This window comes from Zea mays, chromosome 9 (genome assembly GCF_902167145.1).
Source record: "Zea mays cultivar B73 chromosome 9, Zm-B73-REFERENCE-NAM-5.0, whole genome shotgun sequence".
Classification (NCBI taxonomy): Eukaryota; Viridiplantae; Streptophyta; class Magnoliopsida; order Poales; family Poaceae; genus Zea; species Zea mays.
Window position 1 is genome coordinate 105974593 of NC_050104.1, and position 72089 is coordinate 106046681.

General features: G+C 46.8%; 2 protein-coding genes and 1 long non-coding RNA gene across 3 annotated transcripts; 1 reads left to right on the forward strand and 2 right to left on the reverse strand.

The window, feature by feature from the left end:
* Positions 1-35452: 35452 nt before the first annotated feature.
* On the reverse strand, positions 35453-36411 carry LOC100273268 (uncharacterized). The gene has a single exon (NM_001147709.1). It carries the CDS (start codon positions 36129-36131, stop codon positions 35523-35525), a length of 609 nt encoding a protein of 202 aa, NP_001141181.1. The 5' UTR covers positions 36132-36411; the 3' UTR covers positions 35453-35522.
* A 5466-nt stretch (positions 36412-41877) lies between these two features.
* Positions 41878-43048, reverse strand: LOC100275684 (uncharacterized). Its single transcript, NM_001149712.2, has one exon. It carries the CDS (start codon positions 42945-42947, stop codon positions 41997-41999), a length of 951 nt encoding a protein of 316 aa, NP_001143184.2. The 5' UTR covers positions 42948-43048; the 3' UTR covers positions 41878-41996.
* Positions 43049-43304: 256 nt separating this feature from the next.
* On the forward strand, positions 43305-43853 carry LOC100278487 (uncharacterized). The gene is made up of 2 exons (NR_157163.1): positions 43305-43440; positions 43507-43853. It is a non-coding gene; the product is annotated as an uncharacterized lncRNA (long non-coding RNA).
* The last annotated feature ends 28236 nt before the right edge of the window (positions 43854-72089 follow it).

Sequence of the window (72089 nt, forward strand, 5' to 3'; positions counted from 1 at the left end):
GCGGATGAACGCTACGACTCGTGTCAACTCGTTGTATTGATCAGGTCGGGTTGAGTGACCCATGTATCTAAATTAATGGTTCCAACTATTACTAAGGGGTCTAAAACATAAAAATATAAAAACAAAAATAAGTCTGTGATCTTTAGTCACTAATTACGCGATTTCCACACGGAATATACGTGCGTATGATAGGGACGTGCAATGATAGGATTCAAACGCAATCCCTGCATAATACTCTGCTATAAAGATATTTATGGCTAAAGTGGACTCTTAATATTAGTTGGAGTCACTATAATCTATGTCCAAGAAATTAATAGCGATTTGAACTCTTTAGTCCTGAATTTATAATTGTATCTTTTTTCCCTATCGTCTACAAAAACCGTGACGATGCTCTTGCGGTCCATTGTAAAAAAAAACAGCGAAAACGTACAATATGCAGCAACTCCAAAAGGGCACTAAAAAATTCCTCGCCAAAATCACTTATTAGGGGTTGTTGTTAATATAATTTCCTCCAAAAAAGTATTTACCCAATGCAGATGACTAAAGGAACATATATATACCTGCTGGGGGTCTTCTTCTCCGCCGAAGGTCCTCAAGGCAAAAACACCTTCGGCAAGATAGTATAAAGGCAGGTGCGACATGAAGATATAAGCTGAAGATGATGCGGACAAAAGACGAAGCTACGACTGAAAGAGGTTTGGCTTGGTATTTTGATAAAGGCGAAGGACGATACCGACTTAAAGAGAAAAAGACTATACAATCCTTGATAGTTCACATTATGATTATAATTAGTTATCAGGGACATGGATGTAATTTTGCCCGGGCTGTGTCCCGTGCCTATAAATAGATGAACAGTAATCTTGTACTATTCACGCTAGATCGTAATCGCTCTTGCGTCACTCTCGCTTTTTCACCTTCTGTCAAGCCGAATGTATCAATGTAATGTAAATATTGTGAATATTTATTCATGCTTATAAAATGAGAATACAAATAATTTACTGAAATATCATCATTATTTGTATTCTTTTGTATTTCATGTACTTTCGTTTATATTTGTTTGTTGAGATGATGAAGGTATGTCATTAATGACCTTCGTCTTAAGATCATTATATCCCAAAGGAGATAATGCTTCGAAGGACGAAGGTCTTTAACCATTAACAATTGTGTTGCTTTGTTCTTGACGTATAGCATTTGAGAACAAGGACCAACATTGGCGCCCACCTCCGATGAACTCACTTCCAAAGTTGCTATGATGGCTTCACAAAACAACTAAGCTGTAGCACCTTCAGCCATGAAGCTGGTGCTCCCAATCACAGGCGGCTCAAGTTCTGAACCAACCAACAAGAAATAGAAGAAAGAAGCACAGAGAAGGGTACAACATGTTGGGGTGCAAGGACCCTTCATCAAGTCCAAGTGGTCTCATATTCCAATTACATTCTCTCAGGAAGTCCTTCAGCTCAAGGATTATCCTTACAACGATGCAATGGTCATATCTTGTGTCATCAAGGGATTTCTGGTCCACAATGTCCTAGTGGACACAGGCAGTGCAGCGGATATCATCTTTGCAAAGGCTTTTAGGCAAATGCAAGAGCCAGAGGACAAGATACATAATGCAACACACCCTCTTTGTGGCTTCGGAGGAAGACAGATTGTGGCACTTGGCAAGATAACAATGCCGGTTACCTTCGGCTATGTTCACAACACAAGAACGGAACATGTTGTCTTTGACATTGTTGATATGGAGTATCCATACAATGCAATCATTGGTCGAGGGACACTTAATGCCTTTGAAGCAATACTTCATCCAGCATATCTTTGCATGAAGATACCTTCGGAACAAGGGTCCATTGTTGTACACGGGAGTCAAGAAGCTGCCGGGAGGGCTGAAGGGAGTTGGACGGATTCGAAGGCTATTCATAATATAGATGAAGTCGAAGCTTATCAGCAATATAAACATAAAAGAGAGAAGGCTGCTTCAGTAGATCAGCCGAAGCTTATGTTTTTATGTGAAGACATAGCAGAGAAAAAAGTATTGTTGGGATCTCAGCTATCTAATGAACAGGAAAAAACTTTGCTAAGATTCTTGTTCAACAACAAAGACGTCTTTGCTTGGACAGCTAATGATCTCTGTGGTTTCAATAGAGATGGTATTGAGCATTCACTCAATGTGGACGCGTCCTTCAGACCAAGAAAGCAGAGGCTTCGGAAAATGTCCGATGATAAAGCCGAAGGTGCACGAAATGAAGTGAAGAGACTTCTAAGTGCCGGTGTTATCAGAGAAGTAACATACCCAGAGTGGTTGGCCAATACTGTCATGGTAAAGAAAGCTAATGGAAAATGGAGAATGTGCATTGATTTTACAGATCTCAACAAGACATGTCCGAAGGATGAATTCCCACTACCAAGAATAGATTCCCTTGTAGATGCAACAACTTCTTCAGAACTCATGAGTTTATTGGACTGTTACTCGGGTTATCATCAAATCTGGATGAGGAAAGAGGATGAGTCAAAGATAAGCTTCATAACTCCTAGTGGTACCTATTGTTACCTTCGGATGCCTGAGGGGCTTAAGAATGCTGGAGGAAGCTTCAACACAATGACTGCCAAGGTTCTTCACTCCCAAATTGGTTGGAATGTGCTGACATATGTTGATGACATCATAGTAAAAAGCACAAAGCAAGAAAATCATGTTGCTGATTTGCAAGAGACGTTTGCCAATTTCAGACAAGCTAGTCTCAAGTTAAATCCAGAGAAATGTGTCTTTGGAGTGAAGAAGGGCAAGTTTCTTGGTTGCCTGGTATCAACAAAAGGCATCGAAGCTAATCCAAGCAAGATCGAAGCTATCCTTCGGATGGAGCCACCAAATTCAAAGGGGGCTCAACGGTTGGCAGGAAGGCTGGCATCATTAAACAAATTCATTTCAAGATCAGCAGAGAGGAATCTACCTTTCTTTGAAATACTGAAATCAGCCAAAGTCTTCCAACGGGGTCCAGCTCAACAGAAAGCCTTCGAAGAGCTAAAGTAGTATTTGATAGATCTGACAACTCTAACCCCACCTTCATTAAGAGCTCCGTTACTTCTATATGTGGCTGCTTCCCATGCTGCGGTTAGTGCAACACTTGTACAAGAGAAACAAGAGGGCCAGGTAAAAAATCAAGCGCTAGTATACTTCGTTTCTGAAGTACTCAGCCCTTTAAAGAAAAATTACACAGAGTTGGAGAAGGTACTGTATGCTGTATTGATGGCCTCCAGGAAGCTTCGACGTTACTTTCAAGCATATCACATAATAGTGCCTTCATCACAACCCCTGAAGGACATAATGAGGAACAGAGAAGCTACAGGAAGGATCGGAAAATGGGCCGCAGAACTTAACGAATTCACCATTGATTACGTGCAAATATCTTCAATTCAATCTCAGGCGTTAGCAGACTTCATTGTTGATTGGATGCCAGGGGCTCAGGATGGAGAAGCAACAAAAGATGCCAAAGCTTGGACGGTATTTTGCGATGGATCTTAGGGGACCTTCGGTGCAGGAGCAGCTGCTGTCCTAGTCATGCCCTCTAAAGTTAGAACATGTTATGCAATAAAGTTAGACTTCAGTTGCACAAATAACATTGTCGAGTACAAAGCTCTTCTTGTGGGGCTTCGGAAGCTAAAGGCAATGGGAATAAGAAGGGCAATCCTTAAAACTGATTTGCAAGTTATTTCGGGCCATGGGGATGAGAGCAGCAAGGCAAGAGACCCAAAGCTTGAAAAGTATTTGGATGTAGTCCGAAGATTGGAAGCTTTCTTCGAAGGTTTTTCTGTAAAAAATATCCCAAGGGGAGAGAATGAGCATGCAGATTTATTAGCTAAATCAGCGGCACAGTGTCTCCCTTTGCCTTCGGAAGTATTTTTTTGAAACAATAAAAGCACCTTCAATCGAGCTCATGGAAAGAGCAGTGCTCACAATCACACCTGTACATAGTGAAGACTGGAGGACCGAAATAATATCCTTTCTCCAAGGCAACTGTCTCTCAGATGACGAAGCTTATAACAAGAGAATGGAGGCAAGAACAAGATCTTATGTAATAATTGAAGGGGAGTTATACAAGCATGGAGTTTGCTCCCCATTGCTCAAATGCCTGTCCAGAAATGAAGGACAAGAATTAATGAAGAAGATAAATGCAGGACTGTGTGGAGCTCACATTGGGTCCAGGCCTTTATTGGGAAAGGTTTTTAGACAAGGTTTTTATTGGCCAAAGGCAGCTTCGGATGCAGCGGACTTGGTCCAAAAATGTGAAAACTGTCAGAAGTGTGCCAGAGACCAAAAACAAACTTCGTCTCTGACACAACTGATTCAACCTACTTGGCCATTACATAGATGGGGCCTAGATTTGTTAGGTCCGCTTCCGTCAGCACAAGGAAACTTGAAATATCTTGTGGTAGCAGTAGAATATTTCTCAAAGTGGATCGAAGCTAAACCCCTAGCTACAATAACTTCGGCCACAGTCCAGAAGTTCTTCTGGCAGAATATTATTTGTCGCTTCGGTGTGCCGAAGGCTATTACAGTCGATAACGGAACTCAATTTGATGCTGAAGCATTCAAAGTTTTTTGTGATTAGATTGGTTCAAAAATACACTTTGCGTCAGTAAGACATCTAGAATCAAATGGATTAGTAGATAGAGCAAATGGAATTATAATAACAGGAATAATGAAGTCAATATTCAATCAGCCCAGAGGAAAGTGACCAGATGAATTAATAAAGGTGGTGTGGAACCACAACACTGCTGTCTCAAGGTCAACAGGTTTTACTCCATTCAAGCTTTTGTTCGGTGACGAAGCAATAACACCGGAAGAAGCAAGAACAAGATCAATAAGAACCATAGCTTCGACGGAGGATGAAGCTGATTGCCAAATAACAAAAGACACCATAGAAGGGTCCAGACTTCAGGCCATAGAGCACATCAATAAGTACCAGGCCAAAACAATAAAATGGCGTGATAGAAAAGTTCGATTGAAAAATATCAAACCAGGCCATTTGGTGCTTCAAAGGATAGCTAACCCAGATACAGTGGGGAAGCTTCAGCTGAAATGGGAAGGCCCTTTTCTGGTAGTATCTTCGTCTCAAGACCCAGTTCTTACAGATTGAATGATATGAACGACAACGACATACCAGGTCTTGGAATGCGGATGAGCTTCGACGATATTATGTGTAATTGATGTAATCTTTTTATTTTTTTCCTATGGCACCCTTTTCCTTTCAGGAGGGGAGAAAGGTTTTTAATGGGGCCATAGTTTGTAATTTTCATTTTTTAGCCCTATGCAATACAAAGGCAAAATCCCCAAAAAATGTAACATGTAACATTAGAATCCGCACCATTGAGTGCAAAAAGTATAGAGAAAAGCTCAAAAGTCGTCCCTAAGGGGATGTAGAGCTACAATATCACTCGGAGGGTGACGAAGCTACAAAATTCGTTCCTAAGGGAGCGCAGAGTAAGTTCCGAAGCTCAAAAGTCGTTCCTAAGAGAATGCAGAGCCAAAATACCACTGAAATAGAAGGTGAAGAAGCTCAAAAGACGTTCCTAAGGGAATGCAGAGCTTAAATGCCACCGAATAGAAGGTGAAGAAGCCCAAAATACGTTCCTAAGGGAATGCATAGCTTAAATGCCACCAAAATAGAAGGTGAAGAGACTTAAAAGTCGTTCCTAAGGGGATGTAGAGTCTGGGTGTGGTTTCGTGTGTGTTCGGGTCATACATTTGCATATTTCATCGTATCATTCTTTGCATTCATACAAACATTCATTAGACATTCGTAGGATCATCATTATCATGACATGAAGCACATGCCTGTCTTTGGTGACAAAATGCTTCATTGAATACGAAGAAGCTTCGTCTCAAACAAGACGAATACAGAGGCACTTTGTACAATGAAAATGCTTTGATGTGAACGAAAAGAAGGGAAGGTGTTTTTCGCCTTCAGCTCAAAAATTGTAATTGTGGGTTTCGTCCACAACAAAGCAATTCAAATATGGACAAAGAGGTAAAATTATATTACAAGGTATGGACAAGTATGTACATTGTTATGTGTTGGAACTTGCTCTCCGGTGCAAGTTGATCCAACGGGGGAGTGTAGCAACGCAAACAGGGGTTTTGCACGAGATGACAATAGCTCTGTTAATCTAGCCTCTCAAGGGCACTGTGCGGGGGTATTTATAGGTATCTGAGTGCCCAGCGTCCTGTGTTAAGGACGCATGTGCCCTCAGACACCTAGGTTATCCCCGGAATATTCCCATAAAGCGGGGTTACAGACCGTAATTACAGGGAGGCCTTTACAAATTAGGCCCGTAATGCGCAGCGACCACGCAGGGCCTGTTACAATGGGCCGGATCACACGTGGGCCTCCATGCTGAATGAGGTCGCAAGATAAGACGACCTCATCACAAGTCTTCGTCCGGTGGCGTATGGGACGAAGGGTAAGTCTGCCCGTTGTCTTGTCTCCGTTGGTGTAGCGAGGACGACGAAGGCATCGAGCGAAGGGTGGCGTCTTCGCCTTTGCCCCAACATTTGCCCTCCGAGGGACCGGTTTGACTAAGTCATCTGGTGCCGAAGACGTCGCTAGATGGCGGAGACGCTGCCCTCGCTCGAAGTGGTTCCGCGGGGGTTTTTGACATGACCGTTGATTGACGCCATACTGTTGGATTGCGGGTTTCCCGAAGCGCCGCGCCCTGTGTATAAAAGGGGGCGGGGGCGGCGCGTTTTGAACTTTATCTCTCCTCGCTCCACGAAAACCCTAACTGCCTTCTAAAACCGCTCGCTGCTCATCTGCCCTCCTTGCTCTTGCTCGTCGGAGATCTGGCCCGTGTGAAGCAGACCGCCCGCCGCCGCCGCCGGTACGTAGCGATGTCGTCCTCTTCTTCTTCTGCTGCCACTACGCTGCCGGCCGACGCGTCGTCTGAGGGGACGCTGAGCACTATGGCAGCGGAGGAGTTGCGCGCTGGTGACACGGTGGATTTCGGCGCATCACGGATGTCCTCGGTTCGCGTGCAAGACATGCAGCGGCTTGGTTATTTTGGCGGCGGAGTGGCACGTGTCCCGGGGGCGGAGGAGGTCCCCGAGCCAGAAGGCGAGTTGGTTGTCTTCGAGGCGTTTTTCGTCGCTGGTCTTCGTCTGCCCGCGCATCGTTTCGTGGGAGAAGTCCTGCGCAGATTCAACGTCCAGGTCCACCAGCTGACGCCGAATGCCGTGGTGGCTCTGTCAAAATATGTCTGGGCAACGACTTCGTACGGCGGGCAGCCATCGGTCGAAGTCTTCGCGAAGTATTATTGTCTGCATTGGCAGAAAAGGATGATCGGAGATTATATTGCTCAATTTGGGTCCTGTACATTTACGTCGAAGACCGGCAAGACTTCGATGGAAGTCGTTGAATTGGTTCCTTGCGCCCGCAATAAATGGGGCAACTGGTATGAGTTTTGATTCTACGTTGCCGAGGGCATAGTCGAAGACCATCCGGGGCTCCCCGTGGCCGAGATGTGCTCGCATTATTACTCAGCATACCCGCAGTTTGAAGTGGCGGAGGAGGATGCAGACGAAGGGGCCCCACGGTGGGCGCCAAATGTTGGAACTTGCTCTCCGGTGCAAGTTGATCCAACGGGAGAGTGTAGCAACGCAAACAGGGTTTTTGCACGAGATGGCAATAGCTCTGTTAATCTAGCCTCTCAAGGGCACTGTTCGGGGGTATTTATAGGTATCTGAGTGCCCAGCGTCCTGTGTTAAGGACGCATGTGCCCTCAGACACCTAGGTTATCCCCGGAATATTCCCATAAATCGGGGTTACAGACCGTAATTACAGGGAGGCATTTACAAATTAGGCCCGTAATGCGCAGCGGCCACGCATGGCCTGTTACAATGGGCCGGATCACACGTGGGCCTCCATGCTGAACGAGGTCGCAAGATAAGATGACCTCGTCACAGGTCTTCGTCCGGTGGCGTATGCGACGAAGGGTAAGTCTGCCCGTTGTCTTGTCTCCGTTGGTGTAGCGAGGACGGTGAAGGCATCGTGCGAAGGGTGGCGTCTTCGCCTTCGCCCCAACATTATGTTCAGCTCTCAATTACAATCTTTTGCTAAATAATGCAAAGAGATCCTAAGTTTTCTATAGGTAGTTACAAAAAGAAGTTTCAGCTCAGCGATCTTTGAAACAAGCTTTAGCTTAGCGACCTTCGGCGCCACCATCCTGCAAACAGATGACTGTATAAGGTAAACACAAGTGTAATAAAGAAAAACCAAGGCAAAAGATAGGTCAAAGTCTCATACCGAGTTGAGCAATTTCTGAGCTGCGTCTCTAGCTAGCTCGCGACCGCCCTTAGCCCAAATTTGAGTGATAAATTTGTTCCCAATGCTTCGGGCTTCAACAGGAATATCAACTAAGTCTGGTGATGAGAGGCTGAAGGTTGGCTTGTTCACTATTTTGGCATGAGTGCATCCGGCCTTCAAAAATGCAGCAGTCGTGCCACGAGAAGCTAACAGAGCACAGAAATCCCCGTGCCCAGTTATAACTTCATCGAGCGCATCAACTTCATTTTCAATATGCTCGAAGGCTTTGGGGATATCTTCAGCCGAAGGGGCAATTTCTTCACAACTAGCCCCAACCGAGTTGAATATTCGAGCACTTATTCCGAAGGTCTTTCAGTGATTCCCACAGCTTCGTATTGTTCTCAGCTTCGACTTCAGTTTTTGCTTGCAGTTCTTTTTCTTTCCTACTCGAAGCGCTCTGATTCTTTCTTTAAAGTTGTTTGAGCATTGTAAAGTTCCTCGCTTAATTTAGTATTTTCAGCTTGTGCTTCCACGAGGGAACCTTTGGCTGCTTGTAGCAGGAAATCTTTCTTCTCTAGAGAAGCTTCAAAATATTTAATCTTGTTCTCTAAGCCTTCAATTATTATTTCATTTTTCTTATCTTCGAAATCCCACTGCATTCTTTGTGCCTTACTTAGCAGCATGCTCTTCAAAAACAAGTAAAGGTTAGAACATTTTAATTCATCACAAAGGTAACAAAAAATCTAGACAAAGATTTCACCCTGAAATTGGAATAAAATAGGCTACCGACAATGTGTTGCCGTCAGTAACCACTGATGTCAGACTCTAGCTTCAGGAAACCAACACTCTTAGACATAGTGCCGATTATTTTCGCCCCGACGCGGTCACGAATACATCCTAAAACTTCTTCATCAACTCCACCAAAGATCAAAGATCCCGACTGATAGTCGCAATATATTGCATATTCTTTCAATTCCTCTTTGTATGCTTCAGACAGTTCCTGGTCACCCAGGTGCCGAAGGTAAAAATCTTTCTCTCCCGAAGGAGTATCAACAATTCTCTTCCCTTTATCAGGCATTGCGACCATGCTTTCCTCCACAGCCACACCTGTCTCTTCTGCAACCAGATCTGATATAAGCTTGTCAATTTCTGACATTGTGGTTGCGAGTTTCTCAGCTTCGGTAGCAGCATCGGCTTCGGCACCCGCAACAATCACTATTTTGGTCGCTGAAGCTGAAGGCGGCGTTTGCTCGATGGCTTGCATCACATTGACTATTCTTTGTTTCTTTTGCCCTTCAACCTTCTCCTTTGCATCCGAAGATTGTTCTTTCTTTTGTAAAAATTTCGTCAGTTCTGGTCACAGAGGACTTAGCAGCTTGATGGACAGGGAGTCAATCATTACCTTTATAATTTTTGCCACTTCGGTAGCAGAGGGTGTTGAAGGAGCTTCGTCTGTCTCATCCACCTTTGGCTCAGCAGAGGATGTTGTATCAAGCCTTCGTTTTTTAGGGGTGTCGCTTTCGACTCAGGAGCTGTTTTTGCTTTCTTCAAAATTTTCCCATCTTCTTTTATAAGCCAGGCAGCTTGCCTGTTCAGGATGCTGACAACCCTTTTCCTTTTCACCCCTTCGGCCCCTTTGTCAAGCTTTTCATAGTCGGGGTATTCGAAATTTAAGGCGTCCATTACCCGGTTCAATTTTGGTTTAGCCGAGTACCGAAGGCTGCAGTCATCAACTGATCTTCTTTCTTGGTATAATTTCCAAGTATCTCATTGCACATGGTCTGCCATTCTTTGCAAGGTTTTTTGAATTGTTTCTCAAACTTAAAGCGATAGGGGAGCCATACAAGTTCATGCTTCTTTTCCACTTCTTTTGTCTTCGGCATTCCCCAACCACTAGAAGTTGGATATGTTCTGTTTGATAGGTACTCTTGCACTAAGTCCCTAGTACTGATGTGCCCAGCTGAAAGGGAAATGTGCCCTTGGGCCATTTCTAAGTGTTTTGGTGATTTAGTGTCCAACACAAGTGCCTAAGTGTCAAATGGTGGACAAAGTACAAATCAAGTATAAAGGTATGTTTCTCAGACTTAGTACATTGTTTTAGAGACTAATGTATTGTGTCTAAGTGCTGGAAACAGGAGAAATCGAATTGGAGAAGAGATGACCTTGTTCAGCCAAAGCCAGCTCTGTCTGGGTGCACCGGACAGTGTCCGGTGGTGTACCGGACAGTGTCCGGTGCGCCAGACTGGCTCAGGCGAACTTGCTGCTCTCGGGAAAAATTAACAGCGTACGGCTATAATTCACCGGACTGTCCGGTGTGCACCGGACAGTGTCCGGTGAGCCAACGGTTGCCGGGCCAACGGTCGGCCGCTTAATCCGGGCGCGACGCGTGGCCGAGCCAACGGCTAGAAGGGGCACCAGACTGTCCGGTGTGCACCGGACAGTGTCCAGTGCGCCAACGGCTCCAAGGCACCAACGGTCGGCTTCGCCAAATAAGGAAAGAGATCCGCACCGGACTGTCCGGTGCGCCATGCGACAGAAGGCAAGAAATGCCTTCCTGGAATGCTCTCAACGGCTCCTAGCTGCCTTGGGGCTATAAAAGGGACCCTAGGCGCATGGAGGAGCACACCAAGCATTCTCTAAGCATTCCTAAGCACTAAGACATCGATTCCTCGCTTTTGATTCCTTGCAATAGCAATTAGAGCTCTAGTTGAGTTGTGAACTCATTGAGTTGTGTTGTGAGCTCTTGTTGCGACTTGTGTGCATGGTGTTGCTGTGATTTCTTGTCTTGAGTGTGTTGCTCATCCCTCCCTTACTCCGTGCTTCTTTGTGATCATCAAAGTGTAAGGGCGAGAGGCTCCAAAGTGTGGAGATTCCTCGCAAACGGGATATAGTAAAGCAAGCAAAACACCGTGGTATTCAAGTGGGTCTTTGGACCGCTTGAGAGGGGTTGATTGCAACCCTCGTTCGTTGGGACGCCACAACGTGGAGTAGGCAAGCGTTGGTCTTGGCCGAACCACGGGATAAACCACTGTGCCATCTCTGTGATTGATCTCTTGTGGTTATTGTGTTTTGTTGAGACTCCTCTCTAGCCACTTGGCATTATTGTGCTAACGCCTAATCAAGTTTTTGTGGATTAAGTTTCAAGTTTCACAGGATCACCTATTCACCCCCCCCTCTAGGTGCTCTCAATTGGTATCAGAGCCATCCTCTTCAAATAAGGGACTAATCGCCCGAAGAGATGGATCCTAAGGGCAAGGGGATCGTGATCAATGATAAGGAGAAGGAGTCCTTCGTCAACGAGCCAAAAGATGACAAGCCTACCGACTCAGGCTCGGGCCACAAACGAAGAGATGGGAAGAAGAAGAAGACAAGGCACATCAAGGAGATCGTCTACTACGACGACAGCGATGAGTCCTCTTCTTCCCAAAAGGACAACGACGACAACGACTACGACAAAAGAAAGACGGTTAATTTGAACTTTTCTTTCGATTAGTCTTGTAATCCGCATAGCTCAAATGCACATTTGCTTTTCATCCCTCTTGGCAAACCTCCACACTTTGATGGGGAGGACTACGGATTTTGGAGTCACAAAATGCGTAGTCACCTGTTCTCTCTCCATCCAAGTATATGGGAGATTGTTGAGAATGGAATGAAATTTGATAGCTCGGATAGTCCTGTATTTATTAATGAACAGATTCATAAAAGTGCACAAGCTACTACTGTGTTGTTAGCCTCTTTGTGCAGGGACGAGTATCATAAGGTGAGCGGCTTGGACAATGCCAAGCAGATCTGGGACACCCTCAAGATCTCTCATGAGGGGAACGACGTCACCTTGCTCACCAAGATGGAGTTAGTAGAGGGCAAGCTCGGGAGATTTGCAATGATAAGGGGCGAGGAGCCAACCCAAACATACAACCGGCTCAAGACCCTCATCAACAAAATAAGGAGCTACGGAAGCACGCGATGGACGGACCACGACGTCATTCGCCTAATGCTAAGGTCCTTTACTGTACTTGATCCACATCTGGTGAACAATATTCGTGAAAATCCTAGGTACACCAATATGTCGCCCGAAGAAGTTCTTGGGAAGTTCGTGAGCGGGCGAATGATGATCAAGGAGGCGAGATACGTGGACGACGCATTGAATGGTCCAATCAATGAGCCTCAACCCTTTGCTCTCAAGGCAACAAGAAGCAAGGAGGCGCTACCTAGCAAGGTGGCACAAGTTGAGGCGGCAGGGCTAAATGATGAAGAGATGGCTCTCATCATCAAGCGCTTCAAGACGGCGCTAAAGGGTCACAAGGGGCAGCCAAGCAAGACCAAGACAAAGGGGAAGCGCTCATGCTTCAAGTGTGGTAAGATTGGTCATTTTATCGCTAACTGCCCCGATAATGATAGTGACCAGGAACAGGGGAACAAGAGGGAGAAGAAGAAGGCATACAAAAAGGCTAAGGGCGAGGCACACCTTGGCAAGGAGTGGGACTCGGATTGTTCGTCATCCGACTCCGACAATGAAGGACTCGCCGCCACCGCCTTCAACAAGTCATCCCTCTTCCCCAACGAGCGCCACACATGCCTCATGGTGAAGGAGAAGAAGGTATGTACTCGAAACAATGCCACTTATGATTCTTCTAGTGATGACGAGTCCAGTGATGAAGAAATAGATTACTCTAGGTTGTTCAAGGGATTGGATAGAACTAAAATAGATAAGATTAATGAATTGATTGATGCCTTGAATGAAAAGGATAGACTTTTAGAGAAACAAGAGGACCTTTTATATGAAGAGCATGACAAATTTGTAGAGGCACAAAAATCTCATGCTTTAGAAGTTAAAAGAAATGAAATGCTTTCTTGTGAACTATCTTCTTGCCATGAGACAATTTCTAGCTTAAGGAGCATAAATGATGATTTGAATGCTAAGCTAGAAATAGCTAGTAAATCTAACTCTTGTGTAGAACATGTTATGATTTGCAATAGGTGTAAAGATTTTGACACTGATGCCTGTAGTAAACACCTAGTTTCAATTTCCAAATTGAATGATGAATTGGCTAGTCTTAATGACCAACTTAAGTCTAGCAAGAATGAATTTGACAAGCTAAAATTTGCAAGGGATGCCTACACGATTGGTAGACACCCCTCAATTAAGGATGGACTTGGCTTCAAGAGGGAAGCCAAGGACTTAACAAGCCATAAGGCTCCCATCTTCATCAAGGAGAAAGGGAAGGCCCCTATGGCAAATAGTGTGTAAAAGAACCATGCTTTCTTTTACAATGATAGGAAATATTCTAGGAATGTTCATTGCAATAAAGTTGTTTCATATGCTATGACTGCTTCTAGTTCCCATGTTGTGCATGATAGAAATTTAGCAAGGAGAAATGTTATTAATCATATGCCTAGGAAAAATGGTCCTAGGAAAATTAATGAACCTTCTACAATATATCATGCTTGCAATGCTTCATTTGCTATTTGTAGAAAAAATAAGAAGGTAATTGCTAGGAAGTTAGGGGCAAGATGCAAGGGAGATAGAACTTGCATTTGGGTCCCTAAAGCCATTGTGACTAACCTCGTAGGACCCAACAAGAGTTGGGTACCTAAAACCCAAGCCTAAATTTGCCTTGCAGGTTTATGCATCCGGGGGTTCAAGCTGGATTATCGACAGCGGATGCACAAACCACATGACGGGGGAGAAGAAGATGTTCACCTCCTACGTCAAGAACAAGGATCCCCAAGATTCAATCATATTCGGTGATGGGAACCAAGGCAAGGTGAAATGCTTAGGCAAGATTGCAATCTCAAATGAGCACTCCATTTCTAATGTGTTTTTAGTTGAGTCACTTGGATATAATTTGTTATCTGTTAGTCAATTATGCAATATGGGATATAATTGTTTATTCACAAATATAGATGTGTCTGTCTTTAGAAGGTGTGATGGTTCACTAGCTTTTAAGGGTGTACTAGACGACAAACTTTATTTAGTTGATTTTGCAAAAGAGGAGGCCGATCTAGATCCATGCTTAATTGCTAAGACTTGCATGGGCTGGCTGTGGCATTGCCGTTTAGCACATGTGGGGATGAAGAACCTTCACAAGCTTCTAAAGGGAGAACACGTGACAGGTTTAACTAACGTGCATTTCGAAAAAGATAGACCTTGTGCAGCTTGTCAAGCAGGTAAACAAGTGGGAGGAGTGCATCACAGCAAGAATGTGATGACCACATCAAGACCCCTGGAGCTGCTACATATGGACCTCTTTGGACCCGTCGCCTATCTAAGCATAGGAGGAAGTAAGTATGGTCTAGTTATTGTTGATGACTTTTCCCGCTTCACTTGGGTGTTCTTTTTGCAGCATAAGTCTGAAACCCAAGGGACCCTTAAGCGCTTCCTAAGGAGAGCTCAAAACGAGTTTGAGCTCAAGGTGAAAAAGATAAGGAGCGACAATGGATCCGAGTTCAAGAACCTTCAAGTGGAGGATTACCTTGAGGAGGAAGGGATCAAGCACGAGTTCTCCGCTCCCTACACACCACAGCAAAATGGTGTGGTAGAGAGGAAGAACAGGACGCTTATAGACATGGCGAGGACGATGCTTGGAGAGTTCAAGACCCCCGAGTGCTTTTGGTCGGAAGCCGTGAACACGGCTTGCCACGCCATCAACAGGGTCTACCTTCATCGACTCCTCAAGAAGACGTCATACGAGCTACTAACCGGTAACAAACCCAATGTTTCGTATTTCCGAGTTTTTGGGAGTAAATGCTACATTCTAGTGAAGAAGGGTAGGAATTCCAAATTTGCTCCCAAAGCCGTAGAAGGGTTTTTGTTAGGTTATGACTCAAATACAAAGGCGTATAGGGTCTTCAACAAATCATCGGGTTTGGTTGAAGTCTCTAGCGACGTTGTATTTGATGAGACTAATGGCTCTCCAAGAGAGCAAGTTGTTGATTTTGATGATGTAGATGAAGAAGAAGTTCCAACGGCCGCAATACGCACCATGGCGATTGGAGATGTGCGGCCACAGGAACAAGATGAGCGAGATCAACCTTCTTCCTCAACAATGGTGCAACCCCCAACTCAAGATGATGAACAGGAGGCGTGTGATCAAGGGGGAGCACAAGATGATCATGTAATGGAGGAAGAAGCGCAACCGGCACCTCCAACCCAAGTTCGAGCGATGATTCAAAGGGATCATCCCGTCGACCAAATTTTGGGTGATATTAGCAAGGGAGTAACTACTCGATCTCGATTAGTTAATTTCTGTGAGCATTACTCCTTTGTCTCTGCTATTGAGCCTTTCAGGGTAGAAGAGGCCTTGCTAGATCCGGACTGGGTGTTGTCCATGCAAGAGGAGCTCAACAACTTCAAAAGAAATGAAGTTTGGACACTGGTGCCTCGTCCCAAGCAGAACGTTGTGGGAACCAAGTGGGTGTTTCGCAACAAACAAGACGAGCACGGGGTGGTGACAAGGAACAAGGCACGACTTGTGGCAAAAGGTTATGCCCAAGTCGCAGGTTTGGACTTTGAGGAGACTTTTGCTCCTGTGGCTAGGCTAGAGTCCATTCGTATTTTGCTAGCATATGCCGCTCACCATTATTTCAGGTTGTTCCAAATGGATGTGAAGAGCGCATTCCTCAACGGGCCAATCAAGGAGGAGGTGTACGTGGAGCAACCCCCTGGCTTTGAGGATGAACGGTACCCCGACCACGTGTGTAAGCTCTCTAAGGCGCTCTATGGACTTAAGCAAGCCCCAAGAGCATGGTATGAATGCCATAGAGACTTTTTAATTGCTAATGCTTTCAAGGTTGGGAAAGTCGATCCAACTCTTTTTACTAAGACTTGTGATGGTGATCTTTTTGTGTGCCAAATTTATGTCGATGACATAATATTTGGTTCTACTAATCAAAAGTCTTGTGAAGAGTTTAGCAGGGTGATGACTCAAAAGTTCGAGATGTCGATGATGGGCGAGTTAAGCTACTTCCTTGGGTTCCAAGTGAAGCAACTCAAGGATGGGACCTTCATCTCCCAAACAAAGTACACACAAGATTTGATCAAGAGGTTTGGGATGAAGGACGCCAAGCCCGCAAAGACTCCAATGGGAATCGACGGACACACCGACCTCAACAAAGGAGGTACGTCCGTTGATCAAAAGGCATACCAGTCTATGATAGGGTCTTTACTTTATTTATGTGCTAGTAGACCGGATATTATGCTTAGCTTATGCATGTGTGCTAGATTTCAATCCGATCCTAAGGAGTGTCACTTAGTGGCTGTGAAGCGAATTCTTAGATATTTAGTCGCTACGCCTTGCATCGGGATCTGGTATCCAAAGGGGTCTACCTTTGACTTGATTGGATATTCAGACTCCGACTATGCTGGATGTAAGGTCGATAGGAAGAGTACATCGGGGATGTGCCAATTCTTAGGAAGGTCCCTGGTGTCCTGGAGCTCTAAGAAACAAACTTCAGTTGCCCTATCCACCGCTGAGGCCGAGTACGTTACCGCAGGACAGTGTTGTGCGCAACTACTTTGGATGAGGCAAACCCTCAGGGACTTTGGCTACAATGTGAGCAAAGTCCCACTTCTATGTGATAATGAGAGTGCTATCCGCATGGTGGATAATCCTGTTGAACACAGCCGCACAAAGCACATAGACATCCGACATCACTTTTTGAGAGACCACCAGCAAAAGGGAGATATCGAAGTGTTTCATGTTAGCTCCGAGAACCAGCTAGCCGATATCTTTACCAAGCCTTTAGATGAGCAGACCTTTTGCAAGTTGCGTAGTGAGCTAAATGTCTTAGATTCGCGGAACTTGGATTGATTTATAGCATACATGTGTTTATGCCTTTGATCATGTTCCTTATGCATTTTGTTGTTTACTTATGGTGCTCAAGTTGTACAAGCACTCCCCGGACCTTACAAGTCCATTTGCAAGTGATGCACACATTTAGGGGGAGATGTGCTACAACTTGACCTTTTGAGACTAACTATGTGCTTGAGTTTGCTTAATTTAGTCTCAAAGGTGGTTTGAAAGGGAAAAGGTGGACTTGGACCATGCAAGACTTCCACTGCGCTCCGATGAAAGAGTAACTTCTTCCAAGTTCATCTTAGTACTCTTATTGCCTTTTTACTCTTAGTTGAAGATTTTGGTGAGGCAATGGGGTTAAAGGGCCAAAATTGATCCTGTTTTGGTGCTTGATGCCAAAGGGGGAGAAAATAAGGCCAAAGCAATAAATGGATCAGCTACCACTTGAGACTTTTGAAAAAGTAGAGTTAGTAGAGTTAGAGTTTTTGTTTGTCAAAATAATCTTGTTTGTCTCTTATTGTCAAAAGTTGGTCTCTTGTGGGGAGAAGGCTTAATTATGGGAAAAAGGGGGAGTTTTTGAAATCTTTGATCAATTTCTCTTGGAACAACTCTTGTTATGTCTCAACAAGTGTTTTTGACTTAGAGATAGGAATTTGAGGTTGATTTGCAAAAACAAACCAAGTGGTGGCAAAGAATGATCCATATATGCCAAATTTGATTCAAAGCAAATTTGAGTTCTTATTTGAATTGATTTTGTACTTGTTCTACTTGCTTTATGTTGTGTTGGCATAAATCACCAAAAAGGGGGAGATTGAAAGGGAAATGTGCCCTTGGGCCATTTCTAAGTGTTTTGGTGATTTAGTGTCCAACACAAGTGCCTAAGTGTCAAATGGTGGACAAAGTACAAATCAAGTATAAAGGTATGTTTCTCAGACTTAGTACATTGTTTTAGAGACTAATCTATTGTGTCTAAGTGCTGGAAACAGGAGAAATTGAATTGGAGAAGAGATGACCTTGTTCAGCCAAAGCCAGCTCTGTTTGGGTGCACCGGACTGTCTGGTGGTGCACCGGACAGTGTCCGGTGCGTCAGACTGGCTCAGGCGAACTTGCTGCTCTCGGGAAAAATTAACGGCGTACGGCTATAATTCACCGGACTGTCCGGTGTGCACCGGACAGTGTCCGGTGAGCCAACGGTCGTCGGGCCAACGGTCGGCCGCTTAATCCGGGCGCGACGCGTGGCCGAGCCAACGGCTAGAAGGGGGCACCAGACTGTCCGGTGTGCACCGGACAGTGTCTGGTGCGCCAACGGCTCCAAGGCACCAACGGTCGGCTTCGCCAAATAAGGAAAGAGATCCGCACCGGACAGTGTCCGGTGGTGCACCGGACTGTCCGGTGCGCCAGGCGACAGAAGGCAAGAAATGCCTTCCTGGAATGCTCTCAACGGCTCCTAGCTGCCTTGGGGCTATAAAAGGGACCCCTAGGCGCATGGAGGAGCACACCAAGCATTCTCTAAGCATTCCTAAGCACTAAGACATCAATTCCGCGCTTTTGATTCCTTGCAATAGCAATTAGAGCTCTAGTTGAGTTGTGAACTCATTGAGTTGTGTTGTGAGCTCTTGTTGCGACTTGTGTGCGTGGTGTTGTTGTGATTTCTTGTCTTGAGTGTGTTGCTCATCCCTCCCTTCGTGCTTCTTTGTGATCATCAAAGTGTAAGGGCGAGAGGCTCCAAAGTGTGGAGATTCCTCGCAAACGGGATATAGTAAAGCAAGCAAAACACCGTGGTATTCAAGTGGGTCTTTGGACCGCTTGAGAGGGGTTGATTGCAACCCTCGTCCATTGGGACGCCACAACGTGGAGTAGGCAAGCGTTGGTCTTAGCCGAACCACGGGATAAACCACTGTGGCATCTCTGTGATTGATCTCTTGTGGTTATTGTGTTTTGTTGAGACTCCTCTCTAGCCACTTGGCATTATTGTGCTAACGCCTAATCAAGTTTTTGTGGATTAAGTTTCAAGTTTCACAGGATCACCTATTCACCCCCCTCTAGGTGCTCTCACCATCCACCACTCTAAATTCTACTTCAGCCAATTGGCAAGGGCCCCCTAACTGCATGTTGCACAAGGGTCGAGTCATGCCGAAGTTCAGCTTCAAGGGACTCATTACCATGCTCATTAGTTTTTCCCTCTTCTTCTCATCAGCTTTCATGTAAAACCATTCATTAGTTCACCCGGTTGGCCACTTGCTGCGATAGCCAATAATCGGGGCCTTCGTATCTTTCTGATATGCAAAATTATAGCAACCAAAGTTCTTGTGAAGACCATATGTTCTAGCCTTCGTCTGGTAGTGCAGCTCGTGCACCCGGCAAAAAGCTTCGGCATTAGCATCCATTCCTTGGCTTCGGAGAGCCCATATGAAGACGCTAAGTCTAACAATAGCATTGGGGGTTAGCTGATGAAGATATATTTCAAAGCTCTTAAAGACGATAACTTCGTCCTCCCTTGGCTAACGAGTTATCTCCTCCCTAGCAAATCGAACAAGCTTGCTCTCGGATTCCCCGAAATAGCCCAGTTTTTTCATCATAGTCATGTCATCTTCTGTTACAGTGGATTTTCCAAATTCAAGATGACTAGGCTTTGCTGGGTTCAGAATGATGTTATCCTCTTCGCTTTCATTATCACTCTCACCCTCAATCATAGTTTGTACAGCTTCGGCATTGGAAGTACCTTCGTCAGTAACTTCCCCTGGCACAACTAGACCTCATCGCTTCATTACTTCTGATATGGGCGCTGTTTCGACAGCTTTGACCTCGTCCCCCTCACGAGACACCCTAGCAGTGGATCAAACTCTAGCCATTTGTGTTTATATTTTCTTTCTAAGACGAAGCTAATCTCCAGTGATGAAGCATTTGCTAAAAAATGCAATACAAAGAGCTTCGACTATGGTTAAAAATTTTAATAGCACAACAGTGCAATGGTAATGAATGATGTGGTAACTCCTCACCAACCCGTCTGTTTATATAGTGCTGTAGGGGGAGAAGGCGAACCGCCATACTGCTCGCACTGACTGAGCGGTGGACCGTCCATCGTCCGGAATATTATAATCGTTTCTCGGCAACGAGCTTAGGGAAGGTGTTTTTCGGACCTTCGACATTCTGAAGCCTTCATGTTTTTTGCGGATCGAGCTCGTTATGAAAAACGATCTAGCACTGCGAAGGGGCTACTGTTGGGGGTCTTCTTCTCCGCCGAAGGTCCTCAAGGCAAAAACACCTTCGGCAAGATAGTACAAAGGCAGGTGCGATATGAAGACATAAGCCGAAGATGATGTGGACAAAAGCCGAAGCTACGACTGAGAGAGCATCGGCTTGGTATTTTGATAAAGGCGAAGGACGATACCAACTTAAAGAGGAAAAGACTATACAGTCCTTGATAGTTCGCATTATGATTATAATTAGTTATCAGGGACATGGATGTAATTTTGCCCGGGCCGCGTCCCGTGCCTATAAATAGATGAAGAGTACCCTTGTACTGTTCACGCTAGATCGTAATCGCTCTTGCGTCACTCTCGCTTTTTCACCTTCGGGCAAGCCGAAGGTATCAATGTAATGTAAATATTGTGAATATTTATTCATGCTTATAAAATGATAATACAAATAATTTACTGATATATCATCATTATTTGTATTCTTTTATATTTCATGTACTTTCGTTTATATTTGTTTGTTGAGATGATGAAGGTATGTCCTTCATGACCTTCGTCTGAAGATCATTATATCCCAAAGGAGATAATGCTTCGAAGGACGAAGGTCTTTAACCATTAACAATTGTGTTGCTTTGTTCTTGATGTATAGCATTTGAGAACAAGGACCAACAATGCCTTCTTACCAAGACACTAAGTTTGTATTTGGTCTGCAGACCACATGAATCTATCTGTGGGTTTTACGATGGGATATAGTCTCAAACTCCTATTCAGTTTTAAAGTATGGGACAGTCGAAGTTAATTCTTGTTTTGTTAAAATTGATATGCCAACATGAGATAGATATCAGTTTTCTACACATTAAAAACACCGTTAGTGTATGGAGGCTCATTGACCAATGAAAAAAACTGATGTTCAATCAAACTTCCTATATAATCATCATGCAATTAAACTACCAAAAGTCATAAAAAAATCTTAACTTCCTTGTTTACTTTATCGATATCTAATTCATTCTATGTTAGGAGATATGAAAAAGAGAAATCTCTATTATTTTTTAATGATTCATATTGGATATAATTTTCTATTATTTATATCTCTTGACATAGGGTGGATTAGAACTTAAAATTTGATATATTGATAAAATAAATAATAAACTACATTTATCTCTTGTTTAAAAAGACTTTTGATTGTTTGACTGTACAATGATCGCACAAGAAGCTTGATTCCACATCCGTTTTTGCCTTGGCTAATAGCGATTACTGGGTAGAAAACAATTATCCGTCCCATATAGGCCAATCCTTCTAACCAAGTAAGAGTTGAGATGGTCCCATCCTAAAAATATTGGATAGATTCATTTGATCACATATATTCTACTAACCAAACACATACTAAGGGAAACTAAATACACATGAGGATCCATAGTTGCACACTCATTGATAAAACTATAGGTGAAAAGAGATGGGCTACATCAGCACCCACTCCACTCCAACCTTCTCGAGGTGCGAACCGTCTCCTCCACCTCCAACTTGTCATTAGCAGACTCCTCTTCTACACCTTCTCCATTTTCTACACCTTCTACACCTTGGTGTAGCTCTTCTTCCTTTTATTCTAGGGTGGGGAGATTCAAAATACATTACTTGGTTAGCTCATTCTCCTTCAACGATCTCCTCCTAGACCTAGCCTCAACCCCATTCCATGATTCCATCCCTAGGGCCTCCAAGAAATGATGTCTTTGTGAGTATCGAGGTGAAAAGACAGGAAGAAATACAAAACCGTTTGGGATGGATCCATCGCTTCTATCCCAATGCTCAGTTCCCATGTGCCCTCTTCTCCTCTCCCATCCTTGTTGCCTCTCGAATGCGTTCTCGCGCGTGGCTTCATTCCCTCCCCGCGTGCAACCACTGGTGCGAGCTCACACGCCGCCATGTATAGTGGTAGATCAGTAATGCATCGAAGAGGAGGCTGATTTTCTAATTACCAATAGCGGAGGCAACACAAGCTAGTAGGACTCATTTTCTTTCTTTTTCTTCCACCTTCCTTCTCCTCTACCCTCCACCTCTTTCTCCAATAGAGTGGAGCTCATTTTTCTCTCTTATTCTTGTTCATCCTTTCTTTTCCTCTACCACCCACCCCTTTCTCTAATGGAGTTGCATGGATGCAGGGGGCTGAAGCCCCCACCTCCACTTCAGATATGTTCTTAGCCATGTAGAGCTCACATGGTGCCTCATTGTGGAGAGCGCAACTTTCAGTGGGACCTTGATCGTTGGCTCGTCCTATCCCAACACAACCTTCATGGAATAGGCTCATGCCCGACTCGCTGTAGAGCCTCTCGTGCGACCGATAGTATCTTACGCCTAGGGATGGCAACGAGTGTATGCTCATTAGGTACCACCCAACCATACCCATACTCACTAGTATACATTCTGCCCATGAAGAAACCCATACCAATGTATGGATACCAAAGGTTCATTGATAGTTAAGTTTGGACTAATATTATTTGCTAGTGTTTTTGGATATATTTCAAAGGATGCAGAGTTGATTTGGATGAAGGTAAAGTGGTGATCCAGAAGATCAAAACCTCAAGCAAGACAATGAAACATAATTGAAGACCTCCAAGCACATGCAAGTGTCTTAGGCATAAGATGGAAGAAGCACAACTAAAGACATGCAAAAATGAAAAAATAGAGTACTCAACAACACTAGATGTGTCCTGAGAAGCACATGATGTAACACTAGATACAAGCAATATTGTACTAAGCAAGGTTAATGCAATAGAGTACACAGACACACAGGTGTTCACTAGACATCGCACTAGATATGGCACTTAGAGAAGATTGCAATGCGTTTTAGGAAGTCCATAAGGCACCGTACATGCCTGGTGTAACACTGTCACACCCGGTTTTAAGGGACAAAGCCGGGTGCATCTCATACATGCGCCAAGAAGACAACATATACAATAACAGAGTGTATAGAGATAAATGTCATAAAACATCAGAGTATTTATTACATAGCGGAAGACTTATTACAAAATAAAATAATAAATATAAAACGAACTAAGGATCGTCGGCGCAGATGTCAACTGAGAAACGCCACCTAGATCAGATCAAACTCCTCGCCTTGTGGCTCCTCCTGAACCACATGTTCTTCTCCTATGGGGGGGTGTGAGACAGCAAGAGTGAGCTCACATACGTTCATAGCTCAACAAGTCGTGGGGAATAATGTGGCATGAACTCACCAAAGGTGGGAGTTCATGAAGTGTAAGGCTGATCAATGAAATAGAGGCTGAAGCTGAGCATTGCTTTTATAAGTTGGTCAAAATTTTATTAGCAGTTACTATGTGTAAGTAAATACCAAACCATAATAATAATAAGTAAAAATAATAGTAAAATAATCCCAAATGCAATGAAATGACAGGTTAAGTTTAAGTTCCATAATTTAATCATGTGAGTGTCCGAGCCGCTCATGACCGTGAGCACGGCTAGTATACCAGTTTTACACTCTGCAGAGGTTGCGCATCTTTACCCACAAGTCGTGTTACCCATTTGCCACGGAGTTGATCAGACTCCATACACCTCTACCAAGGAAGCGAGGCAGGGTACCACTACGAGGCCTTTACAAAGTTCCACTAGCTTCAGACTACCCGCTATAGTTTATAGGAAGCTCCAGTGCAGGGTTCTTGCCTGACTGCCATCGCAGCAAAATCAACCCAAGGACCTCCCTACACTGACCACTCCCCTACTGCCCTTGCCCCTTTCAGGTAAGGTAGCCCTCCACTAGCTTTCCTAGTTAATCAGCCAAGGGCGTCCTATTAAACCCTTGTGGTAGCACTGTTTTCCCGGGTGGTTCTCCATGTTCCCATTAACATAATGATCTTATCATGAATAATAATAATAAACAGATAATAAAAAGTATATAACAATAAGTGATAAATATCTTTATACCCAAATCCACATAAAGCGATAGCATATACTACCCAAAAAAATTAGTAGTAAAACCAGTGGTGAAACAAGGTATAAAGATAGTCAAAATCTAGGGTAACCTATTGGGTCCCATCAAAATTAACCTATGCAGATCATTATGATTAATAAGAACATGAATGGGTAAAAGAAGTGATCAAGGGCACAACTTGCCTTCAATGAGCTCCTGCTCAGCTATCCCTACCAGCTGAACCTCAGAATCCACAGTGGCTTGCTCGTCTACTCGCATCAATACAATACATACATGGTATAGCAAAAATTAACATCACAACAAACATGTAAATAAAATACACAGTAATAATCTAGTCATTAAACTAAGATCACAGGAACTGGAATCATTAATTTTGGAGTTATAGATTTTAAGTTATGAATTTTCCAAGGTTTTGTGTATTTAATACATGATTAAGTACTAGATAAATTTTAATGTGTATTTCATGCAACAACAGTGGTACTATTGGGTAGACAATAATATTATAAAAATTTAGGAACTGGAATGGATCAATTTGGAGTTCATATGCATTTTCTATGAATTAAACAAGTTTCTGCAATTTATTTATGCATTAAAACTAATTTATGATATTAATTCCTGATTTTAAATACTTATTGGATTGGGCATCAAATAGCGAAGAGTACAGGGGCTAAACCATAAGTTCTACGCAGACACAGAACTCCCCTAAGTGGACTGCGGGTTTATTACTCCTAAAGCGGAGGGCTCTTTTGCAAATTGGTCTCGGCTGAATGGGTATCTCACGCCCTGGGCCGCAGGATCACAAAGCAACAGCCCAGATCACGCCACCACTTAAAGGAAATGGCGAACGACTGTGACCCTCGGATCATGGATCCATGGCCCAGACTTGCACGCGCGAAAGGGTTCGCCAGATCGATTCTCCACCCCACATCCCTGGATCAACGGTCTGCCCATCATCTAATCTTAACCGCTTGCTACGGAATCAACGGCCAATGGCCCGTCTCCCACCTCCCGGTTGCGACAAACAGAGGGCAACCGGAGCATCGCCGACGAGCAATGTGCCCCGGCCACATAGCTCAATCCCCAGTACCGATCAAACAATCGCGTAGTGTACGACAATGCGAACGCGACAGAGTTTTTCTTACCGGAAGTCGAGGCGTGGAGATCACCGGCCACAGCGGTAGCGGCCCAGCGCGCCACCACGGACTCCGGCGAGCGATTCCGTCTGAGCCAGTGGCCCCAACCGCCCGCCGACGCCATGGGAGCATCCACAAGGTTTAGGCGAGTCTCGTTGACCCGACAGAGAGCCCGCGACGATGGTGAAAGCGCTCGACCAACATGGCGGCTCCCGACTCTCCCCCTCCGACCTCACCTGTCTGCGCGGCAAGGAGCACACAGCAATGGCGGCGCCCAGGGTTCTCATTCCTAGGACGAGAGGCGCTGGCCGAATCTTATAGGACGCGAGATAGTAGCTGGGGCTGGTGAGAGGCACACGCAGATTGCGGCAAGGTTGTTGCTTCCGCGCGGGTTCCGCGCCATTGGTGATCGCAAGGTTGAAGGCACGACGAGGCTTCAGGATCCTAGCGGTCGCGGATGGGGAGCTTGCGTCAGCGCAACAGTTGCGGCCAAATCAGGCGGCTGTTTGACGAAGTCCGGCGGCGTGCGGTGTGAGTGAGAGCCGGTAACAGAAACCAGAGCGAACTTGAGATAAGGTCAGGGCTGACCACAGGGTCCCACAGGCAGAGTAAGGAGGAAAGCCACGCGCGCGCATGGGTGATCGTCAAGCGGGCCCACATGTCAGTAAAGAGAGGTATGACGCTGGTGGGCTGCCGGACTCTGAAGGTTTACTCGGTCGCGCAGGAGAAATGGGCCCGAGTATGGTGATTTGGCCCAAGCAGTGTTTTTCCCATTTTCCTTTCTTTTCTTTTTCATTTCTATTTTTCTTTATCCCCAACTTCAATTTGAATTCAAATTTTAAATTCAAACCTTGTGCATACTTTGTCCTCGAATTATATTGTGAACTTAAGAAATACCAATTTGGGAAATGTATGAATTTTCTTTATATTTTATATACTTTCTTTTTCTTTTCTTATTTTCAACCCTAGTTTTCTATTTAGGGTTTTAATCCAACTTCTAGTAATATTACCTTACTATTATTATCCTTATTGTTTGATTTAATGCACAATCATATAAAAACTCAGCATGATGCACGATTTATTTTTAGGTGTCTTTTGTCATTTATTTGTCTGCTGTATATGGTGTTCGCATGAAACGATAAACATGTATAACACATATGGCTATAAAGTGATATAGTTTCTCTTTTTAGACTTTTCTTACAAAGTGGGTATTACAAATCCTACCCCCCTTAAAAATAATCTCGTCCTCGAGATTTAAGAAGATCTAGGGAAAAGGTAGGGGAAGTCTATGCTAAGCTCTTCTTCTCTTTCCCAAGTAGCTTCATCCTCTCCATGGTGACTCCATTGTACCTTGCACATTTTTATCACCTTATTTCTTGTAACTCGAGTCAAAGTGTCCAAAATCTTGATGGGATACTCAGCATAAGTCAGATCATCTTGCACACTGAGGTCTTCCATTGGTAGTTGCTCCTCAGGTACCCTGAGGCACTTCTTTACCTGAGACACATGGAACACATCATGTACGTCTGACAGATGATCGAGTAACTTCAGTTGATATGCAACTTCTCCCACTCGCTTTAAGATCAAGAAAGGTCCAATGAAGCGAGGGGACAATTTTCCTTAACTTTAAACCTCCTCATACCCCGGATCGGTGACACCTTCAGATACACGTGATCACCCTCCTTAAACTCCAGTAGTCTTCTCCGGGTATCAGCATAGCTCTTCTGCCTTGATTGCGCAATTCTCAAATTCTCTCTTATGATTCGCACTTGTTCTTCTGCCTCTTGTATAAGTTCAGGTCCAAAGAACTGTCTTTCTCCAGTCTGATCCCAATATAGAGGAGTCTTGCATTTCCTGCCATACAGAGTCTCGAACGATGACATCTTCAAACTGGCCTGGTAGCTATTATTATAAGAGAACTCCGCATATGGCAAGCTCTTATCCCAACTTCCACCATGCTTAAGAGCACACGCTCTTAACATATCCTCCAGCACTTGATTAGTCCTCTCTGTCTGCCCATCAGTCTGAGGATGGTAGGCTGAACTAAAATTCAACTTTGTATCCAAGCTCTCATGCAACTTCTTCCAAAACCGAGAAGTAAACTGTGATCCTCAATCAGACACGATCTTCTTAGGCACTCCATGTAGACAAACTATCCGAGTCATATACAATTCTGCTAGCTTGGCTCCCGTGTAATTAGTCCTCACAGGTATGAAATGAGCCACCTTTGTCAATCTATCCACAATCACCCAAATAGAGTCATATCCTGCTGGAGTGTGGGGTAGTCCAACAATGAAATCCATACCAATTTCTTCCCATTTCCACTCGGGTATCTTCAATGGGTGCAATAATCCAGCTGGTCTTTGATGTTCGGCCTTAACTCTTTGACACACATCACACTTAGCCACAAGAGCAGCAACATCTATTTTCAGTCCATACCACCAATACTTTTGCTTCAAATCCTGATACATCTTAGTGCTACCAGGGTGGATTGAGTAATCAGAATCATGAGCTTCTTTCAATATAGTCTCACGGAGGCTATCAATCTCTGGAACACATATCCGATCCTTGAACCATATAGTACCTTGCTCATCCTCCGTGAATTCCGGAACTCGACCTTCCGTAATAAGATCCTTAATCTCTTGAATTTTAGCATCACCAACCTGACCTTTACGAATCTCTTGCTCCAAGGTAGGTTCCAACTCAATGGTGACTCCTTCAGTGTGAGTAACAATTCCTAGGTTGAGTCTCTCAAAGTCTTTTGCTAATTCATCGGGTAGCTGGACAACAAAAGCGGAGTGAACATGCTCTTTCCGACTCAAGGCATCTGCAACCAAATTTTCCTTGCCCGGATGATAGTGAATCTCCAAATCATAATCCTTAATGAGCTCCAACCAACGGCGTTGCCTAAGGTTGAGATCCTTCTGAGCGAATATATACTTCAAACTCTTATGATCTGTGTACACTTGACACTTAGTTCCCATAATGTAGTGTCTCCAAATCTTCAGTGCATGCACAACTGCTGCCAGCTCTAAATCATGAGTGGGGTAGTTCAATTCATGTTTCCGCAACTAACGAGACGCATAGGCGATCACATGTCCTTCCTGCATGAGCACACATCCCAATCCTTGGCCACATGCATCACAATAAATATCAAATCCTTTCTGTAAGTCTGGCATAACCAACACTGGAGGTGACATCAATCTCTCCTTCAATTGATCAAAGCTCTCTTGACATTTCTCATCCCACTTAAATTCTCTTCCTTTCTCCAGAAGCGATGTCATAGGCTTGGCAATCTTAGAGAATCCCTCAATAAATCTCCGATAATATCCTGCAAGCCCCAAGAAACTCTGAATCTCAGTCACGGTAGTGGGCACGCTCCATTCCATTATCTCCTTCACTTTAGCAGGATCCACTGCTATTCCTCCATTAGAAATAATATGTCCAAGGAATGGCACCTTGTCAATCCAAAACTCGCACTTACTGAATTTGGCATAGAGTTGATTATCTCGCAGCTTTTGTAGCACCAACCTTAGATGTTGTTCATGATCACTTTCACTCCTAGAATAGATAAGAATATCGTCGATGAACACCACGACGAATCTGTCCAAATACTCCATAAACACATTATTCATCAAATTCATGAAATAAGCTGGTGCATTGGTTAATCCAAATGACATAACAGTGAACTCGTATAATCCATATCGAGTCGAGAAAGTCGTCTTAGGAATATCTGATGGTATCCCGATCGGAGATCAATCTTCGAGAACACCCTGGCTCCTCTCATCTGATCAAACAAATCCTCAATACGGGGTAATGGATACTTGTTCTTCACAGTGACATCATTAAGTGATCTATAGTCCACACACATCCGCTGAGATCCATCCTTCTTCTGTACAAACAAAACCGGTGCTCCCCAAGGTGAGGAACTCGGATGAACCCTGCCTCCTGTAACTTAGTTAACTGCTTCTTAAGTTCCTTTAATTCTTCTACAGACATCCTGTACGGCCGCTTAGAAATAGGAGCAGTTCCAGGTAAGAGATCAATAACAAACTCAACTTCCCTATCTAGTGGCATTCCTGGTAACTCCTCTGGAAAGACATCCGGAAAATCCCCAATCCGCACGGATGTTGTCACCAACAAACTTCTCATCTACTAAGAATGCCGCTAGTCTGGTGGCAGTAATTACTGCAATTCCAACTTCAAATCTTTCTCCTTTGGAACTGGTGAGTTCTATGGTTCCTTTAGCACAGTGTATAAACTGCCTTTGCCTTTCTTAACCATGACATACCAAGGATCACGTCTATAGTGCCCTCTTCTAACACTATAGGGGTATCCCATCTGGGTTAGAAATACAGGGTAAGAAAGGAAGAATTGTAGACAAGGCGAGTAATTACGAGGAATGTTACTGCGGGGAATTTATTAGCTAAGCAGATTGATGTTTTACCTACTAAAGCTATTTCATTACCTTATGGTGGTACATGCTAAAATGTCCATCTATAATATTTCAATCAATCAAAGAAGCAAATCAGTCATTTATCATCATAACAATCAACCAACATTTTTAAATAGAGAAAATTGTTTTAATTTCGTCTTAGGTTCCCTATCTCTTAAGAATGTCATAAATGTAGGATTCCAAGGTGTGAAACTCATCTTGTCTCAGAGTAGAAAAGGTAAGAATGATCAGAGTTAAACAGTAGAAGGTGAGATAGGATCAAGATAAGATAAGTAGAGAATGAATCAGAGTAAGATAAGTAGGTAATGGTTTGTCCATTTCTATCTAGGTTTCGTCCTACAGTCAACATTTCCTCTGATACCACTTCTGTCACACCCGGTTTTAAGGGACAAAGCCGGGTGCATCTCATACATGCGCCAAGAAGACAACATATACAATAACAGAGTGTATAGAGATAAATGTCATAAAACATCAGAGTATTTATTACATAGCGGAAGACTTATTACAAAATAAAATAATAAATATAAAACGAACTAAGGATCGTCGGTGCAGATGTCAACTGAGAAACGCCACCTAGATCAGATCAAACTCCTCGCCTTGTGGCTCCTCCTGAACCACATGTTCTTCTCCTATGGGGGGTGTGAGACAGCAAGAGTGAGCTCACATACGTTCATAGCTCAACAAGTCGTGGGGAATAATGTGGCATGAACTCACCAAAGGTGGGAGTTCATGAAGTGTAAGGCTGATCAATGAAATAGAGGCTGAAGCTGAGCATTGCTTTTATAAGTTGGTCAAAATTTTATTAGCAGTTACTATGTGTAAGTAAATACCAAACCATAATAATAATAAGTAAAAATAATAGTAAAATAATCCCAAATGCAATGAAATGACAGGTTAAGTTTAAGTTCCATAATTTAATCATGTGAGTGTCCGAGCCGCTCATGACCGTGAGCACGGCTAGTATACCAGTTTTACACTCTGCAGAGGTTGCACATCTTTACCCACAAGTCGTGTTACCCATTTGCCACGGCGTTGATCAGACTCCATACACCTCTACCAAGGAAGCGAGGCAGGGTACCACTACGAGGCCTTTACAAAGTTCCACTAGCTTCAGACTACCCGCTACAGTTTATAGGAAGCTCCAGTGCAGGGTTCTTGCCTGACTGCCATCGCAGCAAAATCAACCCAAGGACCTCCCTACACTGACCACTCCCCTACTGCCCTTGCCCCTTTCAGGTAAGGTAGCCCTCCACTAGCTTTCCTAGTTAATCAGCCAAGGGCGTCCCATTAAACCCTTGTGGTAGCACTGTTTTCCCGGGTGGTTCTCCATGTTCCCATTAACATAATGATCTTATCATGAATAATAATAATAAACAGATAATAAAAAGTATATAACAATAAGTGATAAATATCTTTATACCCAAATCCACATAAAGCGATAGCATATACTACCCAAAAAAATTAGTAGTAAAACTAGTGGTGAAACAAGGTATAAAGATAGTCAAAATCTAGGGTAACCTATTGGGTCCCATCAAAATTAACCTATGCAGATCATTATGATTAATAAGAACATGAATGGGTAAAAGAAGTGATCAAGGGCACAACTTGCCTTCAATGAGCTCCTGCTCAGCTATCCCTACCAGCTGAACCTCAGAATCCACAGTGGCTTGCTCGTCTACTCGCATCAATACAATACATACATGGTATAGCAAAAATTAACATCACAACAAACATGTAAATAAAATACACAGTAATAATCTAGGCATTAAACTAAGATCACAGGAACTGGAATCATTAATTTTGGAGTTATAGATTTTAAGTTATGAATTTTCCAAGGTTTTGTGTATTTAATACATGATTAAGTACTAGATAAATTTTAATGTGTATTTCATGCAACAACAGTGGTACTATTGGGTAGACAATAATATTATAAAAATTTAGGAACTGGAATGGATCAATTTGGAGTTCATATGCATTTTCTATGAATTAAACAAGTTTCTGCAATTTATTTATGCATTAAAACTAATTTCTGATATTAATTCCTGATTTTAAATACTTATTGGATTGGGCATCAAATAGCGAAGAGTACAGGGGCTAAACCATAAGTTCTACGCAGACACAGAACTCCCCTAAGTGGACTGCGGGTTTATTACTCCTAAAGCGGAGGGCTCTTTTGCAAATTGGTCTCGGCTGAATGAGTATCTCACGCCCTGGGCCGCAGGATCACAAAGCAACAGCCCAGATCACGCCACCACTTAAAGGAAATGGCGAACGACTGTGGCCCTCGGATCATGGATCCATGGCCCAGACTTGCACGCGCGAAAGGGTTCGCCAGATCGATTCTCCACCCCACATCCCTGGATCAACGGTCTGCCCATCATCTAATCTTAACCGCTTGCTACGGAATCAACGGCCAATGGCCCGTCTCCCACCTCCCAGTTGCGACAAACAGAGGGCAACCGGAGCATCGCCGACGAGCAATGTGCCCCGGCCACATAGCTCAATCCCCAGTACCGATCAAACAATCGCGTAGTGTACGACAATGCGAACGCGACAGAGTTTTTCTTACCGGAAGTCGAGGCGTGGAGATCACCGGCCACAGCGGTAGCGGCCCAGCGCGCCACCACGGACTCCGGCGAGCGATTCCGTCTGAGCCAGTGGCCCCAACCGCCCGCCGACGCCATGGGAGCATCCACAAGGTTTAGGCGAGTCTCCTTGACCCGACAGAGAGCCCGCGACGATGGTGAAAGCGCTCGACCAACATGGCGGCTCCCGACTCTCCCCCTCCGACCTCACCTCTCTGCGCGGCAAGGAGCACACAGCAATGGCGGCGCCCAGGGTTCTCATTCCTAGGACGAGAGGCGCTGGCCGAATCTTATAGGACGCGAGATAGTAGCTGGGGCTGGTGAGAGGCACACGCAGATTGCGGCAAGGTTGATGCTTCCGCGCGGGTTCCGCGCCATTGGTGATCGCAAGGTTGAAGGCACGACGAGGCTTCAGGATCCTAGCGGTCGCGGATGGGGAGCTTGCGTCAGCGCAACAGTTGCGGCCGAATCAGGCGGCTGTTTGACGAAGTCCGGCGGCGTGCGGTGTGAGCGAGAGCCGGTAACAGAAACCAGAGCGAACTTGAGATAAGGTCAGGGCTGACCACAGGGTCCCACAGGCAGAGTAAGGAGGAAAGCCACGCGCGCGCATGGGTGATCGTCAAGCGGGCCCACATGTCAGTAAAGAGAGGTATGACGCTGGTGGGCTGCCGGACTCTGAAGGTTTACTCGGCCGCGCAGGAGAAATGGGCCCGAGTATGGTGATTTGGCCCAAGCAGTGTTTTTCCCATTTTCCTTTCTTTTCTTTTTCATTTCTATTTTTCTTTATCCCCAACTTCAATTTGAATTCAAATTTTAAATTCAAACCTTGTGCATACTTTGTCCTCGAATTATATTGTGAACTTAAGAAATACCAATTTGGGAAATGTATGAATTTTCTTTATATTTTATATACTTTCTTTTTCTTTTCTTATTTTCAACCCTAGTTTTCTATTTAGGGTTTTAATCCAACTTCTAGTAATATTACCTTACTATTATTATCCTTATTGTTTGATTTAATGCACAATCATATAAAAACTCAGCATGATGCACGATTTATTTTTAGGTGTCTTTTGTCATTTATTTGTCTGCTGTATATGGTGTTCGCATGAAACGATAAACATGTATAACACATATGGCTATAAAGTGATATAGTTTCTCTTTTTAGACTTTTCTTACAAAGTGGGTATTACAAACACTACATACCCCACTGGATAGTGTACTCAAAGAGAGTTGCAGCATGACTAGAGGGGGCTATAATGCATCAGACGTCTCTGGTGCAACTCCATTCAAAACACTGGATGCCCTAACTCAAACGGTCGACAATGTCTACTTCTAATGGTTAGCTGATGTGGGCACACCAAACGTGGTCGGTGATTGCACCGGACATGTCTGCTGAGTGTGCAGAATTTCTGTATCATTTCTAACGTCTAGTTTTGGACTTGGGAGCTTTATATACCATCAAACCAACCATTTGAGGTGTGTGTGGTGTGGGAGTTGAGGAGCATCAAAAGAGAGTTAAGGTTAATTTCTAGTAGCTCTATACACTCAATTGCTCAAAGGTCACTCAATGATTAACATAGGAGCTTTGTGAAGTACTCAGGTTAATTAGATCGCTATTATAATGCTTGCTCTAAGTTTAGGCCTAGTGTTTGAGTGAGGTTAGAACACCTCTTACCACTTGGTTCTTACACGCACGATTGTATTAATTGTATCGGATGGGCTTGTAGTCTTGTAAGATCACACCAACTGTATTTTTGTGTCCGCCACCGTGTACTGGAGGGAATGAGACATGTTGAGTTTTGTCCGAAAACTCAATAGTGAAGACAAATGAGAGCATCCATGAGAGGGAACACCAAATACCCACTTATTTTTTTTTGAAAGGGACGGGCAAAAGATTTGCCGGTCCAATATATTAGAGAAGGAGACAAACACTTACAAGACACTCACGAAGACGAACAAGAGAAAAGGGGGGGGGGGGGGAGAAAGCAGAAGAGCAAAACTCGACTGACTACTGAGACTACAAATCCTAAGCCACTACACTAGAGCGCCAACAAGCTCTCTCACTAAATAAGCGACCTGATCTGAGTTCTTCTGCTGATTTCTGAAGATCCTGTTGTTTCTTTCTAACCATAAGCTCCACCAAAAGTAGATCATAAGCCCATCAAATTTTTTCCTAGATTGCCTATTACAAAGACCTCTTAGATTCCTCCACCAATCATATAACGACTCTGTTGTCTGGTTTCCTCCCAGAAAAGAACAGTTTCCCCATATCAATATTTGGCTCCACACCTCTCTACTGAAAGGGCAATCTTTGCATAAATGGGTTACCGTCTCTAATGCTGAGTTACAAAGACAGCAAACTGGGTTGCATTGCCAATGTCTTTTCTGAAGATTATCAGCAGTCAACACTTTATTATGCAAAAGAGTCCACGCAAAAAAACGACACTTAGGTTCAGTTTTTGCTTTCCAAATGGGGTCAATTTTCATTGTGCAATAATTTGCTGTAAATTGGATCTTATAAGCGTTGCTTGCACTGTACTCACCATCATCTGTCCATCTCCAAGAAATGGAGTCTTCTAAATCGTTGAGCTCGTGTGTACTATTGATGGCCTGCCAAAGGCCGAGCAATTCCTTGAATTCTTCTGCACCATCATAGGGAGAGCATAATTGGATCCAACGGTTGTTTCTCAAGGCCTGGAAAGTTGAAATGTTCTTCCTTTTTGCTTTGTTGAAAAGAGTTGCCCGAACCGGAGTTTGGCCCTCATGTGGTCATGCTTGTGAGTGGCTCCAACGAGAATAACAGGAAGCTCTCGTGGTCATCCTTATGAGTTTGTATCTCTATCGTATTTAAACTTTTGCATTTATTTGTGTACTTTAGTTGTGTGCTCTACCTTTTAAATTTAGTTGTTAGGCTTGAAACCTAGATTGCATAGCTCTTTTGTAGTAGCTACAGTAACACATTAAGTCCCTACACACACTTTGGGGAGAGAAACATTGTAAAACTCTCTCTCGTATAAAACAACGATAAAGTCTTGGCCACAACATGACGAAAATTAAAGTAGGTAAATTTTGACTAGCTTAGGTGTGATCGACAATTAATACAAAATTGTCAAGCAGTTTTATACTACTGCGCGCGCTGCATCATCGTTGGTTTCTATGGAGAGGCAGCAGAACACCGTGGCTGCCACCATGGAGAACAGCTGCGCACCAACCGAGGGAAGACCAGATCCGAAAACTACGCCCATGAACCAGCACACGCCCTGGCTCCACTGCCTCCACATCGCCGGGCCGTGGAGAGAAAACCTGACCGCCATGTCCTGTCCGTAGTAGAGGGAGTACTCGTCCGCCGGGTACATGTACGAGAACGCGTACACGGGGGCTGGGTAGATGAAAGCAGGCAGGATGTTGACGACGAACACGAGCACGGCAGCCTCCTTCCCCCTTGCTCTCAAGAGCCGCCACGCCCGGCGGAGCGCCCAGACGCCGTGGCAGCCTCTGTCCACCGCCGACACGCCGACGCTGACCGGGATCACCGTGGCGAGGTAGATGTAGACGAGAAGCGCCACCGAGAACATCGAGTAGCCACACACAGACTTTACGATCGAGTCGTCAGCGTAGGTCCACGTGGATACGAGTAGCGCCGCGAGTAGAGCCGTGAACGACAGCTCCAGCACGCCGGCGACGGCAGCCGTGCCGAGAAGGCCGCCGCCTCCGGCGATCCTCTCCATGACCACCTTACGCGTGAGGCGCTCGCCGGAGTAGGTCGTGGCGGTGGCGAGGGCGGTGACGAGCTGGGTGGCGAGTTTGCTCGCGAGGTAGCAGAGGTAGATCGCTAGCAACGCAAGCTCCTTGGAGTGGTTTGAGCTCGCGGCGCCGGTAGTGGTAGTGGTCCTGCTGCTGCTCCTTTGTGCTTTGATGTCGGCGAGGATGTCCGTGGCGAGTGGGTGAGCGAAGTGGACGGCGACCGCGATGAAGAGGAAGGTGTGGGCGAAGATGAGCACGAAGGCCTTTGCGAAGAGGCCGGCGTCTTGCGTCGGGAGGAGCAGGGATTCCTCCACGAGCCTGATGCATGGCGACAGTGAGGAGCCTGCTTTGGTGGCCATGGCGTAGTAGTGCTGAGGATCAGTCAAAGGGATAAGATTTAGACATCTTGTAGATGGATTACACAATGCATGGTGCGCGGTGGGCGTAGACTCCGGGTCTTGTTGGCTGAATTATGGTAATAGATGTCGCTGTCATCGGTCTCCTCCCACTAACGACTTGGAAAGCTTGGTCGATGGTCAGGCCGGCCAACGAAGCCAAAGTGCCAAACCGGTAGCGTGTGGAACTGGCTGTGGACTATGGATAACGCATGCATCTGCTGCTTCAAGCGCTGGGTCGAATGAGTTGACAAAAGTATATATAGAAATTGTTTCGGTTTCTTCTTTCACTAAAAATACCAGGCGTGCGAGCATAGAGCCCATATATATATATGTTATAACCACCAGCGGAGAACTATTTCGATAGGAACAAATCTATTTCTGTGGTAGCCTGCTTCCCTGATTCTATATACCTTGCTTCATTCCCCTATAATTAGTTTCCAGCCCGAAGTACCACCATTGTTGGAGTTCTTGGAGTTTGAAAATTTTACAAATACAAGCGGGTTGGTTTTGACCTTGATATGATTAAAAGAGTTTTTTTTCTTCAAAAAGGTAATTAACTTTATGACTATCTTATATTTGTTTTGGAAAATTTATGCATAATTTATGGCACAACTCGGATTTGAGGACAAATTCAAATGCATCTTATATGTGTGCCAAGATAAAATTTCACACATATGATGACTAAGTGTATAGAAACCAGTGTCACAAACTTTATTATATAAGTATAATGTCTTTAAAAAACAACTAAATAAAATAATCTAAATGACGATAGTGACGTTCCCGCTAATGAGTCATAGACGGGTTGACCGGAGTGACGACATCCTAAAGCTCATCAAACTCTTTGTAGTAGTCTTCATCTGATTCACCTGATTCCGAGCGACAAACTCAGCAAGGTGAGTATACTTATGGCATGAGGGAAAACTTTATCGCCGATAACGTATCCGATAAATACGATTTTCCTGTTTATCGCTGGGCCCCGATTTTTTTACATACCTGCAAAATTTTTTGGCCCATTTTGAATTTGGGCCCAAATCAAACGTGTGGCGTCCGACGTGAGCTAGGTTTTCTACAGCCATTTCATTGCAGCCACCAATCACATTCACATCTCTTCCCAGTTCCCACCCGACATCGAGGCCGCCGCCGTCCTGGCGTCCTGCTCGTGCCCTCCGTCAAGAAGAAGCGAGCTCGGCCCCGGCGCCGGGGTGCGCCGCGAGGAGTGGCGAGAGCAGCGGGAGGTTGGCGGGCGAGGTGACGACGGTGAGGCGGAGGCCCCACGCGGCGAGCAGGCCAGCGAAATCGAGGAGCGGCAGCGCGTAGCCCTGTGCGGGGAAGGGGACAACTAGCACGTGCGGCGCCAGGGTAGGTGCGGTGCAGACCGACATCCACACGGCGCGGCAGGCTCTGCGTGACGCGCTCTCGCTGGAACCTTCGCCTTCGGTGCCACCGCCGACTAAGGTGGAGCCTCTGCCGGCGACTGCCCCAGGGTACACCGTGCGGCTGCCGTCTCCATGCCGCACAGCTGGTCCCCCAACTCCCAAGTGTTGATCTCCACCTAGTGCTCCTTGTTGTGGCCCCTGCTCCCGCCCCAACCCAGGCCTCCAGCTTTGCAAGGGCCTCTTCCCCGACCTCCTCGGCGTCGGCGTCCACAGCAGCGTCGAGCCGTTGACCTCTCTCCTTACGGCCTTCTGGCTCCTGCACGTCTGGGTGTTTGATTGAGGAAGAAATTGAGGACGATGTTGAGTCAGATTCTTCAGAAGGTAGCCCAATAAATGTTGAATTATGTGATAGCAGTTCAGATGATGGCACAGGTATTCTATGTGAGGAATGAACTTTCAAGTTCTTTGATAATTTTAACAACATATGACTATTGTAATCTTTTATGGTCTCAAAGTAGGTGATGAGTTTGGTGACGAATGGGAATTTAGAGGACCTAGTGGTGGTGGAGCATGTGAAGTTGGAGCTAGTGGTGATGGATCAAGGGATGGTGAGTGGATTTTCCATTTAGATTGAACTATAACATATTGAATTACATAAGGTAGATAGAAAACATGCTGAGACTTGTATTTATGTTTGTAGGTGCTATGCATGAGCAAGCAGCTCCAAATCCTCCACTTTGTCCAAGATCAACAAGGCTAAAGAAAGTTCCTGTGAAGGAACTTTATAAGGTTAGACAAACATCTGGTCTTTGTATATGAACATCGAATTACAATTTAGCGACTGACTATAAACATGTCAACAGTCACAGTGACAAGTGATCAAAGCCTCTCCAAGGACTATGGACGATTTCATTGTCATATTTTCAGCACATGTCGTCTTTGCCTTATTTTGGACTTTTGATTCATGTGCTTGTATGCTATACTATATAATGTGCTAATGTGTGAACTATGAATGGACTATATATGAATGTGTGAAACTGTGAACTATGAATGTGTGAACTATGAATGTGTGAACTATGAATGACTATGAATGTGCGAATTATGAATGTGCTAATGTGTTGTTTTATTTTGTTAAATGTCTAGATATAATCAACATGATATTCTAGATAAACTGGCATTTTTTTTCCAAATTCGTGCCGAAAAAATTACTTATCGCTGATAGAAATCCGATAAACCTGATAATCCTGTTTATCGCCAACCTCCGATATTTTTCCCCTATCGATAGAGTAAACCCATGGTACCCAACAAGTGTGTAGGAAAAAGTGTAGCTAAGGTTGAGTCGTTTAGCTTTTAATTTTGTTGGTCAAAATTTTATTAGTAGTTAATAAGAGTATATATCATCACAATTAAATAAATAATCATAAATGCAATACCAATATAAAATGCATGTCTAATTTATTTTAATTCCATAATTTAATCATATGAAGATCCGAGCTGCTCTTGATCATGAGCATGACTGATATTTCGGTTTCAAACTCTATAGAGGTTGCACATCTTTACCCACAAGTCGTGTTAATCCTCACCACACCTCACCATGCCACGCCATGCCTCGGCTTTGCTTGACGCGCGCGCGTCTATGCCTTCCCAATAGCCAACTTCTCAATATATGGCCACTAGACCACACACCCCACTATTTAAGTTGATTAACCTCTCTTCCAATTAGAAATATGGGATTAAGTTCTTAGTGACTCTTAGTATTTCACATGGGCCTTGGAGTTAATTAGACACAATATTGTTATATAACAACACCATATTACAGCAATCCCCACCTAACTCTAAGACATAAGTGAAATACTTCCAGTTTCTCTATTGTTTGATATACTAGTGGTTTATGGAGACCGTTAAGTTGAACATCCATCTAAAACAAAGGTTATACACATATAACTGACCAATAGATTATACCTTGAATTCACAGTTTTGTGTGGATCGGTTTTACCATAGTTTTTTGCTAGTACTAGACCGCCAAATGCATTCCCTCAATTTGAAGCATATGAGTCATACTTGTTGACCTTTCATGAGCTTCTAGAGTTCACCAAAAACCCATAGCCTATGACTAGTAGTCTGGCTCATACGGGTCATTCCTTAAAGATGTTCTATAGGACAACATTTCCATGTTGCAATTTCCATGTTGGCACATTGAGTTGATGAAGTATGGGCCCTTTAATTCATGCGACTTCAACTTGATCCATTATTAAGAAGCACACTTGGCATCGAAGGGTTGAGAACAACTTAGGAGTGTGTTGCATGGATCATGGGGGCTATGTGAAACTTATGGGCTCATAGGGGTGGTTGGTTGACCCACTTACTATGGTCCCGCTAACCCACCTTCTGCATTTTGCTAAGATCTGCAATACTCCATATAAATGCAAAACTTGTCATTGATAAAATATACACTTCATATGTTTATCTTTATTTTATTCCAAGGTTGTTGATGCTAATTTGAATGTATTAACTTGTGATACTTTTACTATCAACAACGTTGTTCCCATGGTTTGTCATGCATTGTTCTCGTCCCCATCCCCATCTATTGTGGGCCATCCCTGTCAGGTCATCCCCATCCCCTTGGTTCATATCCTTACCGTCGTCAGCCCAAGGAGAGCCACCACCCAAATCCTATCTTTCAACTATAAGTGAGTCATCGAACCTACATTCTCCATTGGTTTTTTATATTCTGATATTTAGAAAGAGGTTAAAAGTGACGTTAAACAGATAAATTGCTACTCTGTTTACAATGCCTATCACATACATGAATTGCCAATCGCCAATCTTCAATATTTTAAGATAAAAATGGTGATTTGTTTATATTAATAATACACGTCACAATAAATTTATGACATAAATATCCTATGTGAATCAGTCTAGTATTGAGCTTACTAAATGGAAGTGAGAACACAACAAATTTCCTAGTGTATGGTGTTTTTAACCTACCTATAAGCATGATGTTAAGTGAAAGAAACATCTATATATCAACATCGTGATTGTGATTAGTGTAGATTATTTAAATAAATATATAGTTACTTTCTAGTTAGATTGGTTACCATGATGTGTCAATATTTAGTAAGTATCATGATAGGTTAACCAAATTGATGGTTGCCTATTAGTCTTGTGGGAAAATGTTACTTATTATGAAAATGATTTATGAGTACTATGAGAAACATAACTTGTGTTTTCATGATAAGTCATATTGGGTCCCTCCCACTTTCTCCCTAGGCACTTGGATTCCTTCCTAGAGCTACACCATTTGTGCCAATTTTTCAGCCTTAGGGTTCCATGTTGTGACTATAAGTAGTATTAATCTTTTCTTATACTCAATTTAACATATATTCTATTTTATCCTAACACAATTTTGCAATTAGTCTTAGATGATTGAGCCAATTCAATGGCTTTTATTGTGCTACTAACATTAGATGTCAGGATTTCATGCCCATAGTGTGGACATGGATCTTACTGTGCTATGGATTTGAACATTGCTTTCAAGATAGGATGGGCCTAAAGAGATAGTAGAAGTTAGCAATGCACGAACGATGGCGCTGAGCCATTTTTTGTATAAGTGTTTCTCCACGCCTAAATCATTTCGTGTGGCTCTTCTGGCTCTCGTGCCGAAGCTGCATGCGGAGTCGATATTGGAACCACACCAAAAGTCAGATTTTTTGAACTTTGACCAACAATATATACAAAATTAAATTATTTTAAACTAAAAGAATTATATATTATGATAGTTCAAGTCATGATAAATCTAGTAACTTAAATTTTATGTTGTAAAATTTTATAAGACATCCGGTATAACTGGTCAAAGTTGATAGTGATTAACTTAGGACAAACCTAAGACACATGTAGATGGAGGAAGTAGTCTTTTGTATAGACAGTATAGTAATGACCTTTACCCCACCAGAAAATTAAGCAAACTGCACTTATTCCTTTTATCAAATCACATATTCACATCCACGAAAACTGAAATGAATTGGAGAAAACAGGGTAACATCGACCGATATTAACAGATCGTATGCATTAATAATCAAGCAGCAATTTGCTCCTTGGTAGAAACCTTGACGTACTCCGCCGCCGATGCCTCGGTGCTCCCCTTGCACTCGTAGTAGAACGCGGCCATGGTGCAGGTCGCAAACAGCTGCAAGGCGGACATCAAGATGACGTACAGAAACTCCAGGAGCAACCCTGCTGCCATGTTAGTAAGCTCGCGTCTCTTGGCCAGAGTGTACATAGGGGTCAAGGCTGCGGCGAGCACGCCAGTGACAGAAATGAAAAGCATGACCCGTCTGCGCTTCCCCTTCAGCAGCCGCCACGCCCTCCCAAGAGCACCAGCGCCGTAGCAGCCGGGCTCGGCCACTGCCACGACGACACTCATGGAGCAGAGGAAGGAGAAGTACACGAGGAAGACGAAGAGAGGCAGGAGGAGCAGCGACCCCACGAAGAACAAACCGTAGTATTTCTTGATCATGAGGACCATGACCAGAGTAGACATGGCGACAAGGAGCGCGACGTAGGTGATCTCCAGTGCGCAGACGAAGGCGAACGTAAGCACGGGGCCTTTCACCTGCGCCTTGACTCTGCCGAGGAGCGACCCGAAGGTGTGCAGCTCACCGGAATATGTCGAGACGGCGGCAAAGAAGACGACGATCTGGATGGCTGATCTGATGACGGCGCCAAACAGAAAATAGGCTGTGCTGGTGAGCAAGAGAGCCCTGGTGTCAGCTTGGGTCTTCCGGATGAGTGGAAGTAAGTCCGGGCTACGGAAATCGGTGCTGTTGAGCGCCTTTGTGTCGAGATTAAGCTCGACTGCGAGGGGCTGGACGACGAGGTCGTTGCCGACGAGGAGTAGACAGGTGGAGGCGGCGATAACTGTGAAGACAGCCGCGAAGAGCCTCCGGTTGTGGCTCGGGAGGAGCAGGCCTTCTTTGAGGAAATTGAAGAACGATGGTGGGGTCGAGCTTATTTGCCCGGTTGCCATGGCTGGAGGTGGAGGCTTGAAGCTCGCGCTAGCTAGCTAACTAGAGAGACAGACAAGCTGAGGTCGAATAGAAGATGATGACCTTTAAGGGCATGGTTGAGTGAAGAAGCATGTTTGGACAACAGCAATCTTATAGAAAAATGTTGATGCCGAATTGCCACCCGAATAGAAAAAGTCGCCGGCCGTTGTGAGAAGAGTCAGCAGTTAGCACATTGATATAGCCTATGTTGCGTACGCGTCGCGTAGCCGTTATTTCTGAAATCTGAACGCGCTTATGACTTATGAGTTATGACGGGGTTTGGAAAAATTTTATATTCTACGGAGCATTTCTCTGTAGCTGTAGTGCGGAAGAAGTCCATCTCAGGCTGTCTCCAACAAGAACTGTAAATGATTATGTAGTCTAAATATAGAGGACATAGACGTCCGATGTGACTACAACAAAATCCGCTAAATCGTTCGCTAAAATTTCTCGTCCAGCAAACCTGGGGGACTGGTAAGCGATCGCAATACACTGTTTCACTCGGCGCGCGTCCTTCTGTTCACTCCCGCGCAACCGAAGGTAGAAGAAGACGTGGAGTCGCCGAGCCGACGCAGCTTCGCCACCAACTCCGCGACGTTCGACGCTGGCCACCGCCGTGCGCAGGGCAGCGACCTTCCTCCTGCGCTCCTTCTCCGGCGAACGTACTCCTGCGCTCTCTCTCCGACGAGCCATGCCGCTCGGCAACCGATATCAAGACAGCAGCTCCCCTGTTCGACGAAATGTCTCTAAAGCAAAATAGAGAGATCAACTATGTTTTTTTTTTGTCCAATAAGAATTTCTTTTACAAAACATACTTAGATAGCAATTTCTTCAGAAAGAAAGATTACTAAATTCGATTACATAATGTAATTATTTTCATCCGTCCATAATTCAATTTCGACTGCACATGGATGTTTTTTGTTTGCGTGTCCGATAAGGAAAATATTTACAATACAAATGTCTGGTAGCTTATTTGGCTAAATATGAAGAAGAGTAATTTCACCATAAAATGAATATATATTCTGTAGCATATTTTAATTTCACGATATACGAACGATTTTTTAGAAAAGGTGTATGTTGTGAAATTTGGTAAAAATGTAGATATAGAGAACTCATTTTAGGGAATGTTGCTGAGATAAAGAAGATATAGTTGACAAAATCTTTTAGAGTGTATTGTAGAAGACAGAATAATCCTTTAGAGGGTATTTGAGGAATCACTTCATAAAAAATAATGTGGTGTGTTGTGACCATGCTTCGTCGCCGAAGGTCCTGCAGGAAGAAACACCTTCGGCAAAACCTGTTTATACGTGATACCGAAGCTACCGCTCATGAATCTTCGATATTATAGCGTATCCGAAAATGAAGGGTCGAACCGACTTAAAGATGGAATGACTCTTTAGTCAATAAGGGTCTGAGTCATAATTGTAATCTTTTGTAAGAGGTATGATTGTAATTTCTTACAGGATGTGTCCTGTGCCTATAAATAGTGAACAATACTCCTTTACTGTTCACGAAATCCTGTAATTGCTAACGCGTTACTCTGGAATTATTGTTTTCTGTCAAGGCGAAGGTATAAATGTGACTGAACATCATGTTTTAATATTTCAATTTATATTATAAAATGAGTAAATGATGTTATTTATTCTTGGTATTCTTTAACGTTTTATATTTTATATTTCATTTTGCATTATTTTGTTTCAGATTACGAAGGTAGAACCTTCGTAATTTATCATCCATAACCTTCGTCCGAAGCTCATTAAATCCTCAGGGAAATAATGCTTCAGCGGACGAAGGGCTTTAACATTTAACATTCTATGTTGCCTTGTTCTTAATTCATAGCAATTGAGAACAAGTCCCCAACATTGGCGCCCACCTCCGGTGAACCCACTTCCACTTTTTTGAGACGATGGCTTCGTTCAAGAATCAAGCTGGAACTGCTTCGGCTCCGAAGTTGATCCTCCCGATAACAGGCGGTTCATGTTCAGAGCCGGCTAACAAGAAACAGAAGAAGGAGGCACAAAGAAGAGTACAACATGTAGGGGTACAAGGACCCTTCATCAAATCAAGATGGTCTCACATCCCAATTACCTTCTCTCAAGAGGATCTTCAGCTCAAGGATTACCCACACAATGATGCTATGGTTATCTCTTGTGTGATCAAAGGATTTCTGGTCCACAATGTTTTGGTTGATACAGGCAGTGCAGCGGATATTATATTTGCTAAGGCCTTCAGACAAATGCAAGAGTCCGAAGACAAGATTCATGATGCTACGCACCCTCTTTGTGGCTTCGGAGGAAGGCAGATTGTAGCACTTGGTAAGATTATCATGCCAGTGACCTTCGGATTTGTCAACAATACAAGGACTGAGCAAGTTGTGTTTGACATTGTCGACATGGAGTATCCTTACAATGCTATCATTGGTCGTGGAACACTCAATGCTTTCGAAGCAATTCTTCATCTAGCATATCTTTGCATGAAGATACCTTCGGATCAGAGACCTATTGCTATTCATGGGAGTCAGGAAGCCGCCAGAAAGGCCGAGGGGAATTGGACTGATTCAAAAGCAATCCACAATATAGATGAAGCCGAAGCTTGTGAACAGTACAAGTACAGAAGGGAGAAGGCTGCTTGGGCCGATCAGCCGAAACCCATGCTTTTATGCGAAGATATCGCAGAGCAGAAGGTGCTGCTGGGATCTCAATTGTCTGAGCAACAAGAGAAAACCCTGATAAGGTTTCTCTTCAACAACAAAGATGTCTTTGCATGGTCGGCTAACGATCTCTGTGGCGTCAACAGGGATGTTATTGAACACTCGCTCAATGTTGATCCATCTTTCAGACCCAGAAAGCAGAGGCTTCGGAAGATGTCTGATGACAAGGCCGAAGGTGCTCGAAATGAAGTAAAAAGACTCCTCAGCGCCGGAGTTATTAGAGAAGTGAAGTATCCAGAATGGCTGGCTAACACTGTTATGGTAAAAAAAGGCCAATGGCAAATGGAGGATGTGTATTGATTTTACTGATCTCAACAAGGCTTGTCCGAAGGATGAGTTTCCATTGCCAAGGATAGATTCCCTAGTTGATGCAGCAGCTTCATCAGAACTTATGAGTCTGTTGGATTGTTATTCAGGCTATCATCAAATTTGGATGAAGAAGGAGGATGAGCCAAAAACCAGCTTCATAACCCCTAGCGGAACATATTGTTACCTTCGGATGCCTGAGGGGCTCAAGAATGCTGGAGGAAGCTTCAGCAGAATGACAACAAAGGTTCTTCATTCTCAGATAGGCAGAAATGTGCTAACTTATGTTGATGATATCATTGTAAAAAGCACGAAGCAAGAAAATCACATTGCTGATCTGCAGGAGACTTTCGCTAATTTTAGACAGGCTGGTCTAAAACTAAATCCAGAAAAGTGTGTTTTCGGAGTGAAGAAGGGGAAATTCCTTGGCTGCCTAGTTTCAACAAAAGGGATTGAGGCTAATCCAAATAAAATCGAAGCTATCCTTCGAATGGAACCACCAAGCACAAAGAAGGGGGCTCAAAGATTGACAGGAAGACTGACATCTCTCAACAGATTCATATCTAGATCAGCAGAGAGAAATTTACCATTCTTCGAAGTGCTGAAGTCAGCCGAAGTTTTTCAATGGGGACCAGTTCAGCAGAGAGCCTTCGAAGAGCTGAAGCAATATTTGATAGACCTAACGACGCTAAATCCACCAACGCCAGGGGCTCCTCTGTTGTTATATGTGGCAGCTTCGCACTCAGCGGTAAGTGCAGCACTTGTCCAAGAGAAGCTTGAAGGGCAAGTCAAAAAGCAAGCCCCAATATACTTTGTATCCGAAGTTCTTAGTTTATCAAAGAAAAACTATACAGAATTGGAGAAGGTGCTGTATGCTGTTTTGATGGCCTCCAGGAAGCTTCGGCACTATTTTCAAGCATACAATATAATTGTCCCTTCTTCACAACCATTGAAGGATATTATGAGAAATAGAGAAGCTACTGGAAGGGTTGGAAAATGGGCTGCGGAACTCAATGAGTTCTGCATTGATTATGTGCATAGATCTTCGATTCAGTCCCAAGCGTTAGCAGACTTCATTGCTGACTGGACGCCAGGGGCTCAGGAAGAAGAAGCGAGTAAAGACGCTGAAGTTTGGACAGTATTCTGCGCTGGTTCTTGGGGAACCTTCGGGGCAGGAGCAGCCGTTGTGTTGGTCGCATCCTCCAGAGTTAAAACTTGCTACGCAGCAAGACTTGATTTCAGTTGCACAAATAACATTGCTGAGTACGAAGCTTTGTTCTTGGGTCTTCGGAAGTTAAAGGCAATGGGAGTTAGAAGGGCAGTTCTTAAAACTGATTCCTAGGTTATTTCTGGTCATATTGACAAGAGTTGTAAAGCAAGAGACCCGAAGCTTGAGAAATATTTAGACACGGTCCGAAGGATTGAGGCTTCCTTTGAAGGGTTTTCTGTCAAAAATATTCCTCGAGGAGAAAATGAACATGCTGATTTGCTAGCCAAGTCAGCAGCATAGGGGCTGCCCTTACCTTCGGAAGTATTTTTCGAAATAATAAAAGCACCTTCGGTTGAACTTCTTGAAAGAGCAGTCCTCAATATATCCCATGTTTATAGTGAAGACTGGAGAACTGAGATCATCTCTTTCCTTCAGGGTAACTTTCTTTCAGATGACGAAGCTTATAACAGGAGGATAGAGGCAAGAGCTCGACCATATGTTATAATAGAAGGGGAGCTGTACAAGCATGGGGTCTGTTCTCCATTACTCAAGTGTTTATCCAGAGCCGAAGGTATAGAATTGATGAAGGAAATACACGCAGGCCTGTGTGGATCTCACATTGGATCTAGGCCTTTGCTTGGAAAAGTTTTTCGTCAAGGATTTTATTGGCCAAAGGCAGCTTCGGATGCAGCGGAATTAGTCCAAAAGTGCGAAGGCTGTCAGAAATGTGCAAGAGATCAAAAACAACCTTCGTCTCTAACCCAGTTAATACAACCCACTTGGCCATTGCAAAGGTGGGGTCTTGATTTGTTAGGTCCGTTACCACCAACACAAGGGAACTTAAGATATGTTGTAGTGGCAGTGGAATATTTTTCTAAGTGGATTGAGGCAAAGCCTTTAGCCACAATAACTTCGGTTACTATTCAAAAGTTTTTCTGGCAAAATATTGTCTGTCGCTTCGGAGTGCCGAAGGCTATTACTGTGGATAATGGAACGCAGTTTGATTCCGAAGCTTTCAGAGAATTTTGTGAACAAATTGGCACGAAGATCCATTTTGCATCTGTCGGGGACCATAATTAGGGGTACCCCCAAGACTCCTAATCTCAGCTGGTAACCCCCATCAGCACAAAGCTGCAAAGGCCTGATGGGCGCGATTAAGGTCAAGGCTCAGTCCACTCAAGGGACACGATCTCGCCTCGCCCGAGCCCAGCCTCGGGCAAAGGCAGCCGACCCCAGAGGATTCACGTCTCGCCCGAGGGCCCCCTCAAGCAACGGACACACCTTCGGCTCGCCCAAGGCCTAGTCTTCACAGAGAAGCAACCTTGGCCAGATCGCCACGACAACTGACCATATCGTAGGAGCATTTAATGCAAGGATGGACTGACACCTTATCCTGACGTGTGCTCTTCAGTCGATAGAGCCGAAGTGACCGCAGTCACTTCGCCGCTCCACTGACCGACCTGACAAGAAAACAGCGCCGCCTGCGTCACTCCGACTGCTGTGCCACTCGACAGAGTGAGGCTGACAGCAGCCAAGTCCGGCCTCGGGCGCCATAGGAAGCTCCGCCTCGCCCGACCCCAGGGCTCGGCCCCCATCTCGGCCTCGGAAGATGGACTTCTCCTCGCCCGACCCCAGGGCTCGGACTCAACCTCGACCTCGGACGACGAACTCCGCCTCGCCCGACCCCAGGGCTCGGACTCAGCCTTGGCTCTGGAAGACGACGAACTCCGCCTTGCCCGACCCTAGGGCTCGGACTCAGCCTCGGCTCCGGAAGACGACGAACTCTGCCTCGCCCGACCCCAGGGCTCGGACTCAGCCTCGGCTCTGGAAGACGACGTACTCTGCCTCGCCCGAGCCCAGAGCTCGGACTCAGCCTCGGCCTCGGAAGACGGACTCGACCTTGGCCCCGGAGGAGCCTCCGCCTCGCCCGACCTAGGGCTCGGACCGACCACGTCACGGGAAGGGCCATCATTACCCTACCCCTAGCTAGCTCAGGCTACGAGAAACAAGACCGGCGTCCCATCTGGCTCGTCCCGGTAAACAAATAATGATGGCGCCCCGCGTGCTCCATGACGACGGCGGCTCTCAGCCCCGACGACGGCGGCTCTCAGCCCCTTACGGAAGCAAGGAGACGTCAGCAAGGACTCGACAGCCCCGACAGCTGTCCTTTCGCAAGGCTCCAGCGCTCCTCCGACAGCCACGACATCACATAAACAGGGTGCCAAAACCTCTCCGGCTGCCACGACGGCATGTACTTAGGGCTCTAGCTCCTCTCTGCTAGACACGTTAGCACGCTGCTACACCCCCCATTGTACACCTAGACCCTCTCCTTACGCCTATAAAAGGAAGGTCCAGGGCTCTCTACGAGAAGGTTGGCCGCGCGGGAGAACGGGCCGACGCGTAAGTCTCTCGCTCTCTCCCACGCGGACGCTTGTAACCCCCTACTGCAAGCGCACCCGACCTGGGTGCAGGGTAACATGAAGGCCGCAGGTTTCCCCTTTGCCTGTTCCCTTCCCCCCTTCGTGCTCCGTCTCGCGCTGACCCATCTGGGCTGGGACACGCGGCGACAATTTACTCGTCGGTCCAGGGACCCCCCGGGGTCGAAACGCCGACAGTTGGCGCGCTAGGTAGGGGCCTGCTGCGTGTTGACGAACTGCTTCCCGTCAAGCTCTAGATGGGTAGTCTCCCGCAACCTCTTCGACCCGGGACGATGCTTCGTTTCGGGAGTCTTGAGTTCATGTCCCTCGACGGCGGCTACGACATGATACTCCTTCCTCCGCCGCGCGACAGCGACAATGGCGGTCGTCGGCCTGCCCGCCGGCGGCGGAATCGACGACGTCTTCCCCTCGTGGCGAAAGAGCAACATCCGGGTCTGTCCCGTCACCTTCCCCGCCGACGGAGGAGGAGGCGGGGCAGGCATGGCCAAGCAGGAGGCGGCACCTCATCGGCTGTCGAGCGAGTCGACGGCACCGACGCCCCAACGGGGGACACGTCGGGCTTCGACCTCGCGTCTGAGACGAAGATGAGCGACGTTTCCCCGCAACACGCCAACTCCAAGCGGACGGACGATGCCAGCACGCTCGCGAAGGACTTGCTGGGTGTCAGCCTCGTACCTGAGACAACGGTGCAGTCCGCCCCTGACGTGACTTCGTCACCATCCGTCGATCAAGAGGTACCAACCGTTTCCCGTTCTATGCCTTTTAGATCCAGCTGCGACCCACCAAGCGACCCTGCTTCGGTGGACGCTTTCGTAGAGGCACGTCCAAACCCTCCGGGGTACCATATGCGATCGCCTGGGGAAAGATTGACGGCCGTCTCGACCTACGGACCCTCGGGTTCCGTGGAAGATGACGAGCCCGACTTTTGTTGGGATTTCTCCGGGCTCGGTAACCCCAGTGCCATGCGGGACTTCATGACCGCATGTGACTACTGCCTCTCCGATTGTTCTGATGGCAGCCGCAGCTTCGGCGACGAGGACTGCGACCCAAGTCGTGAATGTTTCCACGTCGATCTAGGGGGTCCCGGCGAAGGCAACCATCTTGGTATGCCGGAAAACGGCGATCCCCCTAGGCCTGTGCCTCGCGTTGACATCCTTCGGGAGCTAGCTGTGGTCCTAGTCCCTGTGGGGGGTCAGGACGCACAGCTCGAGCAAATCCGCAAGATGTAGGCCAGGCTCGACGAGGGAGCAGGAACACTTGAGCAGTTCCGGCAGAACATCGGGCAGGAATGGGTGGACCAAGCTCCGGCCGGAGAAGCACGTCATCTACCCCAGGGCATCCAGCACCGCATTGCCGACGGCGTCAGGGCAAGGCCACCACCGGTTTCCAGTGGGGTCGGTTAGAACCTGGCTGCGGCAGCAATACTACTCCGCGCGATGCCGGAACCATCGACCACCGAAGGGCGGCGTATCCAGGGAGAGCTCAAGAATCTCCTGGAGGATGCCGCGGTCTGACGGGCCGAAAGCTCTGCCTCCCGAAGGTAGGGGTACCCCTCGGAGCATCGCGCCGCGACTTCCCGATTCATGCGGGAAGCCTCGGTCCATACCGGGCGCACGCGCAACACGGCGCCTGCGGCCCCGGGTCGCCTCGGCAACGAGCACCACCGCCGCGACCGTCGAGCCCACCTCGACGAAAAGGTGCGCCGAGGCTACCACCCAGGCGTGGGGGACGCTACGACAGTGGGGAGGATCAGAGTCCCTCGCCCGAACCACCCGGTCCGCAGGCTTTCAGCCGGGCCATACGACGGGCGCCGTTCCCGACCCGGTTCTGAACCCCGACTACCATCACAAAGTACTCGGGGGAGACGAGGCCGAAACTGTGGCTCGCGGACTACCGGCTGGCCTGCCAGCTGGGTGGAACGGACGACGACAACCTCATCATCCGCAACCTCCCCCTGTTCCTATCCGACACCGCTCGAGCCTGGCTGGAGCATCTGCCTCCGGGGCAGATCTCCAACTGGGACGACCTGGTCCAAGCCTTCGCCGACAACTTCCAGGGCACGTACGTGCGCCCTGGGAACTCCTGGGATCTCCGAAGCTGCCGCCAGCAGCCGGGAGAGTCTCTCCGGGACTACATCCGGTGATTCTCGAAGCAGCGCACCGAACTGCCCAACGTCACCGACTCAGACGTCATCGGCGCGTTCCTCGCTGGCACCACCTGCCGCGACCTGGTGAGCAAGCTGGGTCGCAAGACCCCCACCAGGGCGAGCGAGCTGATGGACATCGCCACCAAGTTCGCCTCTGGCCAGGAGGCGGTTGAGGCCATCTTCCGGAAGGACAAACAGCCCCAGGGCCGCCAGCCGGAAGACGTCCCCGAGGCATCCACTCAGCGCGGCACCAAGAAGAAGAACAAGAAGAAGTCGCAAGCGAAACACGACGCCGCCGACGCGGACCTTATCGCCGCCGCTGAGTACATGAACCCTTGGAAACCTTCTGGAGGTGCCAATCTTTTCGATAAGATGCTCAATGAGCCGTGCCCCTATCACCAGGGGCCCGTCAAGCACACCTTCGAGGAGTGCGTCATGCTTCGGCGCCACTTCCACAGGGCCGGGCCACCGGTGGAAGGTGGCCGAGCCCACAACAACGACAAGAAGGAGGATCACAAAGCAAAGGAGTTCCCCGGGGTCCACGACTGCTTCATGATCTATGGTGGACAAGTGGCGAACGCCTCGGCTCGGCACCGCAAGCAAGAGCGTCGGGAGGTCTGCTCGGTAAAGGTGGCGGCGCCAGTCTACCTAGACTGGTCCGACAAGCCCATCACCTTCGACCAGGGCGACCACCCCGACCGCGTGCCGAGCCCGAGGAAATATCCGCTCGTTGTCGACCCCATCATCGGCAACGTCAGGCTCACCAAGGTCCTCATGGACGGAGGCAGCAGCCTCAACATCATCTATGCCGAGACCCTCGGGCTCCTGCAGATCGATCTGTCCTCGATCCGGGCCGGCGCGGCGCCTTTTCACGGGATCATCCCCGGGAAACGCATCCAGCCCCTCGGACAACTCGATATGCCCGTCTGCTTCGGGACTCCCTCCAACTTCCGAAGGGAAACCCTCACGTTTGAGGTGGTCGGGTTCCGAGGAACCTACCACGTAGTACAGGGGAGGCCATGCTATGCCAAGTTCATGGCCGTCCCCAACTACACCTACCTCAAGCTCAAGATGACAGGCCCCAACGGGGTCATCACCGTCGGCCCCACGTATCGACACGCGTACGAATGCGACGTGGAGTGCGTGGAGTACGCCGAGGCCCTCGCCGAATCCGAGGCCCTCATCGCCGACCTGGAGAGCCTCTCCAAGGAGGCGCTAGACGTGAAGCGCCACGCCGACAACTTCGAGCGAGCAGAGACGGTTAAGTCCGTCCCTCTCGACCACCGCAACGATGCCTCCAAGCAGATCTGGATCGGCTCCGAGCTCGACCCCAAATAGGAAGCAGTGCTCGTCGACTTTCTCCACGCAAACGCCGAAGTTTTCGCGTGGAGTCCCTCAGACATGCCTGGCATACCGAGGGATGTCGCCGAGCACTCGCTGGATATCCGAGCTGGATCCCGACCCGTGAAGCAGCCTCTGCGCCGATTCGACGAAGAAAAGCGCAGAGCCATAGGCGAGGAGATCCACAAGCTGATGGCCGCTGGGTTCATCAGAGAGGTATTCCATCCCGAATGGCTTGCCAACCCTGTGCTTGTGAGAAAGAAAGGAGGGAAATGGCGGATGTGTGTGGACTACTCTGGTCTAAACAAAGCATGTCCGAAGGTTCCCTACCCTCTGCCTCGCGTCGTTCAAATCGTGGATTCCACTGTTGGGTGCGAAACCCTGTCTTTCCTCGATGCCTACTTAGGGTATCACCAAATCAGGATGAAAGAGTCCGACCAGCTCGCCACTTCTTTCATCACACCTTTTGGCATGTACTGCTATGTTACTATGCCATTTGGTTTGAGGAATGCGGGTGCAACATACCAAAGGTGCATGAACCACGTGTTTGGCGAACACATTGGTCGAACGGTCGAGGCTTACGTCGATGACATCGTAGTCAAGACGAGGAAAGCCTCCGACCTCCTCTCCGACCTCCTCTCCGACCTTGAAACGACATTCCGGTGTCTCAAGGCGAAAGGCGTAAAACTCAATCCCGAGAAGTGCGTCTTCAGAGTCCCCCGAGGCATGCTCTTGGGGTTCATCGTCTCCGAGCTGGGCATCGAGGCCAACCCGGAAAAAATTGCGGCCATCACCAACATGGGGCCCATCAAGGACCTGAAAGGCGTACAAAGGGTCATGGGATGCCTTGCGGCTCTGAGCCGTTTCATCTCGCGCCTCGGCGAAAGAGGCCTACCTCTGTACCGCCTCTTAAGAAAGGCCGAGTGCTTCACTTGGACCCCTGAGGCCGAGGAAGCCCTCGGCAACATGAAGGCGCTCCTTACGAACGCACCCATCCTGGTGCCCCCCGCTGCCGGAGAAGCCCTCTTGATCTACGTCGCTGCTACCACTCAGGTGGTCAGTGCCGTGATCGTGGTCGAGGGACGAGAAGAAGGGCATGCATTGCCCGTCCAGAGGCCGGTCTACTTCATCAGTGAGGTACTGTCCGAGACCAAGATCCGCTACCCACAAATTCAGAAGCTGCTGTACGCAGTGATTCTGACGCGGCGGAAGTTGCGACACTACTTTGAGTCGCATCCGGTGACTGTGGTGTCATCCTTCCCCCTGGGGGAGATCATCCTGTGCCGAGAAGCCTCGGGTAGGATTGCAAAGTGGGCGGTGGAAATCATGGGCGAGACGATCTCGTTCGCCACTCGGAAGGCCATCAAGTCCCAAGTCTTGGCGGACTTTGTGGCTGAATGGGTCGACACCCAGCTCCCAACGGCTCCGATCCAACCGGAACTCTGGACCATGTTTTTCGACGGGTCGCTGATGAAAACAGGGGCAGGCGCGGGCCTACTCTTCATCTCGCCCCTCGGGAAGCACCTCCGCTACATGCTGCGCCTCCATTTCCCGGCATCCAACAACGTGGCTGAGTACGAGGCTCTGATCAACGGGTTGCACATAGCCATCGAGCTAGGGGTTCGACGCCTCGACGCTCGTGGTGACTCGCAGCTTGTCATCGACCAACTCATGAAGAACTCCCACTACCGCGACCGGAAGATGGAAGCCTACTGCGACGAGGTTTGGCGCCTGGAAGACAAGTTCTACGGGCTCGAGGTCAACCACGTCGCCCGGTGATACAACGAGACTGCGGATGAGCTGGCTAAGATAGCCTCAGGGCGGACAATGGTCCCCCCGGACGTCTTCTCCCGAGACCTACATCGACCCTCAGTCAAGACCGACGATACGCCCGAGCCCGAGAAGGCCTCGGCCCAGCCCGAGGCACCCTTGGCTCAGCCCGAGGCACCCTCGGCTCAGCCTGAGGCACCCTCGGCCCCCGAGGGTGAGGCACTGCGCATCGAGGAAGAGCAGAATGGGGTCACGCCTAATCGAAACTGGCAGACCCCGTACCTGCAATATGTCCACCAAGGAGAGCTACCCCTCGACAGAGCCGAAGCTCGGTGACTGGCGCGGCGCGCCAAGTCGTTCGTCTTGCTGGGGGACGAGAAGGAGCTCTACCACCGCAGCCCCTCCGACATCCTCCAGCGATGCATATCCATCGCCGAAGGCCAGGAGCTCTTACAAGAAATACACTCGGGGGCTTGCGGTCATCACGCAGTGCCTCGAGCCCTTGTTGGAAACGCTTTCCGACAAGGTTTCTACTGGTCGACCGCGGTGGCCGACGCCACTAGAATTTTCTGCACCTGCAAAGGGTGTCAATTCTACGCGAAGCAGACCCACCTGCCCGCTCAGGCTGTACAAACAATACCCATCACTTGGCCGTTTGCTGTGTGGGGTCTGTACCTCGTCGGTCCCTTACAGAAGGCACCTGGGGGCTACACGCACCTGCTGGTCGCCATCGACAAATTCTCCAAGTGGATCGAGGTCCGACCCCTAAACAGCATCGGGTCCGAACAGGCGGTGGCATTCTTCACCAACATCATCCATCGCTTTGGGGTCCCGAACTCCATCATCACCGACAACGGCACCCAGTTCACCGGCAGAAAGTTCCTAGACTTCTGCGAGGATCACCACATCTGGGTGGACTGGGCCGCCGTGGCTCACCCCATGACGAATGGGCAGGTAGAACATGCCACTGCAAGGACTCAAGCCGAGGATCCACAACGACCTCAACAAGTTCGGCAGGCGATGGATGAAGGAACTCCCCTCGGTGGTCTGGAGTATGAGGACAACGCCGAGCTGAGCCACGGGCTTCACACCGTTTTTTCTAGTCTATGGGGCCGAGGCCATCTTGCCCACAGACTTAGAATACGGTTCCCCGAGGACGCGGGCGTACGACGACCAAAGCAACCAGACCAATCGAGAAGACTCGCTGGACCAGCTGGAAGAGGCTCGGGACATGGCCTTACTACACTCGGCGTGGTATCAGCAGTCCCTGCGACGCTACCACGCCCGAGGGGTTCGGTCTCGAGACCTCCAGGTGGGCGACTTGGTGCTTCGGCTGTGACAAGACGCCCGAGGGCGGCACAAGCTCACACCTCCCTAGGAAGGGCCATTCATCATCGCCAAGATTTTGAAGCCCGGAACATAAAAGCTGGCCAACAGTAAAGGCGAGGTCTACAGCAACGCTTGGAACATCCGACAGCTACGTCGCTTCTACCCTTAAGATGCTTTCAAGTTGTTCGTACACCTCGTTTACATACAAAGTCTAACCATCAAGGAAGGGTCAGCCCTGCCTCGGCAAAGCCCGACCCTCCCTCGGGGGCTAGAAGGGGGGCACCCCCTCTGTGTCAAAATTTTCCTCGGAAAAAGTCTTTCTGCCAGAACGTCTTTCGTGCTTTTTGACTACTTCGAAAGTGGGATCCTGAAAACGACGGAGTACACGTAAGCAGCCAAGGCCGACCGAGCCGAGGGACTCCTACGCCTCCGGGATACGGATACCTCACTCATCACCTTCTGCGATAAGTAACTCACGCTCGGATAAGCGATTCCGCTGACCGAACAAGTCTTAATGCTCGGAAACTTTTCTGCCGAAACGGTTTTTCGGGTTTTCTCGGCTACATCGATAGCAGAATCCTACGGACGAGTAAAGAGTACACGTAAGCGGCAAGGCCGACCGAGCCGAGGGACTCCTACGCCTCTGGGATACGGATACCTCACTCATCACCTTCCGCAAAAAGTAACTCTCGCTCGGACAAACAATTCTGTTACCGACAAATAAGTCCTGATACTCGAAACAAGGGGAAAAGAAACACAACTTTACAACACAACGACAATATGTTTGGGCCTCGGCGGCCGCAGAAAACATACGCACGCTACAAGATGAACCGATCCTGTAGGCTCAGACGTCGATAGAGGGGGAGCAGCAGCACCCTCGGCGTCAACTCCACCTTCGGCGAAGTCCGACCGAGCCTCGGACGGCAACGCGGGCGAAGGATCTCTGCTCCGAAGGACGACGTCAGCACCACGCCCGGGCCATCGCCGCCAGGGTCTCCTCCAGGAACCCGGCCCGAGCAGACGACTCGGCCGGCCGCCCTGAAGCCTCAGCCAGCTGTCCCCTGAGGACACCAGCTCGGCTCGTGGCCTCGGCAACCCGACTCAGGTGCTGGTCCCGCCAGTGGACGGCCCGGCCAGGCTCCGGCCGATGAAGTCTTCTTTTCGAGCCAACTCTGCCTCTGTCCACGCTGACACCGCTGCCCTCGGCTCCGGCTCACCGCAGAGCAGCCGAGGGTTCCTTTAACTAAGTAAGAGAAGCCTCAGGCGGCAAGGCCGACCGAGCCGAGGGACTCCTACGCCTCCGGGATACGGATACCTCACTCGTCACCTTCGCACGAGGCAACTCACACTTGGTGAAGTGGTTCAGTTAGCCGACAGGCGAGTCCTAGTGCTCGAAATGAGGAAAAAACACGGCTTCATGCCAAAAATACATACATGTTCAGGCCCCGACAGCCACAATGAACAAACACCGGCACTCAAGGTGCCATTACAAACGGAACTCCGGTTCCACCTCCGCAGGTACGAACAACCCCCCACGTTGGAGGGCCTGTGGAGCAACAGAACGCCGACGGATGGCTCACTGACGCCCGCTCCGGCAGCAGCGACAACGACTTCTGCTCCGGGCGGCCAAACAGCAGCAGCGATGACCTCAGGGCAGACGCTGCTGCGACAAGGCCCTCGCCCTCGTCCCCGCCCAAGGGGCGAGGACATGCAGAAGGCCGTAGAGTTGGAGGTCAGTCCGCGGGTGGCACCGACTATCTCGTCGGCGGAGAAACCTCTTCCGGCTGCCTCGGTGGGAGGTGGCACCAGAAGCAGCGCCGAAGCCGCTCAGGCCGGAGAGCCAGACACGCGGCAGCTGCCAGCGCCACGAACGGCGAACGCCCTTCCCCCCGATCACTGAGGGAAGGAGCGGGATGCTGCCCGTGCGGAGACTGACCCCAACTCGGCGCACTCCCCTCCCCAGCACTGATGATGAACATCCTTGAAGCTGAGGGAGGGGCAGAGGCCGCAGCCCGGCTTGCTTCTCCCCACCCTGGGACTGGTGGTCACCGTCTTGGGTGACCACCGGCGAGGGGATGCAGCCGGGCCGCCTGATGAAAATCCTTGAAGCCAAGCGATGGCTGAGAGGTACCAACTTCCGCGAAGTTGCGTTCCTCCAACGACGACAAGGCGAAAGAACCGCGGGCGCTCCCCATCCGGGGGCTCGGAAGGTGGAAGGACACGATGCATGAGGGGAGTGCGAAGACATGGTTGCCTTCCAAGGGGGTCACCCTCCTTTTAAAGGCAACTCTCCCCACTTGCGTCCTCAGCCGGCGCGGACCGAGTCTTCTCCAACACGCTCCAAGGTCCTACCCCTACGACACGGGGGCTGGGTCCCACGCGTCATGCAAGCTGGCCCAGGGCAGAAGAAGCCAAACCGCCGCGCGCGGTGCGCGTAACTGCCCAGCGGTTACAAGCGCTCCTCCACCTTCTCCCAGACCAGCGGGTGAAAGGGCGAACCGCCATGCAACCGCACCAAGGGGGCGCACCCTTTCGACTTCGACGCGTCCAACATGGAGGCCCAGGCCCACACGTCATGTAACCGGCGCGTCGGTTACTACGTGCGAGAAACCGCACCACCACTCGCGCTAGTACCGCGCCTTATCGACTGCGAAACCGGTGCCGCGACTCGAGGAGACCCTGCGCATGACCCGACAGTGCCAACCGAGCACATCGGTCATGGGTCGGTCAGCCGCGGGAGAAGGCGTGACGGTCGATACGGCCAGAAATGGGCCGGCAGTAATGGCGGTGGCAGGCGGGCGGAAGCAGCATTCAAGTCGTCAGCAGGCTCACGTCCCCTCCTGGGACAACGGGAGTGCCCTCTCCCACGGCGTGAAGACGACGCGCCTGTGTTCCGTACCCCGAACGGCTCGCGCACGCACAACGGCTGCCCCGTGAACCACCCGTCCCGTCGCATTAACTCTGCGGCAGGACAGGCGGCACCTTTGGCAGGCGAAGCAGGCGACGCTTCACCTCTGCCATAATGACCGCATAAAAAAAAAGGTGTGCCACATCATTCGATTTCGTATCCTTTTCCACTTCCTCTTTCTCTCTCTTTCCACAGGGACCAAGAAAGGGGATACTCCGAAAGGGATCCTTCTCCGCGAAGGAAGCGGGCCCCAAGCCACCTACTGATAAGAGGTTCGAAGGCTGGCCCCTCGGAAGGGTTCAACAGCCGCCTCAGAGCACTCGGGCTCCGCGCCCACTACTGGTCAGAGGTTCGAAGGCTGGCCCCTCGGAAGGGTTCAACGGCCGCCTCAGGTCACTCGGGCTCCGCGCCCACTACTGATCAGGGGTTTGTAGGCTGGCCCCCGAAGGGTTCTGACAGCCGCCTCAGAGCACGCAGAGCGAGGGATGACCCTGGGTACGTTCGATACAAAACCAAGGCTCGGGCTACGCTCCCGAGGTACCCTAGGACATTTCCGAGACCCACGGGAACGATTTTGTAACGGAATCCCACCAGAGGGAGGCATCGAGCCCTCGGACCCCGTCAAAAGGGGACCGGGTCCGGCAAATCACCCGCAGGTACTTTTGGAGCGCGCCTCCGGGCCACTAGCCGACCCCTAATGAATGGGGCACGGGCGTCCACTCGGATTACCCGTTAGCAACTCACTGAAGACACCATGTTCGGCGCCCTCCGAGGGCAACATGGCGCTTCCCCCCTCCTCCTTGCGGAAAGGCGACGCAGGGGCGTATGTAAAAAGCCGAGTCTGTCCTTGACCATCCTCTCGCTCTATGCGGAGGCTCGGGGGCTGCTCTCGCAAACCTGGCTCCGGCCGAACCGTTGATAGCGTCAACATACCAGCCCGAGAACTTGGGACTCGACTGTGCACCCGGGCTACGGCCAGTTCGCATGAGGGAACAACCAGACCGGCCGAAGCATCACGAAACGCACTAAGACCTCGAAGGAGTCAAACCACTCCTCCGAGGCCTCGGGGGCTACACCCGGCGGGTGCGCTCGCGCGCACCCACCGGAACGAAACGCAACCGAGAAAGGCTGGTCCCCTTGCAAAAAAGTGCGACAAAAGCCTCCAAGCGAGTATCAACACTCCCTTCGAGGCTCGGAGGCTACTGTCGGGGACCATAATTAGGGGTACCCCAAGACTCCTAATCTCAGCTGGTAACCCCCATCAGCACAAAGTTGTAAAGGCCTGATGGGCGCGATTAAGGTCAAGGCTCAGTCCACTCAAGGGACACGATCTCGCCTCGCCCGAGCCCAGCCTCGGGCAAAGGCAGCCGAAGGATTCACGTCTCGCCTGAGGGCCCCCTCAAGCAACAGACACACCTTCGGCTCGCCCAAGGCCCAGTCTTCGCAGAGAGCAACCTTGGCCAGATCGCCACGACAACTGACCATATCGCAGGAGCATTTAATGCAAGGATGGCCTGACACCTTATCCTGACGCGTGCTCTTCAGTCGACAGAGCCGAAGTGACCGCAGTCAGTTCGCCGCTCCACTGACTGACCTGACAAGAAAACAGCGCCGCCTGCGTCACTCCGACTGTTGTGCCACTCGATAGAGTGAGGCTGACAGCAGCCAAGTCCGGCCTCGGGCGCCATAGGAAGCTCCGCCTCACCCGACCCCAGGGCTCGACCCCCGTCTCGGCCTCGGAAGATGGACTTCGCCTCGCCCGACCCCAGGGCTCAGACTCAACCTCGACCTCGAACGACGAACTCCGCCTCGCCCGACCCCAGGGCTCGGACTCAGCCTTGGCTCCTGAAGACGACGAACTCCGCCTTGCCCGACCCCAGGGCTCGGACTCAGCCTCGGCTCCAGAAGACGACGAACTCCGCCTCGCCCGACCCCAGGGCTCGAACTCAGCCTCGGCCTCGGAAGATGGACTCGACCTTGGCCCCGGAGGAGCCTCCGCCTCGCCCGACCTAGGGCTCGGACCGACCACGTCACGGGAAGGGCCATCATTACCCTACCCTTAGCTAGCTCAGGCTACGGGGAACAAGACCGGTGTCCCATCTGGCTCATCCCGGTAAACAAATAATGATGGCGCCCCGCGTGCTCCATGACGACAGCGGCTCTCATCCCCTTACGAAAGCAAGGAGATGTCAGCAAGGACTCGACAGCCCCGACAGCTGTCCTTCCGCAAGGCTCCAGCGCTCCTCCGACGGCCACGACATCACATGAACAGGGTGCCAAAACCTCTCCGGCTGCCACGACGGCATGTACTTAGGGCTCTAGCTCCTCTCTGCTAGACACGTTAGCACGCTGCTACACCCCCCATTGTACACCTGGACCCTCTCCTTACGCCTATAAAAGGAAGGTCCAGGGATCTCTACGAGAAGGTTGGCCGCGCGGGAGAACGGGCCGACGCGTAAGTCTCTCGCTCTCTCCCACGCGGACGCTTGTAACCCCCTACTACAAGCGCACCCGACCTGGGCGCAGGGCAACACGAAGGCCGTGGGTTTCCCCTTTGCCTGTTCCCTTCCCCCCTTCGTGCTCCGTCTCGCGCCGACCCATCTGGGCTGGGACACGCGACGACAATTTACTCGTCGGTCCAGGGACCCCCCGGGGTCGAAACGCCGACAGCATCAGTTCGGCATCCGGAGTCAAATGGACATGTTGAAAGGGCTAATGGCATCATAATGACAGGAATAATGAAGTTAATCTTCAATCAGCCCAGGGGAAAGTGGCCAGACGAATTAATCAAAGTGGTGTGGAGCCACAACATAACAATATCAAGATCAATAGGTTTTACACCATTCAAATTATTGTTTGGTGACGAAGCAATAACTCTAGAAGAAGCCAAAGCAGGATCAATAAGAATAGTAGCTTCGGCAGAAGACGAAGCTGAAGCTGATTACTCTGTGGAAAAAGATGTTATAGAAGGGATCAGGCTTCAAGCTGTGGAAAACATCAATAAATACCAAGTTGAAACAATAAAATGGCGTGATAGAAAGGTTCGGCTAAAGAACATTGAACCAGGACATTTGGTGCTTCGAAGAGTAGCCAACCCAGAGACAGTAGGCAAGTTACAACTGAAGTGAGAAGGACCTTTTCTGGTAGTATCTTCGTCAAGACCCGGTTCCTACAGATTGAAGGATATGGACGGCAACGACATTCCTAGATCATGGAATGCGGATGAGCTTCGGCGATATTATGTTTAGCTTGATGTAATTTTTTCTATTCTTTCGTGTGGCACCCTTTTCCTTTCCAAAGGGGGAGAAAGGTTTTTAATGGGGCCACAGCATGTAATTTTTCTTTTTCTTATTTCAATTCTAAAAGAGCGATATCCCCCAAAGATGTAAATGTAAAAGCTGAGAACGCACCATCAAGTGCAAAGGAAAAAGAAAAGAAAACAGGGAGAAGCTCAAAAGTCGTTCCTAAGGGAATGCAGAGCTTACAACGAAAAATAAACGCTGATTCCGCCGAAGTAAAAGGCGAAGAAGCTCCTAAGGGAGGCTTGCAGCGAAAAATAAACGCTGATTCCGCCGAAGTAAAAGGCGAAGAAGCTCCTAAGGGAGGCTTACAGCGAAAAGTCAGCGCTAATACACCGAAAAATAAACGGTGAAGCCGAAAAATAAGCGGCAAAAAGATTTGAGTCATTCTCAAGGGAATGAAGGCTATGATTATGGCTTCGAATATATATTCGGATATTCATTTGCACGATACATTACATCATGACATTTGCATTCATAAACATTCATTTAGACATACATAGGATCATTATCAGCATATTATACAGAAAAGGCAGATGCTTTGGCTATAAGGATAAAGCTTTGGAGAAAGAAGAAATTTTCATGCTTCGTTGTGTACGAAAAGAAGGGAAGGTGCTTTTCGCCTTCGACTCAAAAAGAAAATTTCGTCCACAACAAAGCAGGTTGTACACGGACAAAGGGGAAAAGATATATTACAAGATACGCACAAATTTACATAAGTTTCTTTACAATCATATTACAAAATTTTCTCTAGAATCCTATGTAGAAAAGTCTTTCGGAGCATTTGTTAAGGCTTCAGCTCGTCATTCTTCAGCATCATCATCCTATACATATTGAAACGGAATGAGAAAGGCGCAAAGTTCAAGGAGAAGGTAAAAGTAACAAGTATAAGTTTCTCACTGGCTTAAGGTGGCTCCGAGCTTCGTCACCAGCCATTTTTCGCCCGCCGTTTATCCAAATCTGGGTCATAAACCTGTTCCCTATGCTTCGAGCTAGGCTGGGGATGTCAACCAAATCTGCTGGCGACAAGCTGAAGTTTGGCCTATTAACAATTTTCCCGTGTGTACAGCCAGCCTTTAGGAAAGCAGTAGCCGTGCCTCGAGAAGCTAACAGGGCGCAGAAATCGGCATGCCCAGCGATAACTTCGTCAAGTGCATCAACTTCGCCCTCAATGTATTCAAAGGTGCTTGGCAGGTTTTCAGCTGAAGGTGTAAACTTATCAGAGCTGGCTCCAATTGAGTAAAACACATCCTTCAGCCGCTGCACACATCGGTTGCCGAAATCTAAGCATTTTTCCTGAAGCTCCTTCAATGATTTCTGTAAATTTGAATTCTTCTCAATTTCGGTCTTGAGACTTGTTTCGAGATCCTTCTTTTCTTGCTCAGATTTTTCTGAATTTATGAGTAATTCGCTATTTAATTTCTCAATTTTGGCTTGAGCTTCAGCCAGTGAACCTTCCATAGAATGGATGACGAAGTCTTTCTTCTCCAAGGCAGCTTCGTGATTTTTAACTTTGTTTTCAAGGTCTTGAATGACGAAGTCCTTTTTCTTCAAAGCAGCTTCGTAAATTTCGACTTTGTTCTCTAGATCTTTGATGGTAGCTTCGTTTTTCTCGTCTTCAAGATCTTGTTGCATCCTCAGCACTTTACTTAGTAAAATACTCTGCCAAAACAACTTTCGTCAGAAAACATCTTAATTCAAAAAACAATAAAAAGTTGAGTTTGTACCTTGAAATTAGCATAGAGCAAGCTACCGGCGATATGCTGTCGCTGGTACCTGCAGAGGTCCGCTTCAATCTTCGGCAGACCAACGCTCTTTGAGAAAGTCCTAACAACCTTGGCCTCAGTTCGATTCCGAAGGCATCTTAGTTTCCCTTCGTTGACTCCGCCAAACAGCAGAGACCCTGGTTTGTATCCACAGGATATAGCATATTTCTTTAGCTCTTCTTTCTCAGTTTCTGATAATTCTTGTCCAAGTATATCTTGAAAATTAAAGTTTTCTTCTTCCAAAGTGTCTTCAATTTGCTCTTTTCCTTTCTCAATTGTCGTGTCCACCACGGCCGCAGCAGCTTCTTCTTCAGCCATTTTCAGAAGCATGTTATCAATATCACCAAGTGTGGTTTCTAAATTAGGATCTTCGGCAGTCTCGGTTTCGGCTCCGGTGGCTTCGGCTTCGGTGGCCGCTCCGGTGGCTTCGGCTCCGGTGGTTTCGGCTCCGGTGGCTGTGGTTTCGGCAGTGACAGCGCTTTCAATAAATGGTATTTTTGACGCCGATGTCGGTGGCGGTGTCTGATGAATGACATCGACCACTTGGATAATTCTCCGTTTTTTCGGCTTAGCGGGACTTTCTGTTGCCGAAGGTTCTTTTTCCTTCTGAAAAAACTTCGTTAGTTCTGGCGCCAGCGGACTTAGCTTGATAGGCAAAGGTTCAGTCATTACCTTTAGAATCTCTTCCACTTCGGTAGTAGAAGGTGTTGCAGGAGCTTCCTCCTCTTGGGCCGACGTTGTTGGTTTTGGGGATGCAGCTTTTCTTTTCTTTGGAGCAGCTATCTTCGGCTCAGGGCTCAGTTTTCTTTTCTCAGAAATTTCTTTGTTTTTTTTAGCCAATTTGGTGCCTTCTTTGTCAAGGACGCTGGCAATCCTTTTTCTTTTCTGGCCTTCGGCATCTCCGCCCAGTTGCTCATAATCAGGGTAATCAAAATTCAAGGCATCTAGCACCCGATTCAATCTTTGTTTCGGACGAGTGCCGAAGGCCGCAGTCATTAACTGATCTTCTTTCTTAGAGTAATTACCGAGGATATCGTTGCACATAACCTCGATTGTGTCCAACCACTCCTGGCAGGGTGCTTTAAAGTGTTTCTTAAACTTGTAGTGATAAGGCAATCGAACAAGTTCTCCCTTCTTCTTTTCTCCCTCTAGCTTTGACATCTCCCACTCCCTCAGTGTTGGGAACACTTTAAAAGCCAAAAATTCCTGCACTAAGTCTCTAGTGCCAATATGATCTGAAATCACTCGAAATTCAGCCAAAGCAATCTGACTCGGGCTCCCCATTATCATGTTGCATCGGGGCCTCGTCTCTCTGAAGGTTAGTTCTAGCGGACTCTGGACCAATTTATGAGATCTTCATCAACTTTAACATAAAACCATTCAGACTTCCATCTGGCTGGCCATTTGCTTCGGTAGCTTATCACTGGAAACTTCGTAGTCTTGCGATAAGCAAAGTTGTAGCAGCCAAAATTCTCGTGCAAAGCATCTCCTCTGGCTTTAGTCTGGTAGTGTAATTCATGAACTCGGCAGAAACCCTCACCGAACGGTTCCACTCCCTGGCTAAGAAGGGCCCAAATATAAACACTTAATCTAACGATAGCATTAGGGGTCACCTGATGAAGGTAAACCCCAAACTTCTACAGTACAATAGCAATCATCTTGTTTAAGGGGAATCTTAAACCAGCTTTAAGAAAACTTTTGAAGACTACTACCTCATCCTTTCCTGGCTTTGGGATAGTTTCTTCTCCACCAAAACGAATTAATTCCTTCTTGGCCTCACTGAAATAACCCAGCTTCACCATTTTAGGAAGATCAGCTTCAGAGATGGTGGACTTTCCAAAGTCCAGATGACTAGGTTTACTTGGCACCCCGCAGCTGTACTCATCTTCGGAACCAACTTCTTCAACATCAGCTTGTGTTGCTTCGGCAGCAGGTGTGTCCTCTGATGAAACCAGCCCAGAACGCCTCATTGCTTCGGAAATCGGAACAGTTTCAGTGGCTTCGGTCTCATCTCTATCACGCTCAACCCTAGCAGTGGAGCGTACTCTGGCCATTTGATTATAAATTTTTTGCAAGTTTTTTGGAAATTAATAACCTTTTTTCCGAAACTCTTCTTGTGACGAAGCAGAATCCAAAGTGGTGCTTCGTTTGAATGCAAAAGTCAAGCTTCGGCTATGGTTAAATTTTTGGCAGCAAAACAGTGCAATAGCAATGAATACTGTGGTAACTTCACACCTACCCGTCTGTTTATATAGTGCTGCAGGTAAGAAGGTGAATCATCAAGTCTTTTACACCGGATAAACAGTCGCTCGCACCCACTAAACGGTGGGCCACAAAACCCGAGAAGGTGAACCTGCATGGTGGGACCGCTTCGCGCTCGGAAATTGTATCGTTTCCCGGCAACGAGCTCATGGAAGGTGTTTTTCGGACCTTCGGCTTCCCGAAGCCTAAGAGACTTTTTTCACGGATCAAGCTTGTTACGAAAAATGATCTAGCACCGCGAAGGGGCTACTGTTGGGACCATGCTTCGTCGCCGAAGGTCCTGCAGGAAGAAACACCTTCGGCAAAACCTGTTTATACGTGATACCGAAGCTACCGCTCATGAAGCTTCGATATTATAGCGTATCCGAAAATGAAGGGTCGAACCGACTTAAAGATGGAATGACTCTTTAGTCCATAAGGGTCTGAGTCATAATTGTAATCTTTTGTAAGGGGTATGATTGTAATTTCTTACAGGCTGTGTCCTGTGCCTATAAATAGTGAACAGTACTCCTTTACTTTTCACGAAATCCTGTAATTGTTAACGCGTTACTCTGGAATTATTGTTTTCTGTCAAGGCGAAGGTATAAATGTGACTGAACATCATGTTTTAATATTTCAATTTATATTATAAAATGAGTAAATGATGTTATTTATTCTTGGTATTCTTTAACGTTTTATATTTTATGTTTCATTTTGCATTATTTTATTTCAGATTACGAAGGTAGAACCTTCGTAATTTATCATCCATAACCTTCGTCCGAAGCTCATTAAATCCTCAGGGAAATAATGCTTCAGCGGACGAAGGGCTTTAACATTTAACATTCTATGTTGCCTTGTTCTTAATTCATAGCATTTGAGAACAAGTCCCCAACATGGTGCATCATATGTCAATTTCTAAAATTTGGTGAGATAACGTAATTCCTCATATTAGTACTAACTAACTATGAGAAATGAGATGATGATTATAGATCAATCTATTTCATTCTATAAACCAAACAAAAAAGTGAGGAATAAGAAAATAATAGATAACCCATTTTTGAAATCAAACATCCTATTAGAGAACGAAATTTATGGGACGTTAGTGGAGACAGCATCATGAGCTGTTTCTTGCCGTTCGAAACTGTCCTCACCTGTCGCGTACCCTCCATTCTAAAGAAAAATACAATTATCAAACAATCTTAAGTTTAGTCAAATCTATAAAAAACAAATATATTTGTCTGATTCCGAATAAAAATTATTAAATTGATTATGAAATATGCTTTTATAGAAAATACGATTGGATGCATAAATATTTTGATATTTTTAAAATAAACTGATCAAATTTTAAAAAAAAGTTTGATTTATCTAAAATCTAAGATTACATTCTTTTTCTTTTGAAGATATTGGCAATAGCTCTTTGTAATAGTGACAATCTTTTTCCTCCTATGCGTCTAAGTGTACTTCTAAAGTATATAGGTCTATTTTTATGGAAGTTTGCTAGAAATTTCGTGAATAAAAATCAGATCGCCTCTCCATACTGAACTCTGACCTCCTAGTTAAAAATAGTTAGCAATATGATCCACTCAAGTACTCAATGTTTTTTGTATTTTAGCCTTTTTGAAGAATTTTCATATTTAGACCCGATGACTTAATCTCGAATTTGGACTCTTTGCTCAGCGTCATAGGCTGTGACACCGAGGTAACACGTCTCGGCGCCACAACCTATGACGCCGAGGTACCTAATGTGCTGGCACGGTAGGGCTGACACGACACCGACGTGGATCCCTAGCTTAGCGCCACAGATCTTGGCGCCGAGCTAGGAAGAGATATCAATCACTTTTCCCCTGGCCGAGAGCTACGCCCGACCATTTCTCTCTCTCTCGTTTCCCTCTTCATCCATAGCGTCGAGAGATCCTCCAATCTTCATATTCGAGTTGGAAAACTTTGATTTGATCTATATAGCTTGTAGACGAAGGTATTGTGTCTCACTGATTCGTTTGTTATGTATATTGAGTAGTATGGTTTTGATTAATTAGTTTTGATTTGTGCACATATAATTATTAGTTATGATTTCTAAGATATATGGTTGATATGATGAGTATAGTTTGTTAGATAGTTTGTGAATCATGGGTTTATGAAGTCTTTAGGGTTTTGAAAGTATGACCACCATGTTATTTATAAGTTTAAATCATTTCTGGTATTTCTATAGTTGTGTTAATATAAAAAATGTTTTTTAGATGGAAGACATGTATCAGGATTTGGGAGTCATTGTGGTAGAAGAGAGGTCGTCCTCGGGAGTTATATCTGGATGCATCAAGTAAGGATGCTCTTGTTCCTCCTGATCTTCCTGTGCCTAATTGTGACTATGGCAGACCGACTTGGTTATTTCAATCTAAAAATCTAGACACGGTCGCTCGCTACTTCTACACATATGGCGGTTTTAACGTACATAGTTTTTCACTTGTGTGTTTTTTGTTGTTTACTAGATGTACACTAATGTTTCGTTCCATTCTTGCAGGATCACTTGAGGCGCTTCTTTCCAGTGGATCGACGACCTTGACAAGTTTGACCTTCGGTGTCTCCTTTTCGATAATTGGTTGAGTAGGAAGAACACACGTGAGTGTTTTAAGCGTTGGGTGCCTCCTCCCCCGAACCTGCCAGCAATGACGGAGGAAGAGAAGAACCTTGCCACAAAAGACAACTGGAGTCTCCGCCTCAGTGCGATTGTGGAGATCGTGCTATGATATGTGAGGATACTACGAAGTACTTCGTGTGTCCAAACAATAATTATGTAAGTGCATAACATATTCCACAATGTTTTCAATTTCTTCACAAATTCACTAATTTATTCTTTTATAATCATACGATGGACGTAGGTGTAATTTCAGAGAGTGGTTGCATGGTCCTAGGTCCCATTGACCCGAGCCAGAGGCGAAGGAGAAGAAAAAGAATGAGTGGGCGGAAGAGTGAGTCCGGTCCTGTACTATGCAAATGTAGTGTTGGAGCTAAGTATGGACTAGTTCCTTCGGAGCTTGGTGTGGGCTACTTTTGTGGCCATATGGTAGTTTACAATGAGGTTTGTGTTGGCTATATTTGTTTTGATTGCATGAGAAGTTTTGTTCCATCCATCCTTATTTATTATTTTTTTGTGTAGGATACCAGAAATGCACTTGGGAGTTTTTTTATGGTAAAGACGAGGTGATGCATACGATAAGGTCGAAGAGACTCATGGGACTGAATATGTGGTGTGGATCTCAGCTCGTTGATTCCTACATTAAATATCGTAGATAGGAGATGCATAGGTATGTGGATTCACAAGATTGTGATTGCCCGAGGCATGTTGAGCTGAGAATATTGAAGGCGGCACACAAGAAGAGAGCACATGAGACAAGGAAATGGAGATGGCTAGAATGCAGAAACAGATGTTGGGAAATCTTGTTGGTCAACTGAGTGCAAGTGAGTGAGAAAAACACACGTTGTTTTCGCTTGCACATTGTATTTGCTAACTTATTTGTCTCAATATATTTGCAGAGATTGGATGCACCGGGAACTATATCGTAGACGAGGCTCGTGCAAGATACGTTGAGCAAAAAATGGTGAAGTGGAGCTGATGGAGGAGGATGACAACACATCAAGGTTGAGTGAGCTCATCGCGCTAGCTGAGATAGGATTACGTGCGCAAGAGGAAGAGGATGAGTCTATGTCTTAGGCCACCGTTGAAGCAGAGATCTCTTATTACAAGTAGAAGGCTGATGAAGCGAAGGCTCAGGACCAACTATTTTACTAGGCTATTGATGAAGCAAAAGCCGCTTACTACAAGAGAAAGGTAGAAGAGCGTGATGCGGGACAATCAAGCAAGTGGAACGACATTGTTGTAGAGGATTGCGCGACGGATGACTCTGATGATGAGTTACGTATAGATAATGTTTCAGATTGATTCCAATACTCGTGTGGTATGTAGTACTTTCATATTGACAATGTTTCAGATTCATAATGTTTCTATTGCATTGTGCTTTTCATGTTTTTTGCAATTCACAAAAAATAATGTACGAAGAAAAGATATACCTGAAGTTGCGGTGGAGACATGCTACCAGTGGTGGTGGCATTGCCGGCAGAGTAGGACGACCTCCTATCTCCGAAAAAATTAACATAGTACTCTAATAAAATCGGCAACACCTCCCCTATACGGTGAGGTTTCTAAAACCTGTAGAGAAACATACAACACCATGGCTGACATACACAAGCACACTCACTAATATACTAAAAAGTGTTTACTATATACTACATAACATGTGTTAACTAACTAACTATATACTTAACATATGTTAACTAACTATATAGTACATAACATGTGTTAACTAACTATCAAAATATTAAAATATGCTAACTAACTATATGCTTAAACTAAGTGTCTAAACTAACATATTTTCTAATTAACAAACTAAACAATATAAATACCAAGTAAACACAAAACACTAAATACTAACTAAACTAACTAACATACTAAAACACTAAAATACTAAACTAACTAAAATACTAACTAACATACTAAACTAACTAAACACATGAAATCTTTCCTAACCGACGAGAGAGCAACTGCGTTCGGCAAGGAAGCAAAGACGTACGGCGGCCGGCGGGGCGAGGGTGGCGAGGAGGCCAGCGACGCGTGGGTGGTGGCGCTCTGGCGGGCAAGGTGGGCTGCGACCGGCTGAGCATGACGGTGGTGGCACGCGGCGCTCTAGCGGGCTGGTGGTGGAGCTCAGGCGGCGGAGCGACACGTGAGGGTGGGGCTCAAGCAGGCTACGACGGTGAGAGAACGAGTGAGGAAGAGAATGAAGGAGTCTAGACCGTGCCTAAATCCTAGCTCGACGTTAATATCTGTGCCACCGAGATAGGTGTCTAAATCCTAGCTCAGGCGGCGAGATGTGTTACCTCGGCGCCACGGCTTGTGGCGCCTAGCAAAGGGTCCAAAAACGACATTAAATTGTTGAGGGGTCTAAATGTGAAAAGGTTTTAAAAAGGGGCTAAAATACAAAAAAAATGGGACACAGGTAGCATAGCAAGCTAGATTTTTCATTATTATAACATTTGTTTAAAAAAACACTAGTAGTTTTTGCTTTTTGTTTGATGTTCACTGTCTACATCTTCTATCGATAAAACTTTTTTTTGATAATGGAAACAAGTTTCAACCTTTTGCAAATTCATGCCTACATCCTTTGTAGCAACTTACAACTTCACAAACAATTAATAAAATATAAAACATTCAATGTTTGGAGCCATAAACAACAACCTCAATTCTAGCATATGATCGTCATCCATGACTTGTGAAGATCACCATACCCACCACCTCCAAGGATTGGCATACATTGAGGACCTCTTGATGTGATTCTTCCTTCTACAGTAGTTTCCAAAACCGGAACCAATGCATTCCCCTAAAAATAATTTGTTGAATTGACGATATTGATTTATGATTAAAAACCACATCAATGCAACAAAGTCAAATGGACCAAAACATTGCTTCTACTCCAATTAAAAGCTTCTTTCTATGTGTAGTCCCTTTGTTGGATTCCCAAGCCCCCATAATATGATTAATACTAGAAGGTTTGTTTATTTGGAAGGCAACGAAAATGGTTCTCCGTATGTTTCTAGCAAGTTAGCA

Bases quoted from the DNA above. Each gene is read 5' to 3' on its own strand.
- LOC100273268 (NM_001147709.1), bottom strand. From the start codon at position 36,131: ATGGAGAGGATCGCCGGAGGCGGCGGCCTTCTCGGCACGGCTGCCGTC.
- LOC100275684 (NM_001149712.2), bottom strand. From the start codon at position 42,947: ATGGCAACCGGGCAAATAAGCTCGACCCCACCATCGTTCTTCAATTTC.